At 37.1% G+C, this 72089-nt stretch overlaps 1 protein-coding gene and 1 non-coding gene across 2 annotated transcripts; both read right to left on the bottom strand.

Annotated features, from left to right (window-relative positions):
• Positions 1-14256: 14256 nt before the first annotated feature.
• Positions 14257-14327, bottom strand: TRNAC-GCA (transfer RNA cysteine (anticodon GCA)). Its single transcript has one exon. It is a non-coding gene; the product is annotated as a tRNA-Cys (tRNA).
• Positions 14328-30578: 16251 nt separating this feature from the next.
• On the bottom strand, positions 30579-35729 carry LOC132273396 (protein PHLOEM UNLOADING MODULATOR). Its single transcript, XM_059774351.1, has 4 exons — positions 35276-35729; positions 31897-32291; positions 31219-31412; positions 30579-31097 (listed from the first exon to the last, which is right to left on the bottom strand). The coding sequence occupies exons 1-4, from the start codon at positions 35596-35598 to the stop codon at positions 30702-30704; spliced, it is 1308 nt and encodes a 435-aa protein (XP_059630334.1). The 5' UTR covers positions 35599-35729; the 3' UTR covers positions 30579-30701.
• Between the last annotated feature and the right edge of the window lie 36360 nt (positions 35730-72089).

Raw genomic sequence — 72089 nt, 5'->3', positions numbered from 1 at the left:
ATTAACTGAGCTTGAAGAATTGCGTAATGATGCTTACGAGAGTGCTAAGGTTTACAAATCAGAGACTAAGGCATTTCATAACAAGTATATCTTACGTAAGACTTTTGAGCCTGGGAAGAAAGTTTGGTTGTTTAATACACGACTGAAACTTTTTCCTGGAAAGTTAAAGTCACGTTGGGAAGGTTCGTACATGAATATTTCTGTTACACCTTACGGTGTAATAGAGATACAAGATTGCAAGACTGGACAACTGTCTAAGGTCAATGGATAGAGACCGAAACCCTATATAGAGGGTGGTATGCAGAGAGACACAGTGGAGGCAGTAGAACTTCATGATCCCATTTACTTGGACTAGAGAGGTCGAGTTTACGTCGAGCTATCGACGTTAAACTTAGCACTTTTATGTTGTACAGTAGATTTGTTTTGTTTTGTTATTTTTGTGTGTTTTAATTAGTTATTTTTCTAGGTTTTCATAACTTTTAGCTTTATGTTATTTATAGTTTAGTTTAATTTTAGGTTAAAAAGGAAAAATAATTGAAAAAATAAAAAATTCCAAAAATATGTAACAATGCTCAAGCTTGACAGTTGAGGCTCGAGCATTAGCAACTACAGGCTCAAACGTCCGTACCTAAAGCTCGAGCCTTCTATCATCGAGAATCTAGAGATTAGCGGCGGCAAGCTCGAGCTCATACCCTTGAAGCTCGAGCTTGAGGTTTAAAAGTTTTAAAGTCTGGAAACTACAAACTCTGTCTCCTATACCACAAAGGATATCTATTCTCTATATAAACTCTCAGAGTTCTTTCTTTATTATTAATCAATGTTGTTTCACCGACTCGTCTCAGATTTGCGGGCATTAAAAAGGTAACCTACTCTTTCTTCTTCCTCTTTCCATTGGGTTTTCCATAGTTCATTATATTTGTCAGATCGAATGAGGAGGGGTATGATTTGTACTTTGATTACATGATTCTTTGGATTTTGTTTCTGCTTAGACTAGTTAAGTAGCACAGCTCGTGATTAATTTATATACTGAGATCTAAGATTTATTGTTTTGCAATCCAGGTAAGGCTCGAGCTCTACAGATTGAAGCTCGAGCATTAGGTAAAGCTCGAGCCTCGGTTAACAGATTGCATATACTGTTAAGTTTTTGGTATTTATAGATTTTCTTGGGGATGGTTAGTCCTAATTCTGCTAAATGCGCTAGAGAGATGAAAGATGTGCTTCCTAGTGCATGGAGGACAATTCCAATTTCTTATGAAACGGCCTTTGATTATCAAGCATTCATTACTGATCCTTGCACTAGATGGGCTATAAAATTGTTTAGTTATAGGAACCTTCTTCATCTCATGGTTCCTGTTACTCAGGTTGCTTATCCTCGTCTAGTTCGTTTGTTTTACCTCAATCTTGTTTATAGTGAACATGACCCTTGGGAGCTTAGGACTACGATTGATGGGTATGAATTAATTGTTAATCCTGATACTATTGCTGCAACTCTAGAATGTTATGATGCTCTGCCTGAGGTAATAGATGAGCAATGTAGTTGTCCTGTTTTCACACCATTTCCTAGGGTACAAATTGCAAAAACCCTGATTCAGAAGTTGTGTGATGGTAGGTTTGCCATGAGGAAGCGTAGTAGCATTACCAAGGCTAAAATTCCTAAGAGGTTATGGATTTTAGATTCTATAATCTCTGCCAATGTTCATCCTCTTAGACATAAGAATATTAGGAATACCGATTTTCTCCACACATTGTATGCTTTTCAATTTGAGCATTGGTATTCGTTCCTTAGAATGATTTTCTGTCAGCTATTACAGTTTTGGTCAGAGATTGGACCACACAAAACTGTTCCAACCCATAGGCTACCCTTTCCATACATGATTACTAGATTGATAGAATTGTAGGGTTTTGTGGTGAGTCCAAGAGAAGAATCATGTGATGAATCTCCTAAGTTTGGGATGAAGGAATAGAATAAAGTATAGGGACATATGCCGGCACATCGTAGGGATGCAATAGAGTTTGGTGATGAGGGATACGTAACAATTGTGATAACTCGAATTTTTAAGATTTTAATTTAAATTATTCAATGATTTTTAGTTGTTAGAATTGAGTATTTTAATTTTTATTGAAGGTTTAGGTACTTAGATATTAATGGGTTTTGATTTGATTTATTGCTTTTGTACATATATATGATATATATATATATACACATTTACATAGCAATATGATAGACCGAAAAAGGTGGCAGTAAGGCAAACAAAATGAGGAAGGAAAAAAAAATTGAATTGTGATGAATACATTAGTGGCGGGTCCCCTGAGTTTTAATTGATTTGCATTTGTATACATATATCTGTACTGTGTGGTGAGAGGAGGTGTAGAAGTGGGAAGAGAGAGAGAGAGAGAGAATATTGTTATGATTGTGGGCGGGTCCCATTTGGTGGCTTTTGTCCACTTTTCTTTGGGTCTCGAATTTTCTTCACGTGGGCTATTGTTTACTTAGGCTAGAATTGTGCACGTGGTGATACTGAAGTGATTAAAAGATAAGGAAGAAAGTAAAAAGAGTACAAAGGGATAAGGTAATAATGTGGTGGGACTATTAAGTGACATTTGGAGTGAGGTTTTTGGTTTTGTCTGATGGAGAAATGATGGGTGAGCAGTGGTAAGTCGGTGGAGGCCATTATAAATTTAGTGTGTGTGTGTGTGTATGCGCATTGAGTGAGTTAACTAGAGAATATAGAAAGAGAGAAATAAAGATAGAGTGAGCTGAGAGAGAGAAATCAGAGAGAGTTTGCAAAGTGTGAGCCGAGATGGAGATAGAGTGAAAGGCCGAGAGTTGCAAAGGAGGCCGGGGGTTTGAGGTTTTGACGATCCAGTGCGGAAATATATCTTTTACAGTGTAGGGTTCTCTATACCTTGAATGGCATGGGGAGGCTTTGCTTCAATGTTTTTTTTAAATGTTTTCATGAAATGCTTATGTATTTTATTTATACTCACCTGTATATGTTTATTTTGTGAAACTGTTTTGTTAAACCTCCATGAAATTCTTGTTATGGTTTTTTCTATTGGGACTTTTGTCTCACCACCTTCTAGTTTCAGGTATCGAAGATGGACGGGGATCGTAGATACGGGCTTAGGATGAAGAGTTGGCATTGCGAGTTTTGCTTTTATTATTTGGAATTTTTTTTTTTGTATTTTTTAGGAATCTGACTTCGTAAAAAAGAGGGTATTTTTTTATGATCCTGGGTGTATTTTGATATATCCGGATTTGTATAAATAAAGGATTTTAGTGAAATTTTTGGGTCGTGACACTGTTCCGACCCATAGGCTACCCTTTCCATACATGATTACCAGATTGATAGAATTGTAGGGTTTTGTGGTGAGTCCAAGAGAAGAATCATGTAATGAATCTCCTAAGTTTAGGATGAAAGAATAGAATAAAGTATGGGAACATATGCCGGCACATTGTAGGGATGCAATAGAGTTTGGTCATGAGGGATATGTAGCAATTACTGCTAGGAGGGCAGATGATGAGGCGACGGATGAAGAGGTATATCTCTCTGATTCCCGGCCTCAGGTGAGGAGGAGACCCGCTCCTGTAGCCCAGCCTGAGAGCTCTTCTCAGGCTGAGATTAGAGAGTTACAGGTCAGGGTGGCCGAGCTGCAGGATGGTCAGACGGTGCTGCGGCAGATGCTAACTACGCAACAGAACATATTGGAGGAGCTATTGCGCCGCATTTCGTCCGCTCAATCTTCTTATTTTGTTCCACCACCACCACATATGGATTATTTCTTAGGACTTTTCTATATTTTTATTGACTAGGGCAGTTCTTTTTAATGTATTTCTTTCCATATAATATATATCTGCCCTAAGTCTTTATTTCAAAAGTATTGTACTGATTTCAGATATATATATACATATTTTTTGTTCTATTTCCTTGTGTTAATATTTTAGATCACTGTGATATTTCTCTCTGCTTACTCCATATACCTAATACTCTGATATGTGTTGGAGTTTATTGATTTTGTCAGATACAACAGATTAAGTTTAGGGGTGATTTGACTGACAGCAACCTTGGATGGTTTTGAGGAACCACTATGTTGAAGGAGAAGATGCTGGAAATTCTTTTTACCCGTCTTTGCTTTATTATATTCTATCTTTGTTGGTCTGCTTGTCTGGTAATATCTTTCTTACTCTCTTTGTTCTCACATATTGAGGACAATGTGCACAATAAGTTTAGGGGTAAGGTTATGTTGGGGACGAAAAATATTAAATTTTTGTTCACACAAGGCTATGTTCTGATTATTGATGATATAAGCATGTGTTTAAGTCTATTAATGGTTATATACTCTGTTTGTAGTCTAATGTTGGTTAGTAATGGTTTGTGTAATGACCTCGAGTTTTTATTCAACCTGGTGCGTCAGTGATGACCAGAAAGTTGACCCGATAACGGATCTGAAGTGCGGAAGCAAAAGATAAAACAATGGTCTCAAGAGACACAACACGTCCCTAAAACACCAATGTGACCCTCAATGAGGTCACAGAACCCAAAGAAAACAAATACGGAAGCGACGTTTCAACAAGGGACAAGAATGAACCTAGGGGTAAAATGGTCAATTCCAAAATTAAAGTGGGTACTATCAAGCACACCATTGGAAATATAACAAAAAATTGATCAAGATGGACTCAAGAATCGCATGATTCGAGTCCAGACGAAGGAGAAAGGACAAGACAAAGAAAAACGAGCACTTAAGGCTAAAAGGGTAAACTGGTAATTATCCATGAATATCTGGGTACAACTGAGCACACCATTGGATAGACGATGAAAAATTAGTCAAGTTCAAAAAAAAGTTCACTCGATTTGGAGTCCGGATGTAGAAGATATGGCTAACGGAAGAAAGAGGGCAAAAAGGTCAAAATGAGTCAACCCAAGACCATCTAACTAGTTACCAAACCTTCCTAATCGGTTAGGAGGCCAAAAATGAAGACCACAACACTGCCTACACTCATGTAACTGGTTACGAGGAAGCCACCACTCGATCACTTGTGCTACAACTTAGCAAAAACCTGGCAGCAGGGGTTTTTCGGCAAAAAATGGAATTTTGAGGGCCATGATGACATTTTTTGGAAAAACACAAAAAAGAAACCCCCTCAAAATTGAGTTTTCTACGTGACTTTGGGAGAGAAAATGATAAAAAAATCACTGCGAAATGCCAAAAATGCCCCTCCATGAAATCAGGTCGTGAAGGTCCAAAAAGCTGTTAAATGAAAAATAGAAAGCTGAATTTTACGATGGATTTCCAGTACCAAGATGACATTTTGTGAAAAAATACGAAGAAGAAACCCCCACTAAAATCATGTTTTCTATTCAATCATGTCAAAAGAAGAAAATAAAACTACAGTGAAAAGTCTAGAATGCCCCTAGATCAGATTATGCAATAAAAATGCGAAATGAGTCCATAGGAGGCTCAAATCACCAAGGATCAGATTTTTCTTGAAAACAATCATTCATGCAAACGTAACTTACCTATTAGGACATGCTACAATAGTCCACAATTTAAAAATATAGCCAATGCAAAATCCGACCCCCCAATAGCTAAAAAGGCAAAAATGCACATGAAATGATAAATTTGAAAACCAAAATTGACAAATGATTTCAAATTACCATTTGGCCCTTGGCCACACTTCGAACATGATTAATGAGACCCTATGAAATAATAAAAATGGAATTGCCACACTCGATGCAACCATGGTGAGACAATGACTTGGCATTTTTTAATATTTTCATATCATTTCATGAAGTTAAAAGTTACATAGAATACAATATACATGTCATTGGCCTCCAGTCTCACTCATACATGTCAAATACATTGTAAAATGTGCACTTATGTATACATTACATATACAGAATCAAAGTATACAAGTTTTGATACATAAGGCTATGAAATGATATTTCACGCTAACATTTGCATGAAATGGAAATCTAAAAGCTATAAGTCATCCACGAAACGATGAGCATCATGAACCAAGTCTTCGTACCTGATCAATACCCCCAGTAACTTCGAGATGAGTAAACAAGTTTACTCGTAGAGAATGAGCATGCATAGACACGATTTCTTTAGAGATTTTTACATTGTCTTGAAACAATTCAAAAGGATCATGCCACCTAACATCTATGTCAAGGTGAGACTCATGGATCATCCTAAGCTACTCATGCAATTGAAATGAAATACATGACATACAAGCATACCGGTTACAAGTATACTAAACAAAGATAAAAGCATGCGAGGTAAGTATACAAACACAGGTATACTAAACGAGATCGGAAACACACAAAGCAAGTATACAAGACACGAGTATACTAATTGGAATTCTAGATACAAGAAGTAAGTGCATAATTTCAAGTATACTGAATGAGATCTAAATACATGAAATAAGCATAATGTCTATACAATTAACAAGGTAAGAAATACTCCATATAACACGATAAGGTTCTTAGATCTTCAAGAGATAATACTTGAAATCTAAGGGTTTAAAGATTGTGTATGTTGATATAAATCATTATATGTGGACCATGCCACCTAGAATCTAAGTCAAGTTACATGTATAGGATCATTCCTAAGTCATGATAGCATAAGTAACACGGAACGAGATAACTAAGAAAATTAACAAGATTGAAACAATTCAATTAACACGATAAGGACAAGGCGTGAAATCAAGTAAAATGCATAATATCTATGCAAGTAAACAAGAATGGAATATTCCGATTAACACGATAAGAGTTATACATGAAATCAAGAACAAAGCATAATATCTATGCAATTAACAAGATTGGAGCATTTCACATAACATGACAAAGTTTAAATCTTCAAGGGATAGCAACTTAAAAGTTAAAGAGTGAAATCAACCAATGTGGATACTCGGATATCGCTAAGATTAAAACCGTACTCTTGGGATCACTTTAGGGCTACTAACCCATTGGTACCTTCCCCTAGTGCACACTATAGTGTAGGGAGCTCTCTATCTCCCGTATTAGAACCAAGTCCTAACCATGTCAATTCTTGATTGATATCCCAAGTTCCAAAATCAACAAGTTATGCAACCAAGTGTAACGACCCGGTTATTTGCCTTCCTTTCCTTTTTCCTGAAATTTTATGAATGAATTTTTTTCGTTTAATTTTCTTTCCTGAACTCTATTTCGTGTCGCTTAGTGTCATCTCGAGTGCTCAAAATTGGTTTCTAAAACTCTTTCATGTGAATTGACAACTTTCTTTGAGGACCGAGTCATTTTCACATTTTCACTTTTCGGACACTATGTGCCTTTCGTCCTTTTCCCTATTATGTCGTTTCCCCATTTGTCACATTATTGGCACAACCTCACTTCTCATGCTCGGAGTTGGTTTTTGACTTCATATGCCTTCATCTTGAGTGGTTTCCTCGAAATACGTATCTTTACTTTTGCAAGAAAGTACTCTAGTTGCTCCCGGTGTCCATAGGGGCATGGATGCACAATTCTTCAGAATCTTTTTTATTTCTTGGGGTGTTTTTCATAAATATCTTTTGATGATATTTATTTTTGGGGTATCTAAGAAAATATCTTTTGAAAGATATTTTCATTCTGGGGCAGTTTCGCAGTTAACCCTTTTTGTAGGGGCCATTGTGCAATTAACGAAAGTTATTGCAAAATGTCTCGTCTGGAGCATGGATCCTCGTACGGGATTCATTTTCACATTTCATCGAGTCGTGGACTCTTAGAATTCCGTTCTGGTTGTTTTTCTCCAGTTTTAGAATTTTTGGACCCGGTTGCTGCCAAACTTCTTCGGGTCATAACTTTTTGCTCGGAACTCGATTTTTGACGCCGTTTCTTTTCTTGTTCATATTTTATCATTTTGAATCTTTTTCATTCACAAAGTTTTGCCGTTTGAGCGCGTTTTCTCAAATTTCACTTTTCCGGACTCGGCGGGACCCTTTCGTGGCACTTTTAGGGTCTTTCTATAAAAAAAGGGGACTTAAGGAGAAAAATTAGATTTTTCATCATCTTCCCCACCTCTCTTGGCCGGATCTCCTAGAAGCCATGGCTGCCACTTCCTCCCTCCTCCTTTGATCCACTTTTCCTTGGTGAAAAGTCTTCGGCCTTAACGTTTAATGTTCTCCTCGACGTGCTCTACCTTTTGCCCTTACTAGAATTCATTTTTGACCAAATTTTGAGTTTGGGTTTGAGGCCAAGTTTGGATTTTCATGGGGCTTCTTGGGGATTCATATAGATCGTGTTGTCCCCAACAAAACCTAGGAGTTTCGTCGGATTCGGAGCCGTTTCAATTCAGTGGGGATTTGGGATTTTCATCTCAAATTGAGGTAGGGGGTGTTATAATTTACTTTATTACTTTATTACATGCTTGTGATGCTTATTCAACTCAATTGCATGCTTGGATATTAAATCTAGAATTTTTGATTATTTATTTTCTACTATGAAATTTAATTTTCCCGGTGAGTTATAGCATGTTTTAAACTTGTGGCTTGACATTATATTACACCTTGATATGATGATTAACATATATTAAAATTGGAGCATTTGGATAAGAAATAAAGATTTTATTTAATATTTATCTTGAATAAAATATTAATTCATGTGACCTTAACTAGTTTGAAATCAATATGTGATAGCATATTATATTTGGCCTTAGCATGCTCTTCAGCATAGTTGAATTTGAAAGTAATTGGAGGTGTTTTGAAAATTGGTAATTTTTAATTAATTTGATTAATTAATTTGCTCCGAGTGCACTATTCACTCCATTTGAATTCCGACTTGATATTCTTGATCTACATGCTATATAGCTTCACATATATTTGATTTAGAATATTCGATTAGGTTTTGAAACCTTTCATTTAATTAATTTCCTTGTTTAAGATTTAATCCTCATGGTGATATACAACTTGGAATTGAATTGTGGCATGCTAGAAAATTAAGCTTTGGTATGGTTGTTCACATATATTAAATTGGGATTAATTGCATGAGAATTGCAACCTTTATTTTATATTTAACTTTAGTGAAAGTTGACTCTACATAGGCGTAAATTGAATGAAATAAACTTGTAATGTGATATTATATTAGTCCTTGGCATATTCTCTAAGATATGTTAAATTGAGAGTATTTCGTTAAGTTTGAAAATCTAGAGATTTTAATTAAAAGAATTAATTAAAATATATTTTGTGGTCCCATTAGCTTAATTAAGATTTTAATTTGATATTTGTATTGGCCATGACTTGTTTACTAGTATATATTAATTGTGGACCATTTGAAGTTGTTTTAGAACCTTGGTAATTAAATTAGCATGATTTAATTAGAGTTCTACTTTGTTGTTCCAATAACCTAATTGAGTTTTAGAAGGGATATAGGTGATGACCATGCCATGTTCTTTAATATGTATTAATTTGAGGTTATTTGGAATTGAATTAGAATCTAGGGAATTTAATTATTTTTATTTAATTAAATTCTATCTAATTGAGCCATGGATTTAATTGTGTTTGAAAGTCGTTTCTATATCAAAATCCTTAACATGGACTTGTTGTACATTCATTTGATTATGTTTTGAGCATTGGATAACATAGTTGCTATGTTTATACTCATGAGAATATGTTTTCCTTATTGAATATATTGTTGCCTTGTGTATTGATTTGCACACTTCGTATTTAACGTCTTTCATGTATAGTGTGTAACGAATCGCACACTGAAGATTCGATATTCATCATATCATATTAGTTGTAGACTTAGAGCATGTATTGTATAGGTTTCTAAATTTGGTTGTGCATGGTATATAGTTGATTATCTTGTATATACACACTAATATATACATTGTTGCACAATTTGTTGATTTTGGAAACTTGAGAATGTCGTTGTTTGGCTACGGCTAAGACGTGGTTCTAATACGGGGGATAGTCCCTCTATGTAGTCTAGTGCACACATAGGGAGGTTTACCATGGATTAGTAACCCTAAAGTAACCAAGGTGTCGGCTTGATCCGACTGATGTCCAAGTATCCACTTTGTTTGATTTTGCATTTCATTTTCAAGTTGATAACTAGATGATGTTGTAACTTGTTATTCCTTATTTGTCTTTCCATTTTAAGTTACATGATTTTAACTTTGCGAAATTGTGCTTTATGCGTTGCATTAGAAGTTCCAATGTTGGTTAAATTGCATAAGTATTGTAAATTGTGTTTTGATGTTCTAATATAGCTTAGGAGTGATCCTATAGATACATTGTGAACGTAGATGTTAGGTGGCATGACCCACTTCTGTTAATTTCATGCTTTAGATTTTAAGTTGAAGGCTTTAAGAGTTTATACTTTGTTGCATTGTGTAACTTGCTCTTAGGTTATTGAATTGCATGGATAATGTGATTCTTGTTAACTTGTATTCAAATATGCTTTTGTCATGTTGTATGAATTACTTTAGACCTGACTCCGTGTTCCGGCCATTAACCGACCTGCCACTGCTCATACTCGATATAGATGGGATCCAGAAAAGCCTATTGTTTGGAGATTGCGCGGAAGGCTTTCAAGTGGCTACCGTGCTTCAACTATCCTTACCTTTCAACCAACTCTTCATCGTATGCATCCATCTGGCAATGATGAAAGAAAAAAAAAGACCGCAAGGGAACGCGAGACCACTCAATCGGAGATTTGAATCAAGAACAGATGGCTTTGCAGCAACCTCAGGGTCGGAACATTCTTTGACTTACTACCCACGAGAAAAGCATCAAGACCTAAACAGGGAATATAGTAGTTTCACATCCTTCTTTGCCTATACTCGTCTGCAAAGGATCCAACTCGTAGGTCCAACTACTTCCTCATTCCTGGCATGTCTTTTGATCCCAGTTTGAAACATTGACTCGTGACGATAGAGACTTGTGCGAGGGAATTGAGAAAGAATACGACTAGGCTTCCAGTTCTTTCTTTAGCAAATCATGCGTAAGCTTCTCATGAGCTTGTAGGGTAGCCTTGTGTGCATGTCTGCGTGCCCACTTAAAGGGAAGGTCAACCCATTCAAGAAAACATCCCTTGAGAAGCCATCATGTTCTTTAGTAACAAACCAAAGGAAAAACAGATTGTGGGGAATCATGAGTGAAGTGAAAGGGGTGGTCTTGCCTGGCTAGGAGTTACAGAGTATGAGGGGAGTAGGCTCGCGGAATAGAATCACTCCAAGCTTGAGGATTTGCATAAATGATGTCGGGTGAAATTGAGGTGAAATCTGCCGACAACCTTTTGTTAGATATGGATCCTCTAGAGAAGAGAGTGCAGCTCATCGTTTGAAAGATGCTGAATACACCGTGAATAGGTTTCAATAGGGTCTGTGGCAGTAGACATGTAAGTTAGAAGTTCGCCAATAAAGAATACATTTAGAGATGTATCCCCTGACTCAGGGTGCATCCTTTCACTCTACCCCGCATCATGCAATCATATAGAACTATGTAAGTGGTGATTTTGGTAAGGTTTCTCTGGTGGATGATGAATATTGTAGGTAAAGGTGATGTTGGGATCAAAAACCTAATGGGACTTACTGGAAGATGAAGAATGTTAGGCATGTTACTGGCTTGAAGTGAAATTGGATCTCTTTGGGACAAGCTTGATGACGAAGGGCACGCAGTAAACTTCGTGGGTGGTTCGTGTAAGGTACTCTCTACATGAAAACAAAGACCAAGAATGCCGTTGCAGTTGCTGATGCTTGCGTAGATTCAAACCTGTGGGACTGTAGGCTTAGTCATATGAGTGAGAAGGGGTACTGCCCCAGATAGGGCGAGCTGTTGAGCTAAGTAGCTGCGAAGTCACCAAGAATGAAACATTTCCATTCGATCAAACAACTAATAGAGATAAGGCAGAATGGCTTATTGCCACATATACCACACGAAATGAAACTCTCCTCTGTCTCAGAAAGCGAAAATCCAACCATTTTCAGTTGGAATTAAAAGAATCAAATGAGAAATCCATTGAAGAGATTGATTTGAAACTCCCTTTGAGTGAGAGAAGAGAAAGACGAATCTGATCCCTTAGTCACTCCTGTCTTAGGGTTTAGAGAGTTCGGAGGCTCTAACGAATCCTGGGATCTTCGATCTAGAAGGCCGCCCACTCGAACATCTATTAGTAGGCCGGGTTCTGCATTTTAAAACCAAAAGAAAGACATCCCGCAGTCAATTCCCTATAGATCATCAATGCGGAGGTTTTCTTCTATTGCAACCTGGTCATTGAATCGATATCAGCCTTCATCTTCGTAACCCGCCACTTAGGGAATGGGACTATGGAAAAAAGAACTATTCATTCAAATCCATCTCGATGGGGTTTCTGATCAGCAGGTTACTATATATCAAAAGGAAGCAGCTTTACTTCTTGCATTTATTGCTACTGCACTGTTCATTCTAGTTCCTACTGCTTTTTTACTTATCATTTATGTAAAAACAATCTGTCTAAATGATTAATTAATTTGAATAAAACTTGACTTCTGAGTTGATTGAGAAAAAAATGAAAAGGATTCCAATTTTGCGTCTTAAATGAAATGAGCGGATTAGAATTAGCAGTATTCTATGAGATCCGATAATATGGTAGAAATAAATATACGAATATTTATTTCTACCATATACTATCTATTAGTGTTATTGTAGTGTATAAAGTCGTACTCTATAATAAAGATGGGGGCTTAATATAGATCAATCTACAATACTCTTCATATATGTAGATTCCAATTCCATATATGGAATTGATATCTACATAGTACCCAATTCTAATTCTTTAGTACATCTATTTGTTCCGATTAATCTAAGATAATCGAAAGGCAACTCTTATTCTTATGGTTCTAATTCCTAGATTTTTTATTATTTCCAACATGAATCCCAATTTGTTTTTAGCATTACGAAGAAGTAATTGATTAAGCCATTGACAAGAGTTCTATGGAAACTTCTTCAGATTTCGAAAAGTAGTAGTAAACCTCGCCGATTTTTAACGCTTGAACCATGATATGAAATAAGTCGATAAAACAGAAATTAAATTTCTAAAATAATAAAATAAGGGGTAAGTGCGCACAATATGTGATTCGCCCAGAGCAAGATCTTAGTATGCATAATATCTTGTTAGACAATCATTATGTCGATTTTGTTTCTCATAGAAAGTGCGTGTACACTTAACAGAACGACTTCCTATTTGAAGAATAATTGAAGAGTAAGGGGGGAAACAAATAAAAAAGAGAGGTCGGTTTTTCCTCATTGTTCATATATAATTCTGATAAGAACCCATTTATTGAATTATTGAAATAGAAAATTTAGGAAGAATTAGGTTGGAAGAAATTTCCTATCCTCCGTATCCCCCTTCCTTTCAAAATACAAAGATGGAAATCGTTGAAATATTTCTTTAATTGAAAGAGTATTATTCATATATTACATCACTAGAATCCGATGGAATTTCGAAATGAAGATATTTTTATTTAAAATAATGAAAAACGCTTTGCAGAACGATCTATAAAAATTGATACAGTTTGATTCCGCAACTCAATTAGTAGTACTTTTAGAGTCCACTTCTTCCCCATACTACGAGTGAAAGGGAAAATGTAAAGACTACCATTAAAGCAGCCCAAGCGAGACTTACTATATCCATGTGAATTATGTCCCCTATCTCTATGAATATGAAGGAATTATTCCATTATTGCTCACTAATAATAGTGGAATCAATGGCGCAGAGTCAAAAAAAGATTCTGACCCAACACTATTGATGAACCAATCTAATAAATCTACTTCTAATAAATTTCTATATAATTTCTAATTGGGAAAGATTAAACACAAGCAGAATACGCAGTGACATCCCAAAGGAATGTTACTAATGGAACATGTAGGAATAATAGGAACTGTTCTTTTCAATCTAATATTGATCTAATGCCTGAACACTCAGAGACTCCCGTGAGTACGTATATTCTATAAAGCATCTTCCGCCCCTTCCACAACTACTAATTTCAGTAGATTCCCTATTCGACTATCCAATATAATTCAAGACTCAGTCAGTAGACACTACATTAGTCGTAGAAGGGAATCGAGAAGTTTTGATAACCCCTTCACTACTAGAATCTTTTCATGACTCCTAAATGCAAGGATTTACAATCTTTTAGAAAATACTTGCTTAGAATTAAGCAAGTATTGACAGTCTTTTTCCTCTGCTTCTGCTAGGGAATAATTCAGCAAGTTATATCAGCAGAACAGAATAAGGGATTTCGAGTCTATTGTTGATCAGGCGACACCCGGATTTGAACTGGGGAAAAAGGATTTGCAGTCCCCCGCCTTACCACTCGGCTATGCCGCCAAAACGATACAAAATAGATGCAAATTTCTCCCTTTTGGGTTGGATTACTGAATGTCTTTTTTTATTGTACTTGCGTCATGAAGTCCTTTTTTTAATTCCCTTACTAAAAAAATCCTTCCTTTTTTTTGATTGGATTTGATTCACCCCTTCGATTAATTGTATAGTATCTCAAAACACACAATGCCTAAAAACCCCCTTCTATTGAAAAAGAAAATGTGGATTTTCAGTCCCAAAAACCAAAATTCATGACAAATTTGAACCATTAACTATTGACTGTTGACTTCAAATTCATGAACGATTCTTGGATTTAAATCTAAAATTATGTTTTCGAAAATCCAAATTGATACATAACTAATCAGTATTGATTTTTTTCAATAAAAAAAAATCCTTCTCAATTTCAATTACAACAACAATTATGAGTATATGTAAACCCCAGAATAGAAATTGTTACACCGATATTTAATGGGGTATCTTTTTTATATATGCCGCCTATAGGGAATTCTCAAGGGAATTCTCAGGAAATTCTCGTGATTCAATGAAAAACGGAATAGATTGAATAGAAAATAAAAATTTTGATAGAGCACGACTCGTGCTGTCCTGAATAGAGCGGCAATAAAGGGGAAGGTGGATATATAGATAGCTATATCTACACGTGTTTAATAAATACAACCCTTCTTTCTTATACACTTCACAATCATATTCTAAAAATTCGACTCATTTTTACAATGGAATCCACGAAAGGAGTTAAGTGCTAAAAAAATTGACTCTATATTGTTTCTGATTTTGATGTATTTATCGTAACGAAAAGCTCAAATACCGAATTACATTGAAAATGTAAATCATGTTAACTATAAACTTGTTGTATTAATTGGATTATTCCAATCTTAATTTGTTTCACATATGTACATATATCATGATTCTTATTGATATTACTCTATCATAGCTTAGGATGCTCCCTGAGTGTAACCTTTGACATAGACGTTAGGTGACATGATCCCTTTTTGAAATGATTCATGTTGTCTAAAAATCTTAAAGAAATCGAGTCATGCATGCTCATCCCCTACAAATAAACTTGTTAGACTTGTTTATTCACCCCGAAGTAACTGGGTGTTTTGCAGGTAAAGAAGCTTTGTTGTGGGATACACAACACTCTTAGACATGTTAGAAGTTTTGAAGTATTTTTGATGACATTGAATATGCACATGGTAGCATATCATGTTTACTTTTGTTTATTTTGACAAAATTTGTACTTATTGCTTAAGCCATGTAATGTGCACTTAAGTGCACCTTTTGACACTCTTTTGACATGTATGTAATGAGGCCGGAGGCCAACATCATTTATTATGTATGTTATGCACTTTTACTTACAAACTTTATTATGGAAATATTGAAAAATGCCAAGTTATTGTTTTGCCAAAGTTGCATCGGGTGTGGGAATTCCTTTTTCCTTCTTTCATAGGGTATCATTAATCATGTATGAAGTGTGGCCAAGGGCCAAACGGTCATTTGAAGTCATTTGTTAATTTTGGTTTTCAAAATTCCGTTTCAAGTTTAATTTCGCCTTTTTGGCCGTTGGGGGGTTAGATTTTGACCCTGCCATTTCTGGGAGCCGCGGACTGTTCCCGTGCACTCAAAATCATTATTTATGTTTGCGTGAATGATTGGTTCCATGAAAAACCCTTTTATTTGTGTTTTGAGCCTCCTATGGACTCATTTCACCTTTTTGTTGAAAAACTCGGCCCAAGGGCATTTTGGGAATTTCCTTTGAGAAATAAATTCCGTTCTTTACTTTGTCACATAGAAAATGTGATTTTAGGGGGAGTTTCTTCACGAATTTTTTTCGAAAAATGTCATCTTGATCTCAAAAATCGTGCTCTAAACTCATTTTTCTGCTAAAACACTGTTTCTACTGCATTTTGGGTGTTCTGTTCAAGTTGAACCGGTTCAAGAATAGTTGAACTGGTTCAAGGTGTCATTTTGGTTCAGCTTGGGCGTACTGCCAAAGTTGAACTGGTTCAAGAATGTTGAACCGGTTCAAGTTCTCCAAAGTTTTCAATTTTGGTCATCCAACTTCAAATTGATGTAACTTCTTCGTTTTAACTCCGAATTGGTCCGTTCTTGAGTTTAAACTGACCGCATCGAAGTAAAATTTCCAATGGTACCAATTTTTGTTTCATATTCCTTTCCTAGCTCAAGATATCCTTGTTTTAGTGAGAGGGTGTCAGTTTTAGTTCGAACAGGGATAGGGTTCTTTTGAGATTTCTCTTCCTTTGGCCTTGGGACTTCATGTGAAGCTACCAAAGGTTGTTTTTGAATGTTTTTGATCTCATTTGAATTGTTGGAAGTCAAAGTCCTTCCTCTTAGGGTAAAATGACCATTTTACCCTTGGTTCTTCCTTTCTGTAGGTTTTCATACCCTTGTCCTTGTTTTGCTTCCGCACTTTGTTCCTTCGGGTTTCGTGACCTCATGGAAGGTTATCAAAGGATCTTAGAGGTGTGTTATGCCTTGGGAGATCATTGTCTTGTTTCTTGCTTCCACATCTGGATCCGTTAACGGGTCAATCTTCGGTTCATCACTGTAGTACCGGGTTGAATCAAAACCCGGGTCGTTACAAATCGTATCAGAGGGTCCGGGTTTGAATACCTTGGACAACGGGTTTTGGGTGCATATCATGTTTGTGTTGCCATGCTCCACGTGTTTAAATGCTTCTTGGAAACATGTCTTGTTTGATAACATGTCTTGTTTGATAATATGTTTTGATTTGATAACATGTCTGTTTGCTTATGTGCCACCTTGAGTAGATAGTCTGTTGCTATGTTGCATGCTAGATGTTTTCTTTTATGTTTGGTTTTGATGTTGTCACTTAAGATCTGTCGTTTCCCTTGGATGCGTTCTTGTTTCACGAGTTTCTTCCTTGGATAGGAGAAATTCATTCTGTAAGGACCCATGTCGGGAACCTTCTTGTTTGTTCTGTCGATTGATGCGAGTAAGGCTCATATGAGCATAGAAGACTACGATTCATTTCTTTTCCTTGTCTGGTGGAATGAGACGTGGGCCAGGGAGGCACCGTTTCATTTCCTTTTCCTTTGTGGCTTCTAGTTCTAAGGTCTTAAGCGTAATGGTGCCAGTGTCATTGTTATCAGAGTTTTGGGATTAGCTACCCTAACTCTCACAGATGCCTGGTTCCCGTGGTGCTTTTGGTAATGATCATTTCTGACATTGATGTCATTTGAATCGAAAAGTTCCCTTCTGGGGCACGTTATGAACTAGTGCCTTATACTGTCATGCTACCTTACTGACAAGTAAGTGTAGGCGGGTTCTGGTTGCTGTTCATACTGCCTTGTCACTCTCTTCTTTCACCGCGTTTGATGTTTTGTTTTCTTAAGATTCTCTCGGTGGTTGACGTTGAGTTAACATGCCAATTCGTATGGGGTATTGTCTCAATTCATGGTTTCGCGTTCCTTCAGTTGATCTTTAGACTTCAGGATTTGTCCTTCAGTGCGTTATGAGCTGTCCTTTGATTTGACCTTTTGTTCGGTCATTATTATGTTCTTCTTCCGGTGTGTTCCGAATTTCGGGGACGAAATCCCTTTAAGGAGGGCAGGTTGTAACGACCTGGTCATTTGCCTTCCTTTCCTTTTTCCTGAAATTTTACGAATAAATTTTTTTCGTTTAATTTTCTTTCCTGAGCTCTGTTTCGTGTCGCTTAGTGTCATTTCGAGTGCTCAGAATTGGTTTCTGAGACTCTTTCATGTGAATTGCCAACTTTCTTTGAGGACCGAGTCATTTTCGCATTTTCACTTTTCGAACACTATGTGCCTTTCGTCCTTTTCCCTGTTTTGTCCTTTTTCCCCATTCTGTCTTTTCCCCATTTGTCACATTGTTGGCAGAACCTCACTTCTCATGCTTGGAGTTGGTTTTTGACTTCACGTGCCTTCATCTTGAGTGGTTTTCTCGAAATGCGTATCTTTACTTTTGCAATAAAGTACTCTGATTGCTCCCAATGTCTATAGGGGCATGGATGCACAATTCTTCAGAATCTTTTTCATTTCTTGGGGTATTTTTTATAAATATCTTTTGAAGATATTTTATTTCTGGGGTATCTAAGAAAATATCTATTGGAAGATATTTTCATTCTGGGGCAGTTTCGTAGTTAACCCTTTTTGTAGGGGCCATTGTGCAATTAACGAAAGTTATTGCAAAATGTCTCATCTGGAGCCTTGATCCTCGTATGGGATTCATTTTCACAATTCATCGAGTTGTGGACTCTTAGAATTCCGTTCTGGTCGTTTTTCTCCAGTTTCAGAGTTTCTGGACCTAGTTGCCGCCGAACTTATTTGGGGAATAACTTTCTTCTCGGAACTCAGTTTTTGACGCCGTTTCTTCCGTTGTTCATATTTTCTCATTTTAAATCTTTTTTGTTCATAGAGTTTTGCCGTTTGAGCGCGTTTGCTCAAATTCCACTTTTCCGTACCCGACGGGACCCTTTAGGGGCACTTTTAGGGTTTTTCTATAAAAAGGGGACTTAAAGAGAAAAATCAGATTTTTCATCATCTTCCCCACCTCTCTTGGCTGGATCTCCTAGCAGCCATGGCTGCCACTTCCTTTCTTCTCCTTTGATCCACTTTTCCTTGGTGAAAAGTCTTCGGCCTTAACATTTAATGTTCCCCTCGACGTGCTCTACCTTTTGCCCTTACTAGAATTCATTTCTGACCAAATTTTGGATTTTCATGGGGCTTCTTGGGGATTCATATAGATCGTGTTGTCCCCGATAAAACCTAGGAGTTTTGTCGGATTCGGAGCCGTTTCAATTCAGTGGGGATTTGAGATTTTCATCTCAAATTGAGGTAGGGGGTGTTATAATTTACTTTCTTGCTCTATTACATACTTGTGATGCTTATTCAACTCAATTGCATGCATGGATATTAAATCTAGAATTTTTGATTATTTATTTTCTAGTATGAAATTTAATTTTTTCGGTGAGTTATAGCATGTTTTAAACTTGTGGCTTGACATTATATTACACCTTGATATGTCGATTAACATATATTAAAATTGGAGCATTTGGATAAGAAATGAAGATTTTATTTAATATTTATCTTGAATAAAATATTAATTCATGTGGCCTTAACTAGCTTGAAATCAATGTGTGATAGCATATTATATTTGGCCTTAGCATGCTCTTCAGCATAGTTGAATTTGAAAGTAATTGGAGGTGTTTTGAAAATTGGTAATTTTTAATTAATTTGATTAATTAATTTGCCCCGAGTGCACTATTCACTCCATTTGAATTCCGACTGGATATTCTTGATCTACATGCCATATAGCTTCACATATATTTGATTTAGAATATTCGGTTAGGTTTTGAAGCCTTTCATTTAATTAATTTTTTTGTTTAAGATTTAATCCTCATGGTGATATACAACTTGGAATTGAATTGTGGCATGCTCGAAAATTAAGCTTTGGTATGGTTGTTCACATATATTAAATTGAGATTAATTGCATGAGAATTGCAACCTTTATTTTATATTTAACTTTAGTGAAAGTTGAATCTACATAGGCGTAAATTGAATGAAATAAACTTGTAATGTGGTATTACATTAGCCCTTGGTATGTTCTCTAAGATATGTTAAATTGAGAGCATTTGGTTAAGTTTGAAACTCTAGAGATTTTAATTAAAAGAATTAATTAAAATCTATTTTGTGGTCCCATTAGCTTAATTAAGATTTTAACTTGATATTTGTATTGACCATGACTTGTTTACTAGTATATATTAATTGTGGACCATTTGAAGTTGCTTTAGAACCTTGGTAATTAAATTAGCATGATTTAATTGGAGTTCTACTTTGTTGTTCCAATAACCTAATTGAGTTTTAGAATAAATATAGGTGATGACCATGCTATGTTCTTTAATATGTATTAATTTGAGGTTATTTGGAATTGAATTAGAATCTAAGGAATTTAATTATTTTTATTTAATTAAATTCTATCTAATTGAGCCATGGATTCAATTGTGTTTGAAAGTCGTTTCTTCAGTGTGCGATTTTAAGCATTGGATAACATAGTTGAATATGTTTTCCTTATTGAATATATTGTTGCCTTGTGTAATGATTTGCACACTTCGTATTTAACATCTTTCATGCATAGCATGTAACGAATCGCACACTGAAGATTCGACATTCACCATATCATATTAGTTGTGGACTTAGAGCATGTATTGTATAAGTTTCTAAATTTGGTTGTGCATGGTAGATAGTTGATTATCTTGTATATACACGCTGATAAATACGTTGTTGCACAATTTGTTAATTTTGGAAACTTAGGGATGTCGTTGTTTGGCTACGGCTAGGACGTTGTTCTAGTACGGGGGATAGTCCCTCTATGTAATCTAGTGCGCACATAGGGAGGTTTACCATGGGCTAGTAACCCTAAAGTAACCAAGGTGTCGGCCTGATCCGACTGATGTCCAAGTATCCACTTTGTTTAATTTTGCATTTCATTTTTAAGTTGATAACTAGATGATGTTGTAACTTGTTGTTCCTTATTTGTCTTTCCATTTTAAGTTACATGATGTTAACTTTGCGAAATTGTGTTTTATGCGTTGCATTAGAAGTTCCAATGTTGGTTAAATTGTATAAGTATTGTAAATTGTGTTTTGATGTTCTAATATAGCTTAGGAGTGATCCTATAGATACATTGTGAACATAGACGTTAGGTGGCATGACCCACTTCTGTTAATTTCATGCTTTAGATTTTAAGTTGAAGGCTTTAAGAGTTTATACTTTGTTGCATTGTGTAACTTACTCTTAGGCTGTTGAATAGCATGGATAATGTGATTCTTGTTAACTTGTATTCAAATATGCTTTTGTCATGTTGTATGGATTACTCTAGACCTAGTTCAATTACATTGAAAATGTGATTCATGTTAACTATAAAATTGTTGTATTAATTGGATTATTCCAATCTTAATTTGTTTCACCTATGTACATATATCATATTCTTGTTAATATTACTCCATGGTAGCTTAGGATGCTCCCAGAGTCTAACCTTTGACATAGACGTTAGGTGACATGATCCCTTTTTGAAATGATTCAAGTTGTCTAAAAATCTTAAAGAAATCGAGTCATGCATGCTCATCCCCTACGAATAAACTTGTTAGACTTGTTTATTCACCCCGAAATTACTGGGTGTTTTGCAGGTAAAGAAGTTTTGTTGTGGGATATACAACACTCTTAGATATGCTAGAATTCTTGAAGTATTTTTGATGACGTTGAATATGCACATGGTAGCATATCATGTTTACTTTTGTTTATTTTGACAAAACTTGTACTTATTGTTTAAGCCATGTAATGTGTACTTAAGTGCACCTTTTGACACTCTTTTGACATGTATGTAATGAGGCTGGAGGCCAACATCATATATTATGTATGTTATGCACTTTTACTTACAAACTTCATTATGGAAATATTGAAAAATGCCAAGTTATTGTTTTGCCATGGTTGCATCGGGTGTGGGAATTCCATTTTCCTTCTTTCATAGGGTCTCATTAATCATTTATGAAGTGTGGACAAGGGTTAAACGGTCATTTGAAGTCATTTGTTAATTTTGGTTTTCAAAATTCCATTTTAAGTTCAATTTCGCCTTTTTGGCCGTTGGGGGGTCGGATTTTGACTCGGCCATTTTCGGGAGCCGCGGACTGTTCCTGTGCACTCAAAATCATCATTTACGTTTGTGTGAATGATCGTTTCCATGAAAAACTCTTTCGTTTGTGTTTTGAGCCTCCTATGGACTCATTTCACCTTTTTGTTGAAAAACTCGGCTCAAGGGTATTTTGGGGATTTTTTTTGGAGAATAAATTCCATTCTTGACTCTGTCACATAGAAAATGTGATTTTAGGGGGAGTTTCTTCACAAAATTTTTCTGAAAAATGTCATCTTGATATCAAAAATCATGCTCCAAATTCATTTTTCTGCTAAAACACTGTTTCTGTTGCATTTTGGGTGTTCTGTTCAAGTTGAATTGGTTCAAGAATAGTTGAACCAGTTCAAGGTGTCATTTTGGTTTAGCTTGGGTGTACTGCCAAAGTTGAACCGGTTCAAGAATGTTGAACCGGTTCAAGTTCTCCAGAGTTTTCAGTTTTGGTTATCTAACTTCAAATTGATGTAACTTCTTCATTTTAACTCCGAATTGGTCCGTTCTTGAGTCTAAACTGACCACGCTGAAGTCAGCTTTCCAATGGTATCAATTTTTGTTTCATATTCCTTTCCTAACTCAAGATACCCTCATTTTAGTGAGAGGGTGTCAGTTTTAGTTCGAACAGGGATATGGTTCTTTTGAGATTTCTCTTCCTTTGGCCTTGGGACTTCATGTGAAGCTATCAAAGGTTGTTTTTGATCTCATTTGACTTATTGGAAGTCAAATTCCTTCCTTTTAGGGTAAAATGACCATTTTACCCTTGGTCCTTCCTTCGGTAGGGTTTTCGTACCCTTGTCCTTGTTTTACTTCCGCAATTTGTTCCTTCGGATTCCGTGACCTCATGGAAGGTTATCAAAGGGTCTTAGAGGTGTGTTATGCCTTGAGAGATCATTGTCTTGTTTTTTGCTTCTGCATCTGGATCCGTTAACTGGTCAATCTTCGGTTCATCACTATAGTACCGGGTTAAATCAAAACCCGGGTCGTTACACCGAGAGTGTATCAAGATATAAGTAATGCATTAAATCACATTCCATGCACAATCAAGATTTTAGAACACACAAGTCATGCCCTAAGTTCTCAACTATGATGGCATGTGAAATGTCAAGAAATCATGGTATACAGCTGCATAGACTATAAACTAGAATATATCACACATAAAATTCATTAATGTAAATATACCACTAGTATAAGATCCAAGATTCAATTATTTGTTTAACAACTCTTGAACAATTAAATCATTCCAATGTAAGGGTGCAAGTTCATTAACTACATTAATGGAGCTAAGTTGCAACAAGTCAAGATACATGATAAAAAGACAAAAGTCCCGTGAAATACAAGTCCAATTCATTAGAACACTAAGTAGAAATTAATTGACCTAATTAATTAATTTCTCTAAAAATCAAAGTTGTCCAAAAATTCTCAAAATAATATATGTGAATGTCCATTCCATGGTGATTGCAAATATCACATCAATTTCACAAAGTGAGCAAGATAACATCATTTCGAATTTAATTAATTTAAAATTAATTAAATCTCTAGATTTCAAAGGTTATTCAAATGATCCCAAATTAATATATAATAAGGATCAAGTCATGGCCATGCCATATATTAAGTCAAAAATGGAATACAAGTAAGGTACAATTAATTAGAATTTAAATCAAATTAAATTAATTTCTAGAACTTGAACAAAAACATGCATGCAAGTTGTATAAGCATCAATAACATGCAAATAAACAAGAATATAAACTATAACACCCCCTACCTCAATTTGAGATGAAAATCTCAAATCCCCACAGAAATGAAACCGCTCCAAATCCGACGAAACTTCGGGGTTTTGTCGGGGACAACACGATGAATAAGAATCCCAATAAAGCCCCATGAAAATCACAACTTGACTTCAAACCCGAACTCTCAAAATGGTAAAAAAATGGGTTCTAATAAGGGGGAAAAGTAGAACATGACGAGGCCTACAATAAATGTTAAGGCCGAAGACTTTCTACCAAAGAAATCAAGTGGAGGAGAAGAAAGGATGAAGGAAGCCCCTTGGGCTCCCATGGCTGCCAGCTAAAAGGGGAAGGAAGATGGTGAAAAAGTAACTTTTCACTTTAAGACATTCTATTTATAGGAAAACCCTAAAAGTTCCCCGAAAGGGTCCCGCTGGGTCTAGAAAAGTGATATTTGAACAAACGCGCTCAAATGGCAAAACTCCATGAACAAAAAAGAACATAAATGAGAAAATATGTACAACAGAATAAATAGTGTCGAAAACCGAGTTCCAAGCAGAGAGATATACCCCGAACAAGTTCGGCGGCAACCGGGGTCAGAAACCCTGAAACTAGAGAAAAATGACCAGAAGAAAATTCTAAGAGTACACGACTCGACAAAAAGTGAAAATGAATCCTGTACGAGGATCCAGGCTTAAAACGAAGTATTTTTCAATAACTTTCGTTATTTACACAATGGTCCCTCCAAAAAAGGTTAACTGCACTAATGACCTAGATTGAAAACAAAAATATTTTCTTAAAAACCCTTAAAATAAAATATCTTTAAAAGATATTTATGAAAAACACCTCAAGAAAGGAAAAAGTTTCTGAAGAACTATGCATCCATGCCCCTATGGACACCGGGAGCAACCAGAGTACTTTTCAATAAAAGTAAAGATAAGTATTTCGTGAAAACCACTTAGAATGAAGGCACGAGAAGTCAAAAACCAACTCCGAGCATGAAAAGTGAGGTTGTGCTAAAAGGTGACAAATGGGGAAAAGACAAAACAGGGAAAAGGACGAAAAGTGAATAGTGTCCGAAAAGTGAAAATGCGGAAATGACTCGGTCCTTAAAAAAAGTTGTCAATCCAAACGAAAGAGTCTCAAAAACTATTTCTGAGCACCCAAGACGACACTATGAGATAAGAAACTAAACTCAGAAAAGAAAATTAAACAGAAAAAATTTATCCGTAAAATTTCAGAAAAAGGAAAGAGAGGAAAATGACCAAGTGATTACAGTTTGTATGCTGAAAAACGGTGAAAAGGATTCCTTGAAAATTTTTAAAATCAGTTGATGGCCTGTGGTCCACATTGTTAGAATGATTATTGCTTAATAATATTAATCTCGGAGATGTTACACTTTGCACATATTCACACTTGCATGAATTTTGTGGGGTAGAAATTGGAAGTCTTGTTTTGTTTTGAGTTAGACTGAGATAATTAAGTAGAGTTGATAGTTTTGATAACTGAGGCATAATTAAAAAAAATAAAAATAAAAAAAAATAAAAAAGAAAAGAAGAAAACAAAAAAAAAATAATTTGGTATGTATGCAAAAATTCTTCACCAATGTGAATGAATAAAAAAAAAAAAATAAGAAAAGAAAAGAAAAAAAATGATGAAGAATGAAAGAAAAAAAAAAAAAAAAAAGGATCAAGTTCAGGTTTGTACTTAGATTGCTTAAGTGATTAAGTCTTTAGGGGTGTGTTCTAACACCTAATGCCCTAAGATCGTCTGGTCTGGGAGTCATTGGCTGAAAGCTTGTTACACAAGGGGTTTAAGTTGCCTAGATTACTTGAACAATTAAGTCCTTAGGGGTGTTTCAACACTTAGTGCCCTAAGATCATCTGGTCTAGGAGTCGTTAGCTGAAAGTTCGTTACATGGGTGATTTAGAAAGCTTAATAGACCTAAAAATTGCATATATCCTTTTTGAAAAAATGTATACCTATGAAGAAAAATAAAATGCCTTAGGAGTTGAAATTTGAAAAGTTTGCCTGTGAATTGAGGAATAATAAGGAATGAATGCAAGTATGGACAGTAAGCCACACGTTGAATTGTAGGATCATTATCAGCAAGTGTTTCAGCAATTAAGATTGTTGAATAAATGATTAAAATGATATGTGGGGACTATGGTTGCTTAATTGAAATTGAAAGTTGAAAGTGATTCTGATTACATGATTGGTATACTTGTTGTATTTGACTAATTAATGAACTGTAGGGATAATATGATTTGAAAACAGGCTTGAATTAGCTTGATGTGCAATAAGGCACTGACATGAGAAGTTTGTGAGTATCTTCACTGGAAACCCTCACGAGACTATAACTTGTCCACTAGGGGTAACTCAGGATTTTAAAGGCTTGTTGCATAAGCTAAATACAACCGTGATTCCCATGAAAATTGCTTTTTAGTTCTATATTACTGAGGGACTAGCAATATGTAAGTTTTGGGGTGTGATAAGCGCTGAATATATGCATATTCGAGCTCCTAAATTCATATATGTTAAGGCCTAAAGTGATACTTCTATCCATAGTTAGACTAATTTATGTTTAATGTGCGTTTGTAGGTATTTTCCCAGAGAAATGGTTAAAACCGAGACTTTATAATGATATCAAAGCTTATAGAGTCGTTGCGGTCATTCAGAGCAAGCCGAGAGCTTAAATGGTGAAGTTTGAAGATATTCAAGCCTTAGAGCTTGAGCCCAAGTGTTGAGGCTCGAGTATCATAACAAGGAAAGAAGAAAAATCAACAAGGCTCAAAAGCTCGAGCCTCATACCTTGAAACTTGAGCCTTACCCTAAGGTGCTCGAGCCCTAACCAAAGGTGCTCGAGCCTTGACCCTCAAGCTCGAGCATGAGGCGTCGGAAATTAAAGAGTTGATTTATTTACAAGGCTATGCTCCCAAGTCTTGTGCCTCACCTCCAGGATCGAGCACCATCCATTAAGGATCGAGCACTAATAATTGAAGCTCGAGCCTGGTGTCCTGATGCTCGAGCCTGGTGTCCCAAATGCTCGAGCCTTGTACCAAGTCCTTAAGCCCAAGAAGCATGGATCGAGCAATGTTAAAAGAATCCAGTCCCAGAACTGCTAAGTGTTGAAGAAAAAGACGCTTTGGAAAATAGTTGAAGAAAATTGGCTAAGTGTCAAAGTAAAGATCGAGCACCATTCATTGAAGCTCGAGCATCCATTTAGAGAGGCTCGTTCCTGAAGCTCGAGCCTTGTGTTCCTGAAGCTCGAGCCTTCCATGACATGTCACATCTAAAGTACGGGATTGCTCTCTTAATCAGCCGTATCTCATCCCAGTTGGGCCAGAAGATCTAAAAGCCCACCAAATATTATTTTCTTCTAAAAAAGAAGGCGTAAGCCCTGCTAGAAGGGGTCCAAAATTTTAATCTCTTTACCGGTGTATTCATAAGGCTGAAGGTGTGGTGGCTTTTAGGGTTTCTATAACCTTAAGAGTGAAGATCCTGAGAAGAGAAGTGTCGTCCGTGACGAAGAAGATGAACTCAACACAGATGATATCCAACGTTGTCATAAGTAGCTAGTTCCTCTCTTAGGGCACTGATGTAACCCAACCTAAATACTATGGTTTGATTGTTTTAACTCTAGGATTAATTTTAATATATGTATTTTTTTTATTATATGACTATGAGTACTTGAGACAACTTAAGTGGTTTCCATGCTTTAATTGATTATAAACTATTACTACCTTGTCTTAGATGTAATAGTCTGTTTTCTATTCTCAACCTACCTTGTTGTACGGTATCCGGCGGAGCCTTACTGGACACAAGAATAGAGGTCATATAATGGTATTCCAATGTATTTTGCAAAAGAATGTTTTCATAGTCTATGCTTAGGGAAGGTGGATTGTTTGCAATATAGTTAACATAGTTAAAGTAGTTAGAGTAGGTAGGTGAATAATCCACGTTAACCGCAAATAGGTTATAGTTAGCTAATTTTGTAAAACATCTTCCTTTAAAACCCGAATTGAATGAATGTTATTGAGTTCAATTCCTTTAGAAAATATCATTATTAAATTCCCAGAGTTGAATAATTAACTGTAGTATACGGTTGTGGTGAAGTCAAAGCCCTAAGATTCCTCTCTCTCTCTGATCATTAAATTTATTTACTTTACTTTATTTAATTTTTAATTCAAGTTTGTTAAACCGTGACAACCAACAAACTTTCCAACCAAGTTACTTGTAAACCATAGAACAAAGTTAAAGACTAAATATAAATCTCTTCTCCCTGTGGGTTCGACATCTCTTTTTATAGCACTATTCTGCAAGGAATCATTCTATTGTGAGTAAAATTATCACAACACTGTATTGAGAGTGTATTGTGAGCTAAATATGAACACACTTTTTTGAGATTATATGTAATGATGAAAGCTTGATTTAAGCTCAGAAGATCAAATAAAGGCATGTAGTTCTGATTTCTACTGGTGCAGAAGCTAGATTCAAGGCCTTAGTTTGATTTGAGCTTGCTGTGGTGTTTGTATAAGGTTGAGGCAGTGTAACTTCATATTTTACTCTACAGAAAGCATGTTTATGACCATCTTTTAGCTGCTTTGATTTTGATGTCTTAGACCTATATATCAGCTTGATTTTCTGGTTTAGCTTGTTGATCTAAACTTATTATCACTATATCTTGTTATGAGTTGCATTTTTATCATCTGAGCAAGTTTATATAGCTGAATCAAGGCTGTTGAAGTTAAGGTTTACACAGTATTAAGGTCGATACAGTTTTTGACCTTGTGAAACCCTAGTTTTCAAGTTTCTGCAAAATTGAGCCTGTTATTGAGTAATATTTGTATACACATGCTATATTCAAATTGATTACCATCTGAGCATGATTGTAATGAAGATACAAGGTTGTGGATTCCATCTCTGAGGTTGTGGGACTCGAAATTACTATTTTGTCCCTCAAACCCTACTTTCAACAGAATGAAGACAGAGAGCCTGCGTTGATACTTTAAGCTTGTTTATCACTTTGATCTTATAATACAGCTTAAGTATTATTGATTGTAAACCTTTTTATGTATTGGTTGTGAGCTGTGAGTGCTTATTTGGTCCAAGCAAGGGTGTTGTGGACAAGGAGAGTGCAGTGTGCACTTAGTGTTGCTAGGGTGTGTGTAGAGAGTGAGATAGTTGAATGCCGAACTACGTACTCTCAAGAACCAAGGTTTTCCTTATTGAGAGGATTTTCCTTGTAAATGCACTGAGTCATATAAGTGTGTGTGGAGGCTTGTTGAATCTGTGATCATACTCACCATATTGCATTGATCATCCAAAGAAGAAAAGTTTATACAAGAACTAATTCCCCCCCCCCCCCCCCCTCTCTCAGTTCATCAAAAGTGGTAAAAGGGATGAAGTGGGAACCTAACAACGACAAGATGACCAGCCGAAATGAGGATTTCATCATCTCCCACACTCTGGCTATCCTTGAAACTAGATTCAAATGGAAAAGGTTGAAGTTTGACACTTTCTGAGATTCCATAGACTCTCTTAAGGGTCTTGAAATTAAAGGATTTTCTCAGATTATCTAAGACAACGAATTCTTCAAACTTCTGAAGTTAATTCCTCAACTTTAAAAGATGACTCATTAACTTTAGAGGTTGATTCGGACCTCTAATCCGATTAAATAAAATGAAAGCAAAAATCGATAGAGGCAAGAAGCGAAACACCACTAACCTGAGAGGATTTGGGAACAGACATGAATAAACTCAAAGCAGAGTCTTGAGGTAAAGGACCGTGAAATGAGACCCCCCGCCCCCCCGGCCGGTGTTTAGCACTTGAAGCAGCATCAAAAGAATACCAACGCTCTTAGTTTAAATCCCACAAGCCGCAATAACCGTCCCAAATTTAGTTCCCTTCAAATTGGGATCGTTACCCAACTTTGGAGGGAAAATTCCACTCTAATCGAAACCAAGCACCTATACAAGTGAAGGACCAACGAGGAGGAAGCACGTGGGTAAGTCCAAAGTGAAATAATAGGCCTGAGCCCATTGGTCCCATTGGCCCAATTCACTAATAGAAGACAATCCAAGCCCAATACCGAAGCTAGCAATCCTGCATAGTAAAGGAAGCCGTAAACTTGAAACAAGTATATGATATATAAGGAAATAGAGGCCTAATGGGAAAGAAAAACAGAAAAGGAAAAAGCTCAAAGGAAGAGCTAGTCCTAGACTAAATCAAATATTATAATTATTATAAATAAGGGTAGATACCCCCCAATTAGAGCTTCCTGAGTTTCTCTATCATAACTTTTGATTATTGTCGTTTTCTTTGATGGAGTGGGTTGTTTTTATTTTGTCGATCATCGTTGCGTACACAGATTTTTGCACCTACGTCAATGGATTTATATACTGACATTGGCCTATATGTGTCTTATCATATGTGCGGTTTCACCAGCCGGTGACGCGTGTGCAGAGAAGAGAAAATAGAGGAGATCAGTGGCTCTCAAATAAGTAGGACATTGTTGAGTTGAGTTGAATTTTAAATGCAAAAAATAATGCTCATGTTTTTTATTAACACAGTACACATCCTAGATCAAACCAAAAGACACTAGAATTCTTTAGAGACGGATTTAAAACGAGCAAACTCACGTGCAGTTCTTATTTCTTTCAAAAGCTGTGAAAAAAAATAATAATAAAAAAAAAATAAAAAATAAAAAAAGTTGGAGACCACACTTGACATTGCTATTTCGAGTTATCGTGTCTCAATTGCTTGATCATCTTTTGGGAGCCATTCTTTGGCCCCATAATATAAGCTTCATAAAACCATCAAAACACCTCAATTACCTACACCCAAACAGATCAAATCATACAGGATTAAAATGGTGCATTACAATTAAAATGAAATGCTGAACCCATTGGGAAGTGGCAGAAGAAACCATCCATCCAAAAAACGTGGCAGAAAATCACCCATCACTTGTCAATATGAAGGTGAGAAGAACAATGGTAAGGGCAAAAAAAATGGTTGCTCCAGAAAACAACAACATAGCCTTGTTCTTGCCGCTCGGCCTCTCTTGATTGCCCAACTCAATTTCCTTCAGAAGCTCCCTCACTTCTTCTATATCGAAGTCTTTTGCTGCTTGGAGCAGTCTCCCTTGAATCTTCTCAAGCTTATTTAGTCTAGAAGCTCTGGATGCATCCTTGGCCGGCCAGATAAAACCAGTCACCATCCATAGGAGAATGCCAACATAGATGGCCACAATAACGTCAACACTGTAATGGTGTCTTTCCCTTATTTCTCTCTGGGCACTGTGCATTACAAGTAACCATATAAAACCAGAGCTAAAACCTCCATATGCTTCCTGCAATCGAATACCAGATATGAAGAAGGCCAACAAGGGTCAGTGATTCAACGAAAACCTATAGCATGGTGACTACTGGTAGTGGGAGAATGCTCAATTTACATTTGTATATCATATTTACCGTCCAAGCCATGGCTGTCAGTACAGCAACAAGCATGTGGCCGCTGAATACGAGGTCATTACAGCCGCCTTCAGCTTTCTTTAGAAGATTGTACCACGAAGGTCCTTCGGAAGCATGTGGCCGCAGGAAATCAGCTAAGAAGCTCATTGAGCCCCAGTCTGGACGGTTGTCACCAATGTATTCTCCAGCATCAGCTGGAAAATAATGAATGGAAATGTTAATAACATCACGTTCTTGTAAAATAGGAAAAATACATGGCAGATTATAAGACAACTTTAACAGCAGAGAACAACGCAGAACTTCCAAAGAAGGAATATGATATAAATTTTCACTATTCTGTGTTGAAAACAAATTGACAAACTCCCCGTTTTATGAATAGTAGAATTTGCTGGAGAAATTTCATCATCACTTTAGGAGGAATCTTTTTAAGCCTGAGAATATTTTCTAAAGTAGTCCTAAAAGAGCCAGAAAACTAAACACACAAGATACTGTGTTTAGTAACAGCAAATATCATATTAATGTCTGGCAATCAGGTACTGAAGATACCTCTCTCACTCTCTCTCTCTTCTCTCTCTCTCCCTTGAGAAGAGGGAGAATGAAAAGTACAAACACAATTCACCACTTCAAACATAGAGAAGACCAAACACAGGAGCAAACAGGATCTTATCGAGCACATACCATAAGCTATATCATGATAAATAATCTGGCGTATAGCATTAGCATCTGAAGCATAAGGGACATAATATTTCTGAGCCCAAAGATGAGGGTATGCAGGGACTTTGAATCTAGCTGACGCACACCAAGGCCGAGCTGATGGCAGAACTGTAGATACAAAACTTATGGTCCGAAGAAGCCGCCCAATTGCCATGGTGAAAATGTACCTTGCACCCAGCCCAAGACCAGGAGCTTTTACAGAGTCAAATAGTACTGAGAAAGCAAGCATTATGAACAACATAAGGAAATGGTGCAGTCCAATAATGCGGGCTCTCAATATTTCAACTATTGTGTGAGGAAGTTTTTCATTCAATGCCAGCAGCAACCATTGGCCAGTGTCAGGAAGAGGTCGAGCATCACTATCAAATATTTAGACAGCAAAAAAGTTAACCATTGCTAAATGTAGCCAACATATAAAGTGGAAGTAGTAGGGAAAGATCGTAGTGTTGCCTAAGTACATATTACCTGACATATATGAATTAGATCATACTGAGAAATTTAATGGAATGGTAGTTACAACTCAATTTGAGATCAGTAAGTATTCTCTCTTCTGCTTAGACACCAGTGTGAGATTGTAAAATCCAAGAAAATTTCAAGAGTTCTAAGTTGCTGTATTTTCAGATTATGGTCAAATGATTCTCCAGGGAATGAATTATAGCACATATTTAACAATTTGAAACCTAATTTGGGTACTTAATAGCTTAGAATTTCTGTGTGTTAGCAACAAGAATGTTGCCTTGAAGATTGAACTGCTTAATTAATAATTAGTAAATCTCTAGTAGGTCATATTACAAATCTCGGTCCAACTGTTTTCTTGAGCTTAATAACTGTCTTGAGATCAATAAACATCATCTATTCCATTTCCAGTCGCTCATGTAAGATTGTAAAATCCCACAAAATTTCATGAGTTTTAAGTGACTGTATTTTCAGATTATGTACAAACGATTCTATACTTAGTCTTTTAACAATTTGACACTAAAGTTGGGTCCTCATTAGCTACAGGGTTCTCTGTGTTAACAACCTCGATTTTTTCTTGAAAATCCAAATGCATAGTTAATAGTTAGTAAAGTAATTAGGGACCATATTAGAGACTTGGTCTAACTGTCCAATTTTCTTGAGCTTAAGAACAGTCTAGAACTACCACCACTACACTACTACCGTTAGTGGTAGTAGTGGTTCTCTTCTTATGTATCCTATTACTTTTTTCCCCAATTGGTCCACATTTTTCAGAACTTTCACTAAGTTAAAACATTATGCAATGGTGTTCCAAGAGGTTCTTCTACAGATAATTTTTATTTTCTTATTACTCATGGGGTAAATCTTTGATTAACTCAATTAATATCAAATATGATTATGTTTTTCCTAGTCTAATCCTCAACCATACTAATTCTAAGAACAAATGTTCTCAATAGCCAAACACAATGATCCACATGGAAGTCAGCATTTCAAATAACAAGGATTCCCCTTCTCATCGACATGGGAGCTTTGTCGCATGCTGCTTATCTAAAAGATCGACAGTAGCTAATCAGCTTTAGTTAAATGAGAAAATTCTACTTAATTTTATCCTTCATGAACAATTACACTATGACAAAAGAAATGGTATATCAAAGGTAGGCTGATTCGTTTGGTCATTTTTTGTATTCAGAAAAAGTAGAAGGGACTTCTAAAATTAAATGAAACTTTTGATCCTATATCAAGTCCTAAATTAACCTTTTCAATTTCGGAGAAGCTTTTAAACTCAAGAGCAGCATTCATAAATTTATTTTCAAGGAGAAATTTGAATTTAGAAGTTTCAATAATGAAAATACACATGTACCGATATCTAGCCATCATTATATCTACATGCAAAACAGAGAGGTCCTTTTGATTTGTTCACTGCCCCTGTGAATAATAACAAGCAATAAAGCCACATTTGCAACCTCCTAGTTCTATGGATGATCTATAATGAAATTAATCTCCTAGAGGAGTATACTATAATTTTTTAAAAGCTTACCTTTACCAGAATTGTGGCCATATCTCAAACTACTACAAGCTTATTACTTTCCAGCCATAATATCGCTCCCATTTCTAAGTCAGACAAACCATCAAAATCTATTTCACTAACAAGCATTTTAACGCAATATATATCACAAAAAATAATCCTGAAGAATGAGCATTAGACATTTAATCCTGTAAATGTGTACATATATCTTAACTTAAAGATGTATTTAATCTGCGCTTCACTGAATTCCTTGATGATCAAAACTTGAGATTAGGATTTCACGTCATGCATTGTCAATGTGAAATTAGGGCATCAACATATGACCAACCAGAGAGATGCTGTGATTGTATTATAAGAATTTGGCAGTCACCCAGCAAGAACTTCATATTTAGCTGAAAATATGAATGCTGCATAAATTGTCACTCACACACTTTAATGCCATGTTCAATTCTTCATCACCGTCCAACTTCCAGAAATAATTTTAAATAATGCGTTAACAGAGCACTACTAGGAAAAAAATTCATGGTATAAGGCAATCCATGGTACATGATTATTAAATGTGCTTCTATTACCATGTCCTGAAACATGCATTTTCACTCAATGGAACTCAACCCACACTTGTACAAATTTCCTCACAAAAAACACCGAAGAATCTCAGGTAAAACTTCCATGATATCCAAAATTCATTACTAATTCTAGCTAAAAATCATTGCCTTATTTGGTCAATAATGATATGAAAATCAACTGTCAAGCCTTAGTTTTAACAATTGAAAAAGGAAAATATCAGAGTATCCAAAATTCTATTTCACTACTAAATTTATCCACAATCTCAGATGAACTGGAGCATTTCAGATCTAACAACGATTCAATCCCTAGTCAATGAAGGTTTAACTAAAAAATTATCACCAAACCCTAGCATCCGAAAATCCATACAAACTGGTAACTACTTTCTATGTAAAACTTATCAAATCAAATCCTAATTGAATATTAATGAAACTGAATCCATTAAAATAAGTCCACATTAGAACACACCCAATCAGCTCAGGATAAAAAATAAAAAAAAATAAAAAAAGAAAGAGTCAAATCGGGAAACCCTCGTTCAAGATTCACAATGAAACCTTTAATTCACCCAAATAAGAACTAAATAAACAAAGACAATAAGCAAATCAAACAATAAAAGCCACAAAAGCAACACTGTGGAAACCAATGATCGGTAAAAGATTCAACTATGAGTTATAAACCAAGGTTCATTCCGAGTTGAGTTTTAGCTGAGAGATATACATATACGCATACAAATTTTACACGCATATTATATATATATATATATACACACACACACACACAGACATATATATACATTACCGGTGCCAATCGAGGCCGAGAACGGCGGTGACAGAACGGACGGAGAGAGATTCGAAGAGCAAGGTGGAGAGCAGGAAGATGATGCTACCGAGGAACGGGAGAGCGGAGCGGAGCTCGGCAGACCAGTGTTTGTAGGAAGGAACGCGAACGATGGCGACAAGAGCGAGAAACATCCAAAGAGCCGGCTGAAGACTCGCATGCCAAGACGGCGACAGATGGCGCAGGTAGTCGATGCCGACGTAAGAAATGGCGGCCAGGCCCAGACCGCCGCCTCGGTTCTTCAAGATCGCCGCCGGCCATGGCGGTGGCGGCCACCACCTCATGTCTCTTTTAGTGGCCGCGTGATTGATGAAAAAAGTCTCAGGTGCGTGTTAGTGGAGTGTTGCAGGTGGAAGGGTGAGACTTTTAAGTGAGAAATTTTAGTTTTAACAATAGTGTGATTTGTGACACTTTCCAAAAAGAAAAAAAAGTGATTACTGATTTGTGAGCACATTTAATTACAAGACAGATAATAAATGTCAAAGCTTCTTAGAACTTAGAGCTTCTTAACTCTTTAAATAACCTTTAGCTCGGTTTGATTTGTTTAGTTTGGTAAAGAAAGATAGAATAAAGTTAAAAGAGGACAAAATGAATTGTTAATTTTATTTAGATTAATTTCATTAAACCCCCTTAATTTTTTTCTCTCTCAAAAAATTAATGAGCTATTATTTGACATTTAACTCTAATAACACTAATAATAATAAAAAAAATCATTAAGTCACAGTTTGAAATCTAACAAAAATTAACATGTATGTCAAGTGAGGGCAAAAATTTTTAAAAGACAAAATTGACCTATATGGCATTTGTTGAAGCATGATTCTACACGGCCCGAAATGACACCGCTTTCTTGCAACATAAGATATAAGTCTTGACGGTAATGTGTGACGCTTACCAAGATCTCTCCGACGATCAAATCAGTCACCGAAACTTTGAAATAAAGGCAAGAATTTAATATGTCGTTTTTTCTCGTACTTCTTTGTTAAGCTCATTCTTATAGATGGCGATCCTTCAGTCTGTTCCGATCTGTTGGGAATTTGAAGAGACTTGTTGGGATTTGAGTAGATTGGTTGAGATGGAAGAGATTCCTCCGTACTTTGATTGAACTTTGTAACCTGATTCTAATCATTAATTTAATCTTTAAACTAGTTAATCGGTTAGATTACCTCCTATTTCAAATTATGCTTCCCAACATTTAAGACCTAGAAGACGATATATTTGTGTGTGTGTGTGTACATATGTATTATACGTGCACAAAATAGAAAACTTCCATTTTGTTGGTCAACAAACCATCGACAATTGAAAACCAACATCAAACCATTTGCAATTGAAAACCCTCAACTCAAGCTTTTCATGGTCAACAAACAATCGGCAATTGAAAACGTCTATTTTATGTCAATAAATCATTTGCAATGGATACACACACCATATATGTATATGTTATATGTGCAGAAAATTGAAAATCCCCAATTGATTACAAGAACCCTCCAAGTGATATGCTCATGTTTGTTCCAACCCACGGAAACCCCTACCACTCCATCACCACCACCACCCATCAACCTTCAATTTCAATAAGAAAAAAAACAAAAATTCTAATGTGATAATTTTGTCTAAGAATGGAAAAAAAAAAAAATCAAATCCATAATTTTTCTTGGGAGTTGTAAATACATGCGGGCCAGGAAAGCTACAAAATCACTCTTCTTTGTTTCCATATGTTGTGTTTTTTGTGGAGTCTGATCACGTGTTAATAACGTGAAGTTTTTTGGGAAACAAATGATTTTAATATTTTGGCTACTGGAACGTTTAAATCGGTTCAAGAGTTTTGGAACCGGTTCCATAGCCAAATCAATGAAATGTTGAAATCAGCCACTCTCCAGTGAGAACCGGTAGCCAATTCTTTGTACAGTGGCAGAACATTACAGAAGTTTTTGTGGAACAAGTTGAACTGGTTCCAGAAAGGCTGAACCGATTTAACTCTTCTGGGAAGCTACATGATTTATTTTCCTTCTTGGAATTGAACTCTACAAAAAACAATTCTTGTGGGATAAGTTGGGTTCTATTGTCTGGGGCTATAAATATCAACCCTAATCAGTATTTTTAGGGTGTGAAGAAATGTGAAAGAAATTTGTGCCAACACAAGAAAGAGCATTTGAGAGAGATAGAGAGAAAATTCTCCTTGTAATTCTTCATTTTTTTCATAGTGAATTTGTTCAGTGTGCTCCATGGACGTAGCCCTAAGATTTGGGTGAACTATGTATATCTTGTGTTCTTGTGTGTGATTTTTTTTAATCATTTTTTCTTTATAATTGCTTGATTATTTCTCGAACAGCACGCGTTGTTATTTTATGTTTTCGCCACAATAACTGGAATCAAATTCGGTTGATTGTGTAGAGTAACTCCAATAACTGGTATCAGAGCCTTTAGTTGAGAACCTAGGGCACAGAAGGTGTTTGACAAAATTTCGAAAGTCTTTCGATCAGATCTGTTTGTTCGAGTGGGAGTAATGACATCAGAAGATAAGACATCCACATCTATGATCGAGTAGTTTGATGGCACAAACTTCAGTTTCTGGAAGATGTAAATAGAAGACCTCTTGTTTCAGAAAAATCTATATCAACCTTTAGGAGAGAAGCCTGAGGATACAAAGGATGCAGATTGGGAATTACTTGATAGGAAGGTTCTTGGCAACGTTAGATTGACATTGTCAATCACCTTTAACATCAAGAATAAGAAGACGACGATGTCTCTCATAGCAGCCCTTTCTAGTATGTATGAACAACCTTCTGCAGCGAACAAGGTGCACTTGATCAAGAAGTTGTTCAACATGAAGATGGTCGAAGGTGGTAAGTTCAACGAACATCTAAATGTGTTCAACGAGATAGTTGGGCAATTAGAGTCTGTTGATATCGACTTCAAAGATGAGGTCCAAGCACTGCTAATTCTAAGGCAGTTACCTGAGAGTTGGAGTGGCACAGTTACAGTGATCAGTAGCTCTACAAGGAAGACCAAGTTGAAGTTTGATGAAGTTTTGAACATGATTCTGACTGAAGAAATCAGAAAGCAAACAGCAGGGGTTTCCACCAGTGGTTCGGCATTGAATGTTGAAAGTAGAGGCAATGGTTCAAACAAGAAGAAGGGCAACAGTAATAGAAACAAAGACAGATCCAAGTCAAGGAATGGAAGGACACAGTCTCAAAATTTCAGGAATTCCACATATCTCAGTGATGTTGAGTGTTGGAATTGTGGAAAAAAAGGACATTATCGTTTTGATTGTAGACTTCCAAAGAAGGGAACTGAAAGAAAAACTGAAGCAAATGTTATCTCAGAAGAATTAGGTGATGCATTAATATGCTCTTTGGAGAGCAAGGCGGAGTCATGGGTTTTAGATTCCGGCACATCGTTTCATGGTACCTCAAGCAAAGAGCTATTTAATAGCTATGAACTGGGCAACCTTAGCAAGGTCTATCTTGGTGATGATTAGCCTTGCAGTGTCTTTGGCAAGGGTGAAATGCAAATCAAGTTGAATGGGTTAGCTTGGAAGTTGAAGGATGTGAGATACATCCCTGACTTGAGGAAGAATCTGGTTTCGGTGGGACAATTGTCAGATGAAGGTTTTGTTACTACCTTCCATGGAGACTCGTGGAAAGTTTCTAGAGGTGCAATGACCATTGCACGTGGTAAAAAATCTAGCACTCTCTACACAACTACCAGTGCTTGTGGGTCTATAGCAGTTGCAGAAAACAGAGAAGACCACAATCTTTGGCACCAGAGACTAGGTCACATGAGTGAAAGGGGACTCAAGATTATGCACTCAAAGGGGAAACTACCAGGCATATAGGCAATTGATATCGACTTCTATGAGAGTTGCGTGATGCATAAGCAGAAGAGGTCAGTTTCAAGAAAAGTGGTAGAGATCTCAGAAAGGAGAAACTTAAGTTACTTCACATAGATGTTTAGGGGCAAGCCATTATCTCATCCATTGGCGAAAAATCCTACTTCCTAACTTTCATTGATGATCACACGAGAAAGGTATGGGTTTATTTTTTGAAGCACAAATCTGAGGTATTTGATGTGTTCAAGAAGTAAAAGGCCATGGTGGAGAATGAGACAGGTTTGAAGATCAAGAGGTTGAGGTCAGACAATAGTGGTGAGCATGAAGACACTAGGTTTAAGAAGTTCTATTTTGATAATGGGATCACACTAGAAAGGATTGTGCAAAGAACCCCACAGCAAAATGGGGTGGCAGAACAGATGAACCGAACATTGACAGAAAGAGCCAGAAGCATGCACATACATTCGGGTCTACTCAAACAGTTTTGGGCAAAAACAGTCAATACAACATCCTACCTAATTAATCGTAGACCATCGGTGCCTTTGGAGCATCGAATACCAGAAGAGGTATGGAATGGCAAAGAGGTAAATCTTTCATGGTTAAAAGTTTTTGGTTGTATTGCATATACACATATTAGTGACCATGCTAGGGGAAAGCTCTACCCCAAGTCACTAAAATGCATCTTCGTTGGGTATGGTGGAGATGAGTTTGGTTATCGACTCTAGGATAATCAAAACAAAAAAAATTATCAGAAGTAAAGATGTGATTTTCAACGAGAAGGTGATGTACAAGGATAGAGATACAACACAGTTAACTAGTCCTGTATAGAGTAAGCCTAAGTTTGTTAAGTTGGATGATGATCCAGAGAGTACTGACGCAGAGCAAACAGATGAAGGTTCTTGGCCAGAACTCACAAAGCATAGTTCACCGCAAATTCTAACTCTTATGCCTGCACCCAAAAGGTCTACGTGACCTTATGTACCGAATAGGAAATATTTAGATTATATGTTGCTCATAGATGATGGTGAGCCTGAATGCTATGATGAAGCATGTCAGGTTGAAGATGCTAGCAAATGGGAGCTTGCAATAAAATATGAGATGAAGTCCCTTATCTCCAACAAAACATGGGAACTAGCCAAGTTGCCCATGGGGAAGAAAACACTTCACAATAAATGGGTGTACAGGGTGAAAAATGAACATGATGGTTCCAACAGATACAATGCGAGAATACTGGTCAAAGGCTTGCAGCAAAAGCAAGGCATTAGCTACACAGACATTTTTTCCTCTGTTGTGAAATTGAGTACCATTTGCTCAGTTCTTAACATTGTTGCAGTAGAAGGGTTGCGCCTCGAGCAGTTAGATGTCAAAATTGTTTTCCTCCATGGTGACCTTGAGGAGGAGATTCACATGCAACAACCGGAGGGTTTCTCAGTCAAAGGGAAAGAGAAACTAGTATGCAAGTTGAAGAAAAGCTTATATGGTTTGAATTAAGCCCCGAGGCAGTGGTATAAGAAGTTTGATGGTTTTATAAAGCGACATGGTTACAACAAGTGCAATGTTGACCATTGCTGCTACTTTAAGAGGTTCAAGTCAAGTTTCATTATCCTTATACGTTATGTTGATGATGTGTAAGTGGCAAGTGTTGATTTTTAAGAAATCAGCAAATTGAAGAAGCAGTTGTCTAGTGAATTCGAGATGAAGGATCTTGGTGGAGTGAAGCAGATTCTTGGGATAAGGATTAGCAGAGACAAACAGAACTGTACTTTGCAGTTGTCTCAGGCTGAGTACGTTGAACGGGTTCAACATGAATAATGCTAAGGTGGTGAACACTCCTGTGACGGCTGTGATACCCCTCGATTCTAGAGCCACGGGTGATCAAGTCGGAGCACAGATCCAAGGGATACCAGACAATCAATATGTAAACAAGCAAGAATAAAAAAAAAAAAAAACTGAATTAAGAATAAAATAATATTGCGCTGAAAGAAATCTGAAGTAAAAATCCTCAAACTTTTAAATAATAATTTAATATCATTTATATCCTCCAAATCCGTATAACTCGGGAATCCAACTAGTGGACCCCTAATAATCCCAAATGATAAAACTTTACAGAATTAAAATCCAAAACTAAAATAAAAAAGAAAATCCTATGTAGTCGGAAGAGTGAGTGTCTGTGTCTGCATCAACACGATCAAGCTCTAAGCCTGGTACTATTGAACACCTGAAAAAAATAAGAGTGGGTCAGACCCACATGCAAGTTCCATCCTACTATAATCCATACATAAACCCGATACGCAGATACATCCTAGATAGCTCGGCAATAGCTAAAGTAGTCCATATAGATATAAGTACACACTATAGGACGTTCACCAACCCACATAATCCGTCTCAACCCGAGTAAAACAACCAGGGAAACATTATCAGGCCTAGTTATCAATCCCAGACGATATACGCACCCTAACCGTGATCAGGAGACTCAAGCTCGTATCACGGGACCATAAATATATATATAAATTCCTTCCTAGTGCAGAAAGATAAAACAAATAACCATTGTGTCGTTCAACTGTTTTAGTTGGCAGGACATGCATGATCGGTTGAGTCGATTACAATTATAAATCAACCTTCGCAATAGCACGAATCATTGTAAAATAGGGCTATTGGTCGGGTAAGTCGAACCACTGGGACTGCGCTAATCTATGGCAACCTAAGTGTCTAGAGTCTTTTTAGAATGATATGGGGTGTTCATAGAGGATTTGTTGGTTATCACTTAAGCTATGAAATTAAGGTGCATAAATTAAAAGTTTGCAAGAGTTGAAGGGAAATGAAATACAAGTAAAGAGGACTAGGGAAGTGAATCTGCCTCCATCCCTATACACATGCTAGATTAGAGCTAAATTGGGGGAAAACAATATATATATATATATAGTCATGATACATAGCACACTTGGTTGTTATAATATGCTCAAGAAATTCATTAAATCTGAAGCAAGCGTAATCCATCAAAGGTTAACATGTTTAGACTACCTAACTAAGGTGTAGCTTAACCACATTTACTTGAATGAAAAACTATCAAGCCCTAGATAAAATGATGAAGCACATGAAGGCAAGAAATAAGCATAAATCATCAAAGGTTTCACCTAAGCAATGATCTATCAAAGTTCTTATCAACATGCCATTAAACCATTTCATGATCTCACTACCATTGTCACCATGAGAGTGCAAGCAACATGATTAAAAGAATAAACCATCAAAGATAGATAATTGACTCAACATTAATCATTTAAATACATGAAGATCCATTACAAAAGGCAAGATACTCTAGACCATGAAAAGACCAAAGATTATACATTGCAATCCCCAAAATAGAACTATACTAGGACATGCTTACAAGGGAGGGGCTTCGTCACCTCCCTAGAAGGAGGTTTAGTTACCCATGGGAGCCTTAGAAGAAGGAAGAAGCTTGGTTGGAACCTCCATTTTCGAGCTCCCTTTCCTTGGCTTCAAGAACTCTATCTTCTCCTCCTCTTTCTCTCTCCACAAATCTTGTAATGTGAGATCCCCCCTTGTTTGTGTGGTTCCCCTCCTTTGTATAGACATCTCCCTCCACCAAATAAGGCACAGAAACCCACCAAAAGACATCTCCAACCAACCCATAAAGATGGAAATCAGAGATGAGAGAAATAAGGTGCAAGTGGGTTGAAGTGATGGTTCTCGGAGAGGAAACTGCCCGGAGTTCGAGCGCTCGAACTAAGGACTTCGAGCGCTCGAACTAGCACTTCGAGCGCTCGAACTAAGGTTAGTCCAGTGAGCTCCTTCCTCTTAACCTACTTTGCATAACTTTGGTAGAACAGCCATAACTTTTTGCTCCGAACTCCAAATGACGAACCGTTTGAAGATTTTGAAAGTTAAATCGAAGCTCTAAATATGTCATGTTTAAATGGAAGTCCAGTTCTCGAGTTTGATTGGTCAAAAATGGCGAGCAAAGTCAGATTCCGCTGCTGCCAGAACTTAGCCTTGAGCACATTGCTATTCAAAGATTTGATAAAACACCATTTTTGCTCCTTTTTGGCCAATGAACCTGAAAATAAGTAAAAGCGTGCAAATAAAGATAATTTACAAAGAATAATCAAAAGATGGATTTAACTAATGCAGCTAAGGGCGCTTGAATATGCAATATTCGGCGCTTATCACACCGCCAAACTTACATTTTGCTAGTCCCTTAGCAAAACTAAAATGAAAAACTCAATGAAATGACAACAATGGAAATGCTACCACAAAATCAACTATGAAAAATGAAATAAATACATAGCTCGAATATAACTCGAAACAGACACAGGACTGGAGATGGGGTCATTGAGGAGACTACCATGCATATATGAAGCATTGATACAAAAAAAAAAAATGGTTAAACACATTTCAATAAACACGCATCAACATCCTAGTCTATATAAATAACTCAATTGTCATCTCTTGACTGGAAATCAACTCTAGCTTCAGTGAAAGTGGATTGAATTCACAACATGCGGCTTTTACTTTCTTTTTCCAGTTTCAAGACACAAGTCTTCAAATCGTTGAATTCCCTTTTAAATGAAGTCCCTAAGGCATGAATTAAATTACAAACAACTTTGTTGCTTGTTGACAGTTTATTTTAACTCGAAAATGATACATAAAATGGTTGTGCAATGCTGAAATCCTTTAAGCTTTCTAACCAACCCGTATAGCAAGCGTTAGGCCAACAACTCCTAAACTAGATGGCTTTAGGGTGCTGAGTGTAGAGACACTCCTAGGGCTTAATAGCTCGAATTGGCAAGGCTACGAACTCCAACGAACCATGTTTAATAAAAAAAATTTTTGAATGACCTTGCAATGTCTAAGTCTTTTAAGCTTTCTAACCAACCTATATAGCAAGCGTTAAGCCAACAACTCCTAAACCAGATGGCTTTAGGGTTTTGAGTGTAGAGGCACTCCTAGGGCTTAATAACTCAAGTTAGAAAGGCTACAAACTCAAACTGGTCAAAAATATATATATATATTTTTTCTTTTTCACACCAAAGGTATCCATCTATTAGGTTCATCAATTCAGATTGACTAGGTCAAGATCACGGTTAATCAAGTTACATGCCTCACGGTTAAGTTTCCAATGTGCATCTGTACATTGTGACGCATAAAAGAGTGGAAAATCCAACGAGAATCTAATTGAGACATTTATACAGACTAATTTGAAACCACATGATCACTTTAAAATCACATTTTTTCTTTATTTTCAAAAATTCACAATTGCTTCTATATCCACGGTATTAAACATATGCTTTATCTCCGCCCAGTTTCAAATTATACTGTCATTGCTTAGCAAAAATATGGAACCAACAATGCAAGTTGCACCCCCAAACTGGAAGGACACATTGTCCTCAATGTGGGAGACAAAGATGGAAAAAAAAATAAAGGGCAAAGGGGATAAAAGGAATAAAAATACCCAGTGGAGCGATGAAGGCAAAGGCGTCCAGCTATATAAAAATGCAAAATGAGTCCCCCAAACTTGAAATGTGCCACCTGTAATGGGATATGAAGAAAAAGCAGAACAACAAGAAAAATAGTAACAAACAAGAAAATATGGACAGAAAATGTCGAAAAAGAAGATAACAGAAATGCTAACGGATTTTTATTCATAAAAACATGATTACAAAAGGAACTGAGAGTCAAACATGTTGAACTAGAGCAACTTGTGCATAGCACAATCCTAAAGTTGAAAAGTAAAAGAAAAACAGAAAGGAAACATACACAATTACAAAACAAAATGAAAAAGTCCAACACTGGCAGCTATCTACGGGGCCGGGGGAAAACGGGCGAGGATAGCATTGAGGAGGGATTGAGTCTCACGCCGGTCCTCCTGTGCCATGCAACGGTCCTCCGCCGCAACACGACGGTCGTCAGCAGCAAGGCGACGGTCTTTTTCAGCATGGAAGTAGTCCTCCCGCACAGTCCGAGTGTAGTCGGCTAAAGAAAGCTCAAAACGATCCATCCGCTCATGAAGACGGGCAAGACTAGCCCGGAAGAAGGCTTGGTTGGGCGGAAGATCAACAGGAGGCTCGTCCCATGCAGCGTCCTCCGCCATGGGGTCATCCTCAGAAAAAGGAGGAGATGGAGAGTGGGGCAAAGGAGGAGCAGCGAGCCGAGGGTTCAGAGAATGGCTTAGAACATTGGTCCACCGGCGGAGAGTAAAAGTTTGAATCTTTTTGCCCCTTGGTTCATGAGGAGGAACCATGAAGCCCTTGTACTTCAAGATCTTGATAACAAAGAATGGTAATGGCAAAGGCCGATTTTTAAGACGCTGTTGCCGTGCATTGATACACTCGTCCCAAAACCGTATAAATGTGTCCCAAATGAGTTTTAGGACAGAGAACCATTTGCCTTAGTCCATGGCATACAAGGCTTGCAACATCACACCTCGGCGCTCGGTGCTGTGCGCCAAAGGGTAAACATTATGCTTGAGAACGGAGTCAAGGAACCAAACTCGCTCCGGAAGGGTGGATTTGAGGGTAAAGCTCCGAGGGCGATGAGGGTCGTCCATGTTGCAAATGGCAGCGACAACCTGCTCCATAGTTAAAGTATCCGGCTCCTCATATAAAGGGAGATTCTCACGATTGACAATGTCATCGGGGCACTCCAGAGGACAGCCAGAGATTGCCACCATGTCCGCAAGAGTGAAGGAAAAAAGAATGCCATCAATGGATGTGGTGAGAGTGACCGGCGGCTCTTCAGGGCAATTAAGATTCTGGAAGAAGAGCCGCACCACACAGGGGTAGGTGACCTTGGAAACAGGTTGGCAAATGTGCTGAAGATGCCGGTTAACTAGCTCCGCGACAGCCCATGAAGTGGTGGGATGAGTGTCAAAGACACCCGTGAGCGGGAATAGAAGCTCATAATTGAGCTCTTTGTCGAGCCAAGGGGCTCGGGGCTGTTCATAAGGAACGACGGGAACATCCTCAGAGGGTCTAGGACGACGGGAAGGGCCGGCACGAGACATGTGGAGAGGCGAACTTGGTTGGGGAATTTCAACGAGCACCTGGTATGCATAAAGAAAGAAAGGATGTGAGAATGAGAGGAATCTATGAAGAAACCCAAAAAATTTCAGACACAATGCTCTCTATGATAGAGTATAGCAACAAGCACAATTAAACTCCAAAGATTTGATGCCCAAACTCCTCAAATGTAATAAGAAAACACAAAGATTAAAGAGAAAGAGGGAAGAGACATACCTTGGAAGAAGAGTAGAGAAAGGCACCGGTGGAATGAGGAGGAATAATGGGGGTGATGGTCATATATAAAGGGATGGATGAAGAAGAAGGAGAGGAGTGGGATGTGGGTAGGAGTTAATGGAGGAAGAGAAGAAGGTGGAAAGGTGGAGGTTGTGGGTGATAGAGGGAGTGGGTGAGGGGTAGGAGTTAATGGAGGAAGAGAGGAAGGTGGAAAGGTTGTGGTTGTGGGTGATGAAGGGAGTGGGGGAGGTAGGAGAGAAGTAATGGGAGAGAGAAAAGGTGGAAATGGAAGGAGGAGGTCGTGGGTTAGGGAGTTAGAAAGACACGGGAGAGGGAGAGATCAGATTTAAAAACTGGGGAAGGGGGGTTCGAGCGCTCGAAGTTAGGCCTTCGAGCGCTCGAACTTGAGGCAGTGAGGTTCGAGCCCTCGAAGTGTGCACTTCGAGCGCTCGAAGTTGAGGCAGTGAGGTTCGATAGACTTTCGAGCGCTCGAAGTAAGGACTTCGAGTGCTCGAACTTGAGATAGTAGGCTCTTACTGAAAATTGGAAGTTTCAAGGGCTCGAAGCTTGGACTTTGAGTGCTCGAAATTTGACCAGGGAGCAAAGCTTGGGTGAAATGACTGAAATTGCCTATTTGCCAACATCTCTTCAATGCATGAATGGAATTTGGAGTGAAGTTTCCAATAATGCAAAAAAAAAAAAAATATAGAGGTCATACACGTGAAGCATTCCAACAATCCAATAAAATTGCCGGATGGAGCTGAAAATTTCCAAGTATGAAAACAAGGGTTGTAGAAAGCCTAAGAGAACCAGTTTGAATTGTTGGACACAATTTAAGAAAATTCCAGATAAGGTTAAATTTTGGCTTTCCTTAGTAATTTCCCAGAAAATTTCAAAGCCCGGGCAATGAAAATGTAGAGAAGTCTGGAAATAGAAAGAAGTGCTTCTCTTGCTGTGCTAAATTTAAAGTCGATAGCTAGACGAAGCTAGAACAGGCATCAATCCTCATAAATTCGGTCTGTCAAGAGGACTTCCTTAAATTTTCGGGTTGGGACTATACTGTCAATGCAAGGCTTAAGCCGTTGGCCATTAACTTTAAAGAGCGATCCTCTTGCCGAATCTTGGAGTTCAATTGCTCCATGAGGAAAGACAGTAGTGACGATAAATGGACCATCCCATCTTGACCAGAGTTTACCGGGAAAGAGTTTCAAGCGAGAATTGAAATGCCAAACCTTTTGTCCCGGGGCGAAAGACTTGCTAACAATATGCTTATCATGAAAAGCTTTAGTCTTTGCCTTATAGATTTTGGCATTTTCGTATGCATCATTTCGGATTTCTTCAAGTTCATTCAGTTGCAAAGCACGATTAAAGCCAGCCTGTTTGAGATCAAAATTTAGCCTTTTTATGGCCCAAAAAGCACAGTGCTCTAATTCTATTGGAAGATGACACGCTTTGCCAAAGATAAGTCGATATGGAGACATGCCAATGGGTGTCTTATAAGCTGTCCGGTAAGCCCAAAGTGCATCGTCTAGTCTTAGTGACCAATTCTTGCGGTCCGGGCGAACCGTTTTTTTCCAAAATGTGCTTTATCTGCCGGTTAGACACCTCTACTTGACCACTCGTTTGAGGATGGTAAGGTGTAGCAACCTTATGGATGACGGAATACTTAGAAAGGACGGATTTAAGATAACGATTTCTGAAATGTGATCCGCCATCGCTGATGATTGCTTGGGGCGTACCAAAACGACTAAAAATGTTAGATTGAATGAACTCGATCACAACTTTATGATCACTGGTTGTGGTGGCCGCGGCTTCCACCCATTTGGAAACATAATCCACCGCTACAAGGATGTACTCGTAGCCATAAGAAGATGGAAATGGTCCTATGAAGTCGATTCACCACACATCAAAAATTTCAATTATTAATATGGAATTGAGGGGCATCATGTCCCTTTGGGACATGGATCCGAGCCTTTGGCATCTTTCACATGATTTACAGAAATTGTATGCATCTCGGAACAAGGAGGGCCAATAGAATCCACTTTGAAGAACTTTATGAACGGTTTTTTTGGCACTGAAATGGCCTCTACAAGTAAGAGTATGAGAGAAATTGAGAATGCTTGTAGTCTCAACTTCGGGAATACATCGCCGGATGATTTGGTCCGGGCAATATTTGAATAGCTCCGGATCTTCCCAAAAGAAATGCTTGACTTGGGAAAAGAACCGGTCCTTCTCTTGTTTGGACCAATGAGTTGGAATTTTACCTACCGCAAGGTAGTTAACAATATCCGCAAACCATGGAAGATTTGCATGGGAAATCTGGAAGAGTTGCTCATCCGGAAAAGAATCAAGGACAACAGCGAAATCGGACGATTTTTCAATGAGTAAGCGAGAGAGATGATCTGCGACAACATTGTCTGCCCCTTTTTTATCCCGAATTTCGATGTCGAACTCTTGAAGTAAGAGTATCCATCGAATCAAGCGGGGTTTGGTCTTTTTTTTTTTTATAGCAAATGCCGAAAGGCGGCATGATCCAAGAAAACTATGGCCTTGGAACCTAGAAGATAGGAGCGGAATTTGTCCAAGGCATAAACTACAGCTAGCAACTCTTTTTCAGTAGTTGTGTAATTTAATTGTGCATCAGAAAGAGTTCGACTAGCATAATAAATGACGTATGGGAGCTTGTCCATACGTTGGCCCAAAACCACGCCTAATGCATAGTCGGATGCATCACACATGATCTCAAAAGGAAGAGACCAATTAGGCGGTTTCATTATTGGGGCAGATGAGAGGAGAGTGCGAAGTTTAATGAAAGCTTCCATACAAGCTTCATCAAAATCGAATGGAACATCCTTGGCTAAGAGGTTGCACAAGGGCCGTGAGACTTTGCTAAAGTCTTTGATGAAGCGGCGATAAAAACCAACATGGCCAAGAAAAGAACGGATTTGACGGACGGAATTCGGAGGAGGAAGGTTAGAAATTAACTCAACTTTTGCCTTGTCTACCTTGATTCCCCGTTTAGAGATGACATGACCTAGAACAATGCCTTCTTGGACCATGAAATGGCTCTTCTCCCAGCTTAGAATTAGATTTGTCTCCTTACATCTTTGGAGTACAAGAGATAGGTTGTTGAGACAAGAATCAAAGGAGGAGCCGAAGACAAAAAAATCGTCTATGAAAACTTCCAAGAATTTTTCAACCATATCGGAAAATATGGACATCATACATCTTTGAAACGTTGTAGGAGCATTGCATAGCCCAAAAGGCATGCGTCGATATGCAAAAGTTCCAAAGGGACATGTGAATGTTGTTTTCTCTTGATCTTGAGGGGCGATTGCCACTTGGTTATAGCCGGAATAACCGTCGAGAAAATAATAGTAACTTTGGCCGGTTAGCCTTTCTAGGATTTGATCAATAAATGGCAATGGAAAATGATCTTTCCTAGTTGACAAGTTGAGCTTTCGGTAATCAATACACACACACCACCCGGTGGTGGTTCGTTGTGGCATGAGCTCACCTGCTGAATTTTCAACAACGGTGAGACCGGATTTCTTGGGAACAACTTGTGTGGGGCTTACCCACTTGCTATCAGAGATGGGGTAGATGATTCCCGCATCTAACAATTTTATTACGTCCTTCATTACTACTTCCTTCATGTTAGGATTTAACCGGCGCTGAACCTCTTTAGCAGGCTTTGCATCATCCTCCATATGAATGCGGTGCATACAGATGGAGGGGTCAATTCCCTTCAAGTCAGCCACTGCCCAACCAATAGCTTCTTTGTGCTCTTGTAGCACCGCTAAAAGGTTGGTTTCTTGGTCCTTTAGAAGATCCGATGCAATGATGACCGCGAGAGTTTGATTTGAACCAAGGAATACATAATTGAGATAGGCCGGGAGCGGCTTAAGCTCAAGTAGCGGTGGAGATTTCAAAGACGGAACCGGAGGAGTAGTGGAAAGCTGAGGAAGCGGCTCTCTTGGAATTTTCTAAGGGGGAAAATCCATGATAGCGTCGACATCCAGCAGAGAATTAACTTCTTGGATGGATTGGTCAATATCAAAGTTTAAGAAGTCGAAATGAGATATGCAAGTCTCAAGGGGGTCCTTGCTTAGAATGAAGGGGAGAGATTCTTCAACCACTTCATCAATGACATCAACAAGAAAACAATCATCCTCATTGGAAGGATGTTGAGTTGCATGAAAGATATGGAGTTTGACTTGTATGTTTCCAAAAGCAATGTCCATCACCCCAGTTCGGCAATTAATTGATGCATTAGCCATAACTAAGAATAGCCTACCAAGGATCACTGGAATATGCTTTTTTGGATCGTGGACCGGTTCCGTGTCAAGAACCACAAAGTCTACCGGGAAGTATAATTTGTCCACTTGGATGATAACATCCTCAAGAATGCCTCGTGGATGCTTGACCGATCTATCGGCAAGTTGCAAAACCACGGAAGTCGGCTTTAAATCTCCCAGGCCAAGCTGTAAGTAAACTGAGTATGGAATTAAATTCATACTAGCTTCTAAGTCAAGGAGGGCCCTCTCGATTTTGTTGTCACCAATGACACAAGAGATTGTGGGGGCACCCGGATCCTTATACTTTGGAGGAGTGCTGTGCTGAATGATAGCACTAACATTTTTAGTTAACCTCACTTTCTTTGGCAAATGACTTTTAGAAGTGCGCTTTTGAGTACACAAGTCTTTGAGAAATTTCGCATAGGGAGGAATCTGCTTGATAGCATCCAAGAGGGGCAAGTTGATCTTCACTTGCTTGAAAACTTCCCACATGTCTTGAATTTTACAATTCTTGTTCCCAATGTGTGTTGACTCTTGAAAACGTTGCGGAAACGGAGCTTTTGGCTCATAAGTAGTTTCCACACTTGGGTTAACATGTGTAGGATTTCCGTGAATGGTATTTGGACAAGAAGAGCTTGGAATTTGATTGGAAGAGCTTGAATTTGGATTTCTCAAAGGAGGTTCTTTTCCATTTTTGTCTCCATCAACCTTGTTACCAACCACTCTACCACTCCTAAGGGTGGTAATCGCTTGAACATGCTCATGACTCGGCCTACTCGATGGAAGGGTTTCATCAATCGCATGCATCCCTCGAGGATTTTCAAATGGTTGAGCGGGAAGCTTACCCTTGTCCTTTTGAAGCAATTGGTTCACAGAATTAGCTATTTGGCCCACTTGATTTTCGAGCTTAGCTATGGATTGAGTATGAGAGTGAACCATTTGAAGAGTAGGTTGCAAAGATGTAAAGAGTTGCTTGTTGGAGTCCATGATTTGCTTGTTTAATGACTCCATCATTTGCTTGTTTGCAGCCACAATTTCATCAGTTGGGTAGACCGGAGGTTGATTAGAGACATTTGGATTATACGGAGGACGGTAGCTTGAGGAGGCTGGAAATTGCCTATTTTGAAATTGAGGAGGGGGCTGATTTTGATGCCCTTGATTTTGGAATTGGAAGTTTTGTGGGGCTTGTTGTCGCCACGAAAAATTAGGGTGATCTCGCCATCCCGGATTGTAGGTATTGGAATAGGGATTATTCCCGGATCTTGAGAACATGGCATGAGCTTGTTCTTCATTTGGATTGGAATATTGCTCCGGTGTGGGACAATCTTCTGTGAGATGGAATGGACTAGTACATGATGAGCATATAGAACTTGCCAAATTTTGAGATAATGAAGGAGAGAGATGTGGTGCCATCAATTGATAGAATTTATGAGCTATGGCATCCACTTGGGATGATTCCTCCCTTATTGATTTTAGTTGACACGGGTTGGTGTTCTTTGCATTGGTTGAGGTCGAAGCCCTACGAGAATTATGTTGAAGTGAGTTTTCGCTTAAATTCTCTAGTAGGGTCCAAGCCTCATCTGCATTCTTGGACATGAACATCCCGCCATAAGAAGAGTCAACCATGAATCTATGGGGTTCAGTTAGGCCAGCATAGAAAGCTTGCACTAATTGCCATTTTGGAATCAAATGATGCGGACATTTTCTAAGAAGGTCTTGTAGCCTTTCCCAAGTCTCGTAGAGTTGTTCTCCATCCGTTTGAGAAAAGCTAAGAATGGAACGCCTCATTTGGTTGGTTTTACTCACCGGATAATACTTCTTAAGGAATTCTTGCTGTAATTGAGCCCAAGAAGTGATAGAATTTGGAGTGAGTGAATTTAACCAATACTTTGCCCTATCTTTTAAAGAAAATGGAAAAAGATGCAGATGGAGTGCATTCTCAGGAAAACCTCTCAACCGGATGGTCGAACAGATTTCAAGGAATTCATCAAGATGCTTATACGGATCTTCATTATCAAGGCCATGGAAAGATGGAAGCATTTAAATGGTACTTGATTTGATCTTATATTGAGCCACATCAATGTTTGGCATCACTATGCATGAAGGTGAAACATATGTAGTAGGGATGAAATGGTCCCTGAGAGTCATTGGCTCTTCATTTGGAATTTCGGCCCTAATTCCCTCATTTCGGGCATCTCCTACATTTTCAGCCATTGTGTTAAATTCAGTTTTAAGTTCTCTTACGCTAGAAGATTCCCTAAGGTTTCGTCTAAGCATTCTTTCAAGTGAATTTATGTCAACTGGTGAGTCAAGAGTTGGTAGGTAGAGCGATCTACGGCCAAACATCAACAATATATAATGCTATCAATGCTACTATTCATCATTCCCAACTCCACATACGATGTTCCCATTCTCCTCAATTAGCAAGACAGAATTTAAATGGCCACGATAAGGACCGATGCTTGTACACGAAATTTAAACAAGATAAGAGCCTCAACCAGGGCTTTAAAACTAAATTATTACTAGGGTTAACACATGCACATTATATTACAAATTTGAAACTAGAAGGTCAAGAAACTTACCTGGAGTCCCCGAGACTTACAAAGTTGCTAGCGTCCCCTCAGTGAGCTCCGAGTTCCTAGAATCTCACAAACACTTAAAACACAAAGATGGTCAAAACCGCACAAGAAATATTCACAAAACACAATATTAACAATCAAACTAAAATTATCCCTAGAACTTCGGTTGCTAAACCGTTTGCACGTCCCCGGCAACGGCGCCAAAAATTGATCGGTTGAGTCGATTACAATTATAAATTAACCTTCGCAATAGCACGAATCATTGTAAAATAGGACTATTGGTCGGGTAAGTTGAACCACTGGGACTGCGCTAATCTATGGCAACCTAAGTGTCTAGAGTTTTTTTAGAATGATATGGGGTGTTCATAGATGATTTGTTGGTTGTCACTTAAGCTATGAAATTAAGGTGCATAAATTAAAAGTTTGCAAGAGTTGAAGGGAAATGAAATACAAGTAAAGAGGACTAGGGAAGTGAATCCGCCTCCATCCCTATACACATGCTAGATTAGAGCTAAATTGGGGGAAAACAATATATATATATATAGTCATGATACATAGCACACTTGGTTGCTATAATATGCTCAAGAAATTCATTAAATCTGAAGCAAGCGTAATCCATCAAAGGTTAACATGTTTAGACTACCTAACTAAGGTGTAGCTTAACCACATTTACTTGAATGAAAAACTATCAAGCCCTAGATAAAATGATGAAGCACATGAAGGCAAGAAATAAGCATAAATCATCAAAGGTTTCACCTAAGCAATGATCTATCAAAGTCCTTATCAACATGCCATTAAACCATTTCATGATCTCACTACCATTGTCACCATGAGAGTGCAAGCAACATGATTAAAAGAATAAACCATCAAAGATAGATAATTGACTCAACATTAATCATTTAAATACATGAAGATCCATTACAAAAGGCAAGATACTCTAGACCATGAAAAGACCAAAGATTATACATTGCAATCCCCAAAATAGAACTATACTAGGACATGCTTACAAGGGAGGGGCTTCGTCACCTCCCTAGAAAGAGGTTTAGTTACCCATGGGAGCCTTAGAAGAAGGAAGAAGCTTGGTTGGAACCTCCATTTTCGAGCTCCCTTTCCTTGGCTTCAAGAACTCTATCTTCTCCTCCTCTTTCTCTCTCCACAAATCTTGCAATGTGAGATCCCCCCTTGTTTGTGTGGTTCCCCTCCTTTGTATAGACATCTCCCTCCACCAAACAAGGCATAGAAACCCACCAAAAGACATCTCCAACCAACCCATAAAGATGGAAATCAGAGATGAGAGAAACAAGGTGCAAGTGGGCTGAAGTGATGGTTCTCGGAGAGGAAACTGCCCGGAGTTCGAGCGCTCGAACTAAGGACTTCGAGCGCTCGAACTAGCACTTCGAGCGCTCGAACTAAGGTTAGTCCAGTGAGCTCCTTCCTCTTAACCTGCTTTGCATAACTTTGGTAGAACAGCCATAACTTTTTGCTCCGAACTCCAAATGATGAACCGTTTGAAGATTTTGAAAGTTAAATCGAAGCTCTAAATATGTCATGTTTAAATGGAAGTCCAGTTCTCGAGTTTGATCAGTCAAAAATGGCGAGCAAAGTCAGATTCCACTGCTGCCAGAACTTAGCCTTGAGCACATTGCTATTCAAAGATTTGATAAAACACCATTTTTGCTCCTTTTTGGCCAATGAACCTGAAAATAAATAAAAGCGTGCAAATAAAGATAATTTACAAAGAATAATTAAAAGATGGATTTAACTAATGCAGCTAAGGGCGCTTGAATATGCAATATTCGGCGCTTATCAATGCATCCATGTAGGATTTAACTGGTTTAGTTAATCCATTCCCTATATATGAATGGGTTGGAATTAGCATTTTGATCTAATCCGTCCCTCCGTATGTTACCGTCCCATACCGGTACATACATGCATATGATCCATAGATGATGCACATTCAAATGACCATCAAATATATCCAGAAACTAGCATAATAAAAAACAGATATTATTAAGATCCCATCATGCATCCAGTATATGATCATAATCGTAAAACTTCCATTTAAATTGCTAAAGCATAATCAACAATTTAAATCATCCATATCCACATAATTGAATGAACAGTAATTTTAGCAGTTCCTCAATTAATACCCTTAGCATGACATAATAATATTCAGAATTTTAACCTGAGCATATTATATTAAAATTCCCAACCAGTACTTCCCTATTGGTTTATTTAACTTACTAGAACAACCTAGCAATTTAAATCCTCCCCAGTCTTTAATGGCATGCAAAATAACATTTAAATTTCATGACGTCTAATTCATCCTCCAATAAACCCAGAGTATAACATAATGATACACAGAAAATATGAGTTGAGCACATTATATGAAATTCCAGACCAGTCCATTTAGATCACTAAATCAACACTAGCAATTAAAAGCTTCTACAACTCCCGACAACATGCAACTCAACATCTAAAGTTCATGTGGTCAATAATCATATCCAAACCAATCTTTTTGGTCTTCATTAAGTTATATACATCCGTTATATAACATCCAGTAAGAAATTTCACAGTTCGTTTAGGTTGCTAAACAAATTAACAACTTCATCCTTCCTTCTTCTATAACAGTATGCATAATCACATGTTTATTTTTCATGATCTACCTTTTAAGTTAGCACACTAACTTATCTTAACTATTTTTATGTTTAAATAGGTCAATTTTAAACCTTGAAAACTTCCCACAACTTTCCAGAAACCTTTTACAAGCCCCTGAAACCCAAAACCCATCTAAAAACACTCGTAGGTGTTAACAACTAAGGGAGCCGGCTTTGGAAACCCTTGGAGCTGGCTACTAAGCTTTTAGAGCCGGCTCTACTAGGCGCCTCTGCTCACCTAGCCTCCATTTTCCCCTTCTCCGCTTCCTCTGTTCTTCGTCTTTGCTTCCGGGGAAAATTCCAACTGTTTGTTCCCAGTTTCTTAAGGATTTTAAAGGTTCAATCTAAGCCCTAATACGCCTAGAAACTCCTTTGATTTCACTAACAATTGTTTGACAAAAATCTAAATAGAAACAGAGCAGTTTATGTAAAAACACCAATCACAGTTAACTGAACATACGAACAGTTTAAAATCTGATCCCATGCATCAAAATTCCATTTCAAAGTTTAATTAACTTCCTAACCATCCTAGCAACTCCTCACATTCCATTATGAATTAATTTATAGAGGTTTAATACATAATCAAATAGTTTATGCAAGAATCGATTTCAATATTTAAATGTAATCGTAATACAGTCCGATAAAACATGCATCAAAGGTTAGTTTTTAAAAGTTAAATTACTTCCTGGAGTCTATATAGAATGCACAGAACATAAGTTTACAGGAAGGAGATATAATGAAACTTGCCTTTAGGTTTCGGTTTGAAACCTTTTAACATCCGTCATCCGTCTGCAATTTTTGAAATCCCCCGAGACCTTCCCTTCCTCCTCTGGTCACTGCTCCCTTCCTCTATTGCTTCTTGGTTCCATCCAGAAGTAACCCCTCTGTTTAACTCTTAAGACACTCTGTGAATCTCTTTTTGTGTTTTCCTCTCCAGACCACTCTCTGGTTTTTCCTCTCAAAACCCTATCACGTGAATAGGGTTTTTCCACAACTCTAGCAGACGTCTAAGAATATATATATATATGCATCCCACATCCTAAGTCGGCTTAAACTTATATTTACAAGGTTTTAATTAAAACCCAATATAAGTCGGTGTCCTAATCATACAAAACAATAAAACCCTATGACACAAAACAAATATAAAAGCTACCAAATATAATCTACCAAAGACACGTCAATTAAAACATCATTAATCAAATATTTAAATTAACTAACAATTAAAATTAAAACAATTTCAATTAAACAATTAAATTAGAATAAATACACCCTTAATCACTTAAGCAAATAATAAAACCAATTCACCATTAATCAATTAAGGAAACAAAACACATAAGTCACATAATTAAATAAAAATACAATAAAAATTAAAATTTAATTCCCATTTTATCCTTTTGAAAACTAGGGGTATTACAACGGCCTAAGTTTTACAACCCGGTGCGTCAGTGATGAACCCAAAAGTTGACCCGATTAATGGATCCAAAATGCGGAAGTGAAAGATGAAAAATCACCTCTAGAGATGTACGTCATTCCTAAGGCACCAAAATCGTAATGACCCTATCATTTCCTTTTTCTCAGATTTTCATGGATATTTTTTTTCCGTTGTTCTTTTCCTTTCTGAGTTCAGTTTTTCATCACTTAGTGTCGTCTCGAGTGCTCTAGAATGATTTCCGAGGCTCTTTTCTTTGAATTGACAACTTCCTTTAAGGACTGAGTCATTTCCACATTTTTCGTTTTTCGACATTATTCATTTTTCGTCATTTTCCCTATTTCGTCATTTTCCCTATTTTGTTTTTTTCCCGTTTGTCACTTTTTGGCACAACCTCACTTTTCATGCTCGGAGTTGGTTTTCGACTTCACGTACCTTCATCCTAAGTGGTTTCCATGAAATACGTATCTTTATTTTTGTAAGAAAGTACTCTGGTTGCTCCCGGTGTCCATAGGGACATGGATGCATAATTTTTCAGAATCTTTTTATTTTCTTGGGGTATTTTTCATAAATATCTTTAGAAGATATTTTATTTCAGGTGTTTTTAAGAAAATATTTTTTTAAAGATATTTTCATTCTGGGCCATTAATGCAATTTTCACTTTTTGGAGGGGCCATTGTGCAATTAGCGAAAGTTATTGCAAAAATACCTCGTTTGGAGCCTGGATCCTCATACGGGATTCATTTTCACATTTCATCGAATCGTGTACTCTTAGAATTCCGTTCTGGTCGTTTTTCTCCAGTTTCAGAGTTTTTGGCCCCGGTTGCCGCCGAACTTGTTCGGGGCATATCTCTCTGCTTGGAACTCGGTTTTCGACGCCGTTTCTTCCATTGTTCATATTTTCTCATTTTAAATCTTTTTTGTTCATGGAGTTTCACCGTTTGAGCACTTCTACTCAAATTTCACTTTTTCGGACCAGACGGGGCCCTTTCGGGGCACTTTTAGGGTTTTACTATAAATAGGGGGTTATAAAATTGAAAAGTCACTTTCTCCTCTCTTCATGCACGACCTGAAGCTTCCATGGCAGCCCAAGGGGGGCTGCCACCCTTCTCCTCTCATTTAAACCTCCTTCCCTTTGTTATAAAGTCATAGTGCCTTCGCGTTTTGTATTTGTCTTGACTACGCGCTTCTTTCCTCCTTATTAGAACCCGTTTTTGACTAATTTTTGAGTTCGAGTTTGAGGTCAAGTTAGGATTTTGGCAAGTCCTCTTTGGAGTTTACTATTCACGGCATTGTCTCCAACAAAACCCCAAAGTATTGTCAAATTCGGAGCCGTTTCATTTTGGTGGCTTTTGAGATTTTCATCTCAAATTAAGGTAGGGGATGTTTTAGGATTATATATGTGTTGTATTGAGTATTTTCCATGATTATACAACTTGTATGCATGCTTTTGTTCATAATTTAGAATTTAATTTAAGTATTTTCTATGTTTAAGAGTTAATTCTCATGATGATATTCAACTTAGAATTAAATTGTGGCATGCTAGTAAATTAAGCTTTGGTATGTTTGTTAACATATATTAAATTGGAAGTATTTGATAAAGAATTGCACTTTTTATTTAATAATTATCTTTTGTGAAAGTTTAATTATCATGGACGTACCTTGCATGGAATTAACTTGTGATAGGCTATTAAATTAAGTCTTGGCATATTCTTTAACATAATTTAATTTGAGAGCATTTGGATAAGTATGAAAATCTAGAGATTTTAATTAAAATGATTAATTAAAATCTATTTTAAAGGTCCATTGGTTTAATTAAGTTTTTAACTTGATATTTGTGATGACTAGGGCTTGTATACTAGTATATGTTAATTTGGGACCATTTGATGTTGTTTTAGAATTTAGGGATTTGACTATCATGGTTTAATTAAATTCCATCTTATTGTTTTAATGGCCTAATTAAGTTTTTGAATTGGTATATGCAATGACAATGCTATGTTGTTTAACATGTTTTAATTAGAGACCATTTGGTTGAGATTTGAAACTTAGAGAAATTAATTAATTTACTTGATTAATTTTCGTTTCTATTGCATTATTGATTTAATAATGAATTTGGCATTAGAAGTATATTTAAATCATAATTTTGGACTTGTATTAGATTCTTCAGTTTATGTTTTCAATATTGAATTATATTGTTATAGCATGTAACGAATCGCACACTGAAGATTTGACATGTGATGTTATTATAGTGCGTAACGAATCGCGCTCTGAAGATTCGACATTTGTCATCCTATAGTAGTTGTGGATTTAGAGCATGAGCTGTGTGGTTACAACCTACTTGTGCATGGAATGTAGTTTCGTGCTTTATATATATTTCGTATATAAGTTGTAAACTTATTTATTTTGGAGTCACTTGGGACATTGTTACTACGATATGGCTAGAGTTTGGCTCTAGTGCGGGAGGTATGAGTTCTCCCCGTCAAGATAGTGTGCACTAGGGGTGGTATTACCAGTGGGTCAGTGCCCGTAATAGCCGTTGAGGTCTTGGCAGAATTCCGAGCTTAGATGTCCAAGTATTCCTCTATTTGATTTCGCATTTTTAGATTTCTAATTGATAACCTAGAGAATCTATGTCTTGATGTGTGGTATTAGAAATTCTAATTATACTAAATTGTTATATTTAGTTGATTTCGTTCTTTTAGATTTTTAGTTGATAACCTAGAGAATCTATGTCTTGATGTGTGATATTAGAAATTCTAATTGTACTAAATTGCTATATTTAGTTGATTTCGCACTTTCAGATTTCAAATTGATAACTTTGAGAATCTATATCTTGTTGCTTTGTATAACATGCTTCTATGTTAGTTAAATTGCATAGATATTGTGATTCGTGTTTTATTGTTCAAATGTGATTTAGGAATGATCTTATAGATTCATTTGGAACATAGACGTTAGGCGGCATGACCCACCTTTGTCGTTTTCGTATATTAGATTTCAAGTTGATGACTTTGAGAATCTATATCATGTTGCTTTGTATAGCATGCTCCTATGTTGTTTGAATTATATGGATGATATGATTTGTGCTAGAAATGATCTAGGGTAGCTTAGGATGCTTCCTGAGTCTCATCTTGACATAGACGTTAGGTGGCATGAGCCCTTTTGACATGTTTCACCTTAAGGTGATAAAATTGTAAAATGTAGGTCGATGCATGCTCATTTCCTACGAGTAGCTTTATGTTGCTCACCCCAAAGTTACTGGTGTATAAATAAGGTACAGGAATCAAGGTTGAGATTTTCATCATGCTTGGATGATTTGTAGACTTGAAGGTTACATTCTTGTAAAGGTTGGCTTGAAATGCCATTTGTAGCCTTATTTGTCAAATTTGTATATTTGATTCTAAACTTATAGTGTGTGCCTAAACACACTTTTTGATTCTCATTTTATGTATATGATATAAGGCCAAGGGCCAAATTTTATTTGAAGTCCATATTTATTCATAATGGTTGTACTTTGCCTTTAATGAGAATATGTGAAAAAGCATGCGTTTTAGTATGTTATTTTGCACCGGAGTGTGCTTTATGTATGAAATTCATTATCTGACATTCATTTAATATGTATGAGGTATGGCCAAGGGCCAAACACCATTTAGTTTTCATTTTTGCATTTTAATTCACATATTGCATTTTTGGGCTAAAATAGTAGAAACCGAGCCTTTAAGGGTTCATTTTCAAATCGGGTGTTGTAAAGTGTGTTCTGGCACCTCTGCTAGGTCTCATTCATCTTGTATGAAGTGTGGTCAAGGGCCAAACAGTCATTTGAAACCATTTCCTAATTTTGGTTTCCATATTTTCCATTTTAAGTTCATTTTTGCCTTTTTGGCCGTCGGGGGGTCGGATTTTGACTCAACCATTTCTGGGAGCCACGGACCATTCCCGCGTGCTCAAAATCATCATTTACATTTGCGTGCATGATTGTTTTCAAGAAAAACCCTTTCTTTTGTGATTTGAGCCTTCTATGGACTCATTTTAAAATTTTCTTGCGTAATCTGATTTTAGGGCCTTTTGGGGTTTTCCTTTTGAAAATAAATTCCGGTCTTTATATGGTCACTTAGAAAACGTGATTTTAGGGGGGGTTTCTTCTTCGTGTTTTTCCAGAAAACGTCGTCTTGGTACCGAAAATCCCTCGTGAAGTTTTAGCTTCCAGTTTTCATTTTAGTAGTTTTTTAGCTCTCTTGACCAGATTTCTTAGGAGGGCGTTTTGGCCATTTTGCAGCGAGTTGTTTTTTTATTTTCTCTTGAGATCTGGGTATAAAATTTGATTTTAGGAGGGCTTTCTTTTTCATGTTTTTCCAGAAAAATTCATCTTCTAGCCCGTTTCTACTCTCAGATCCTGTAGCAACTTTTTGTCTCTTGTCCAGTTCTGATCTAGGGGCATTTGGGGATTTCACAGTGAATTTTTTTCGTTTCCATCCCCGCTATCGGATAGAAAACTCGATTTTAGGGGGGGTTTCTTCTTCGTGTTTTTCCAGAAAAACTTGTTTCGACCTCCGTTTCAAGCCTCAGTTCTGGACACTCAATTTTTTCTTCTTGCTGTCATCATGTGCATGCCATTGGGCGTCGGTATGGGCGCTCGCGCATGGGCACCAGGAGCACCATGGCCTTCGTCGGGCCGCCGCGACATCTCAACTTCAAACCCTCGTTTCTCCCTCGTCCGGACTCCAAATCGAGTGAAATTTTTTTTAAACTTGACTAATTTTTTGCTGTCTTTCCAACGGTGTGCTTGCTTACACCCGGATCTTCCTAGATAAGTATCAGTTTACCATTTTTGCTTTAAGTGCTCATTTTTCTTCGTCATGCCATTTCTCCTTCCTTCGGACTCCGAATCATGTGATTCTTGAGTCCATCTTGATTAGTTTTTCGTTGTCCTTCCAGTGGTGTGCTCGGTGGCACCCGAGTTAATAGTTTTCAGAAATGACTATTTTTCCCCTGGGGGCTTATTTGTCATATTTTTGATCTTTTACTTCCGCATCAGTTCTCATTGAGTTCCACGACCTCATGGAAGGTCACTTTGACTTCTTAGAGTCTTGTTTTCTATTTTTGCTTCCGCATTCAGATCCGTTATCGGGTCAATCTTCGATTCATCATAGGATGCACTGGTTTGAAAAACCAGGGCCGTCACAAAAATGACTCCACATGAAGCCATAGAACTCAAATGAGTCAAGTATTGAAGCAAGGATTTCAAACTCGATAAGAATTGAACCAAGGGTAAAATGGTTATTTCAAAATGAAATGGTTGCCATCGTGCACACCATTGGAAAGACAACAAAAAATCAATAAAGATAGACTCAAAAATCACTTGATTCGGAGTCCGGATGACAAAGATATAAAGATAGAACAAGGAGACATCCTCCGATTAGGAGATACCATAACCCTATCTCACTAAAATTATCATAACTCTCACTACCGTTGGAGTTATGATGTGTGGTTGGTACCATTGGAAAGTTGACTTCAAGCTCTTGAATTTAGACTCAATAATGACCTAATTTGGATCTAAAATGAGCAAGTTATAACCATTTGAAGACATGTTATTGCTGCAGCCAAACTGAGTCGACTCAGTTGGCAACTGAGTTGGCTCTTTTAGGCTGAGAGCTCCAAAAGTGACCAAAATGAGGCGTGGAAGAACCCAGTTGGCTCCTTTAAGAACTGAGTCTGTTGGATTGGGTTGAGAACATACAAAATGAGAAAAATGATGCCCAGATGAACCCAGTCGGCTCCTTTGTGAACTGAGTTAGCTCGGTTGAAGAAAGAGTCAGCTCTTTTAGAACCGAGTCGGCTTTTTTGGGCTGAGGGCATGCTGCAACCTGCTACTTCGGAAAAAAAAAATGCAGAAAATAGAAAATGCAATGGATTTGGGATTTTCAAGACTGAAACGACGTTTTCTGAAAAAATGCTATGAAGAAACTACCCCTAAAATCACATTTTCTATGTGACGGAGTCAAGACCGGAATGTACTTCCTAAAGGAAAACCCCAAAAATGTCCATAAACTAGATTTTTCAACAAAAATGCAAAATGAGTCCAAAGGAGGCTCATTTCACCAAAGAAGAGGTTTTACCTGGAAACGATCATTCACACAGATGAAACTTACCTATAGGGACGCGCTATAATGATCCACGGCCTAAAAAATACCGCCGACGCAAAATATGACCTCTCAAACCTCAATTTTCATAAAAATTGCCTAAAAAGATGAAATACAACACCATGGCATATAAATGAAAACGAATTGATGTTTGGCCCTTGGCCACACCTCATACATATTAAATGAATGCTAGAGGATGAATTTCATACCCAATGCACACTCCGGTGCATAAATGACATATTAACACGCATAGTTTTTCATATTTTCTCATTAAGGCAAATTTCAGCATTTATGAATATACATCAATTTCAAATATGGTTTGGCCCTTGGCCTCATATCATATACATAAAATGAGAATCAAAAAGTGTGTTTAGGCACACATTACAAGTTTAGAATCAAATATACACATTTGACAAATAAGGCTACAAATGGCTTTTCAAGCCAACCTTTACAAAATGGAACCTTTAAGTCCATAACTCGTCCAAGCATAACGAGAATCTTAACATTGATTCCTGTACCTGAAAAATATACCCGGTAACTTTGGGGTGAGTAACATAAAGCTACTCGTAGAAGATGAGCATGCAAGGACTTAACGTTTTACAAGATTATCACATCAATGTGAAGCAATTCAAAAGGATCATGCCACCTAATGTCTATGTCAAGGGTGAGACTCAGGGAGCATCCTAAGCTACCTTAGAACATTTCTAACAGAAATCACATCATTTATGCAATTTCAATAACATAGGAACATGTTAGACAAGGCAACAAGATATAGATTCTTAAAGTTATCAACTTGAAATCTAAAATGCAAAAAAATAACTAAAGTGGGTCATATCACCTAACGTCTATGTTCCAAATGAATCTATAGGATCATCCCTAAGTTACATTTGAGAAACAAAGCATAGATGTACTTAACAACATTAAAATATGCGATGATTCATTAAAGATCATAATGCATAAATGTACTTAACAACATTAAATTGCCAATAACCAAAACCACAAGTCACAATAAAACATTGGTTGTCAACTTAAAATTGAATGAAAAATCAAATAGTGGAAGACTTGTACATCAAACCTTGGATAAAACCAAGACCTAAACAGTTATTCTGGGCATTAACCCGCTGGGAATACCACCCTAGTGCGTACTATAAAATAGGGATAACTCATACCTCCTGTACTATACCCAAACTCTAGCCATGTCTCTGTAACAATGTCCCAAGTGACTCCAAAATAAATATTTAACAACTTATATACAAAATATATATAATGCACGAAAACTACCTTCCATGCACAAGTCAGTTGAAATTACACAATACATGCTCTAAATCCACAGCTACTATATGACGACAATGTCGAATCTTCAGAGTGCGATTCGTTACATACTATGATAACATCACATGTCGAATCTTCAGTGTGCGATTCATTACACGCTATAACAATATAATTCAATATTGAAAAGATAAACTGAAGAATCTAATGCAAGTCTAAAATCATGATTTAAACATATAAACATTGTCAAACACATGATTAAATCATTAATGCAATAGAAACGGAAATTAATTAAATAAACTAATTAATTTCTTTAAGGTTCAAATCTCAATCAAATGATCCCTAATTAATACATGTTAAATAACACAACATGGTCATTACATACATCCATTCAAAATCTTAATTAGGCCAATGAAACAACAAAGTAGAAATTTAATTAAATCATGATAATTAAATCCCTAGATTCTAAAGCAACTTCAAATGGTCCCAATTTAATAAATGCTGGTAACAAGTCCTAGTCATTTCAAATATCAAGTTAAAAACTTAATTAAGCCAATTGAACCATTAAATGGATTTTAATTAATTCTTTTAATTAAAAACTCTATATTTTCATACTTATCCAAATACTCTCAAATTAAAATATGTTAAAAAACATGCCAAGACTTAATTTAAAAGCATATCACAAGTTAATTTCATTTAAGGTACGTCTATAAGAATTAAACTTTCACAAAAGAAAATTATTAAATAAAAGTTGCAATATTTTATCAAATACTCCAATTTTAATATATGTTAACAAACATACCAAAGCCTAATTTACTAGCATGCCACAATTTAATTCTAAGTTGAATATCATCATGAGAATTAAATCTTAAACATAGAAAATAATTAAATTAGATTATGAACAAAAGCATGCATATAAGTTGTATAAGCATCAATAGCATGCAAGACAACAAAATATAAACTATAACATCCCCAACTCTATTTGAGATGAAATCTCAAATCCCCACCGAAGAAAAAGTGCTCCAAATCCGACGATACTCCTAGGTTATATCGGGGATAACACGATGATCATAAAACTCCAAAGAGTACATACCAAAATCCTAACTTGGCCTCAAACTCGAATCCAAAAAATGGCAAAAACTGGATTCTAATAAGGGGGAAAGATGCGCGTAGTCAATACAAACATAAAACACGAGGCACTACGACTTTTTAACAAAGGGAAGAAGTCCAAAAGAAGAGAGAGAAGGTGGCAGCCCCATGGGCTTCCATGGCTGCCGGCCAAGAGGGAGGAAGAAGATGGAAAAAGTGAATTTTCACTTGAAAACATTCTATTTATAGTAAAACCCCAAAAGTACCCCGAAAGGGCCCGTCGGGTCCGGAAAAGTGGAATTTGAGCAGACGCGCACAAACTGCAAAACTCCATAAACAAAAAAGAACCAAACTGAGAAAAGATGAACAATGAAAGAAAAAACATCAAAAACTGAGTCCTGAGCAGAAAGATATGCCCCAAACAAGTTCGGCGGCAACTAGGGCCAGAAATCTTCAAACTGGGGGAAAACGACCAGAAAGAATTTCTATAACAACCCGAATTTCTCAACCCGGTGCGTTAGTGATGAACCGGAAGTTGACCCAATAACGGACCCGAAATGTAGAAACGAAAGAAGCCAAATGACCTCAAGAGATGTACGTCATCCCTAAGGCCGCAAAATGACTCTCCATGAAGCCACGTAACTCAAATGAGCCAAGCAAATGAAGCAAGAATGCCTAACCCGAAAAGAGATGAACTAAGGGCAAAATGGTCATTTCTAATTGAAAAGGGTGCCACCGTGCACACCATTGGAAGGACAACAAAAAATGAACAAAATTAGACTCAAGAATTGTCTGATTCTGAGTCCGGGCAGAAAAGATATGAAATTCTAACACCCGATGCGAAAGTTATGAAACAATGACTTAACATTTTCCAATATTTTCATAATAAACTTTGAAAACAAAAGTGCATAGAAAACGAGATACATGTCATTGGCCTCCTCATCACATACATGTTAAATACATTAAAAAGAGTGCACTTACGTACACTTTACATATACGAATCAACGAATACAAGTTTAAACAAATAAGGCTACAAAGAGGCATCTTATGCTAACACTTGCATAGAATAGAAACTTAGAAACTGTAAGCCATCCAAGGAGCAATGGAATCTTCAAATCCTGAGTCCTGTACCTGAAATGTGTCCAGTATCGTAGGGGTGAGTAACATAAAGCTACTCTTAGGAGATGAGCATGCATCGACCTAGCATTTTACAATTTTATCACCTTATGGTGAAACATGTTAAAAGGGCTCATGCCACCTAACGTCTATGTCAAGATGAGACCTAGGGAGCATCCTAAGCTACCTAGATCATTTATATCATAATCATATTGTTCATGCAATTCAAACAACATGGAAACATGTTATACAAGGCAACAAGATATAGATTCTCAAAGTCTTCAACTTGAAATCCAAAATACGAAAACAACAAGTGTGGGTTATGCCACCTAACGTCTATGTTCAAAATGAATCTATATGGCCATTCCTAAACTACATTTGAACATCAAAACACAAATTATGATACCGATGCAATTTAACCAACAATGGAACTTCCAATACAACGTATGAAGCATGCTTTCACAAAGCTACATCTTCAGCTCAAAATAGGAAATCAAATAAGGAACAACAAGTTACGATATCATCTAGTTATCAACTTGAAATGAAATACGAAATCAAACAAAGTCGATACTCGGACGTCACGCCGGATCAGACGGACAACATAGTTACTTTAGGGTTACTAGCCCATGGGTAACCTCCTATGTGCGCACTAGACTATATAGAGGGACAATCCCCCATACTAGAACCAAGTCCTAGCCGTAGCCAAATAACGACATTCCAAAGTTTCCAAAATCAACAAATTGTGCAACAACGTATATATATCAACATGTATATACAAGATATCAACTATTTACCAAGCACAATCCAAATTTTGGAAACTTATACAATACAAGCTAAAAATTCACAACTACTATGGCATGTAAGATGTCAAATACAAAGTGTACAATTCCTTACACATAACAACAATATATTCAATACGGAAAAACATATTCTCATGAATATAAAAGTGACAACTATGTTATCCAATGCTCAAAAGTAATCAAGTGAACATACATCAAATCCAAATCCATGATTTAAATATTGAAACAACTTCCAAAATGCAACTAAATCCATGGAGTAATAAAGTAGAATTTAATTAAACATAAATAGTTAAATTCTCTAAATTTCAAGTTAATCCAAAAAACCTCAATTTAATATATATTGAAAGACATGTCATGGTCATCATATATATAACATCAAATGACAAATTAAGTGATTAAAACACTTAAAACAAAAATAATCAAGCTAATTAATTAATTTCCTCTAGATTTTTAAATAATTCCAAATGCCTTCAATTTAATCTATGTTAGAGAACATGCCAAGGCCTATTTAAATACCACATTACAACTTGATTTAATGCTTGATACAACCATGTGAATTAAACTTTCACTAAAGATAAATGTTAAATAAAAGTTGTAATTCTTAATCAAATGATCCAAATTTAATATATGTTAACCAACATATCTAAGCATAATTTTCTAACATGTTACAATTCAAATCAAAGTTATACATCATCATAAATTTTAAATCTTATACAAAGAAATAAAAATTACTAACTTTCTAGATTTGATACAAGGCATACATATATGTTGTATAATCATGGCAAACACACAATACAACACACAAATAATTCTAAAACATTCCCTACCTCAATTGGAATGAAATCCCAACTACCACCGAAATGAAATTGTCCCAAATTTTCGGTCCGCAAAATAGATTTTTCAGCTTGCTACCTTCAACTTGTAAAATTCATAAAAAATTCAATTCTAACCCAAATTGAATGAATCTAAAGCCCAATGAAAGCTTAACATTGTAATTTGATAATATCAATTTAGTTTAACAAAATATTTTCCCAATTGAAATAGTTTTGCCCCACAACTTTGAAACAAATTCTGCTCAGAAAACACATTTTCAGCCTGTAGCTTCCAACTTTGAAATTCATAAAAAATTCATTTGACATCCAAATTGGGCAAACCTAATTTATTTTGGAAGTAAACACATGAGAGTGTAAAACTGAAAATTTAAGCCATGATCCAATGTCAAAAGGTTAGTAAAATAAATCATCTAAAAATATGTTTTCCAGCTGCAATAAAAACATGGACAGTAGATAGTTTTGGATTTTTTAAAAAATTTTAGAAATGCTCTAAAATCATGAAAAATTCTGAATAGTGTAAAACCTATGGGGGAAGTTCCAGTAAAAATTTTAAGGAAATTGAAGCACCACAGCACCATATAAAAATTTATTTCCGGACTGAAAAGGAAAAGCTTCAAATTTCCAGCAACTAGCTTGCAACTTCAAAAATTCATAACTAATTCATTTTAAATCCAAATTATATGAAACCAAAACTAAATGAAAGCTAATTGAGTATATTTTCATTTTCTATATTTAATTTGACAAGATTAATTTCAAGTTAAAACAGTTTAAGGGCAAAATACAAGTCCTTCTCTTCCATGCATGTAAAACACTCAATAATGACATATAAATACTTCAAAATAATATATCAATACCTCACTAGAGAATTGAAGCTCTAGATACCAAAGCAAAACTAGGAGTTAGGCTAGATCCTTCAAGGGTTTTGAAGTGGAGGATGAGGGGAATAAAAAGTATTCAAAGCTTTATGGTTTAAAGTAAGTGGAAGGGCCTCAAAGATCAAGGTCAATGCTTAAGGCTTCAAGCTCCATCCATGGAGGCTAGGGTTTTCTTGTAAGGAAGAGAATGAAATAATGTGGTTAAGTGTGAGTGGAGGAAATAGAAATCCTCCACTCACTATGTGCTCTTACACCATGGTCAACACACACATCTTTGGTCAATTGCACAAAAACACTCCTTTAAAACCATAATCCCAAAGTGGCCCAAATATATTTGTAAGACTAAATTGTGAACCTACAGTTGTCACCAATCCATGGCTCCTTCCTAGGCTTAATCCCACACCTAAACTTGTCAACCATCCAAGCCAATAAGTGCACCAATCCTAGGCCAACAAGTGGGTGAATCCTCACCCTCCAAATGTCATCATCCAATACATTAAAGTGTTTCCACACAAATGTCAACAAGTGGACCAATAAGAGTGGAACACTTGTCACACTTTTCAAAAATTGCAAAAAGGTCCCTTTTGAAAATATCTTCCAAATTTAATTGCAAAATCGTCCCCACGATGAAAAATAATTACTTTATTTAATTATACTAAAACTCCACAAGTTAAGAATAATTACACTAAAGTATGCATTAATGCCCCTTTATGAAAGAAGTAAGCAATCAACATGCTTTTCTAGAAAAGTAAAAATACCACTATCATGGAAATCAAATATCATGAATGCATGCAAAACCGGAATCAAATCCGAGCACAAAAAGTGAGGTTGTACAAGGAAAAAGGATAAACGAGAAAAAGATAAAATGTGAATAGTGTTCGGAAAAATAAAATATGGAAATGACACAATCCCCAAAGGAAGTTGTCAATCCAAGGAAAAGAGTCTCAGAAATCATTCCATAGAACTCGAGACGACATCAAGTGATGAAAAACCGAACCCAGAAAGGAAAAGATAACGGAAAAAAAATATCCGTTAAAATCTGAGAAAAAGAAAAAGAAGAAAAATGACCGGGTCATTACAACCTTCCCACCTTAAAGGGATTTCGTCCCCGAAATCTAGCCCCAACAAAACAAAAAGGGGAAACCAGGATAACTACGGAGTACATCTCTGAGTATCCCTCACAACATGCTACGAAAGCAATCCCAAAACTGAAAACAACGTACAACCCCAAGTCATTCGCACCCACGTGCTCACGACAGGACAACCCCTCAAAAGAAAAGTGATCACATGGCCACACCACAAGTCGAAACTCACACACAGAACTTAAGCCCAGACGAGGGAACGGAAGACAACAATCGAAAGCACCCCTCTTGACGAACCATCATAAAGAACCAAAAACAACCACCAACAGAACTCCAAGATATCCATGAATCAAATCAAAGTACTAAACAAAGATGACATGGCAGTACGAATAGCGACCAAAACCCGCCCACGACGTACTCAAATGTGTGGTAGTAATGACAATTCCTAGTATCCGCCCATACTTACTCGTCAGTAAGGTAGCATCGACGGCAACTAGTACCCGCCCACAGCACACAATTTGTACGGTAGCATGACAGTATAAGGCACCAATTCATAACCTGCCCCTACTAGGTTTACCCACGAAACCTCTCGATACAAATGACTTTAATGTCAAAAAAGATCATTACCAAAAGCACCACGAAAACTAACATTTTGTGAGAGTTGAGATATGGTCCAAAGATGTCCGGCCGGACCATCCTGGCCAATCCCAAAACTCTAACAATAATGTCATAGGTACCGCTACGCTTAAAGCCTTTAATCCTTAATACAAAAAGACCAACAATTTTAACATCTCAAAACACTACTATCAACAACATCAATTACGAATCCAAAGTCTGACAAGCAAAACAGCATCTCCAAAATCCCAGATATCATCCTAAAATAGATCAACCATAAGACTACTCACCGTAATCAAATATCGGATCAAAATCCCTATCATGGATAACTAGATCCTCGAAATACAAGTCCACGAAGTGGCACACACATCAAAATCTTGACAACCAAGGTCATAGAACGAGTCTCTCAAAATCGTACTTGACAACACTAAGCTAAATCAAAATTTCTCAATTTCGATCCATCTATAAATAACCACTGGAACTACGATTCCTCAAGGCCACGCCTAGTCATAACTAGGACGAGAAAACTCCACAGGCAAGCCATATCTAGCAACGATCCTCCAAAACTCCTCCTAAGAGTCAACCACATCCTGGCCTCCAAAACTGGAACAAGTCTCCAAAAGACATTCTCAAAAGAGCTTCGAGCTCACCTCACGAATCAAACAATCCTCAAAGATATGGACATAAGTCTCCGTAAAATGATCTCACACCAATCAACTTACTTGAGCACCACAACCGTCAATAACCATGGCAAGAACTCCCCAAGGGAAGATACGAAAGAAAGGGGACCACCAGTCCTGAAAAGGACAACACCACGACTCCATGTCTGAAATGAAAGACAATAAAGTCAACGACTTCACCCCCTACATGGAAGTAAGTCGACCAAAATCGATCAAATCCTCACCAAGGACTCA

This window comes from Cornus florida, unplaced genomic scaffold, assembly GCF_030987335.1.
Source record: "Cornus florida cultivar Cherokee Brave unplaced genomic scaffold, ASM3098733v1 CherokeeBrave_3.0.0_Hap2_Chr09, whole genome shotgun sequence".
NCBI classification, from domain to species: domain Eukaryota; kingdom Viridiplantae; phylum Streptophyta; class Magnoliopsida; order Cornales; family Cornaceae; genus Cornus; species Cornus florida.
The sequence above is the reverse complement of the archived record's forward strand: the minus strand, read 5'-3'. Positions and strand labels throughout refer to the sequence as shown.

Excerpts from the sequence above, each read along its gene's own strand:
- LOC132273396 (XM_059774351.1), bottom strand. The coding sequence starts at position 35,598 with ATGAGGTGGTGGCCGCCACCGCCATGGCCGGCGGCGATCTTGAAGAAC. Across the intron at positions 31,413-31,896 it reads TTATCATGATATAGCTTATG|CTGATGCTGGAGAATACATT; the intron begins GTATGTGCTCGA and ends ATTATTTTCCAG. Across the intron at positions 31,098-31,218 it reads TGACAGCCATGGCTTGGACG|GAAGCATATGGAGGTTTTAG; the intron begins GTAAATATGATA and ends ATTCGATTGCAG.